A 72,089-nucleotide genomic window follows, 5' to 3' on the forward strand; every position below is an offset into this window, starting at 1 on the left:
TTATGTAAGTATCTCAGAATTGACAGTAATGTTTCAAAGAAAAATCCCAAAGTCTGATAGCCTTCCACTCTCCAAAATCATTTAAAAAAACTACCCCTTCTAAAATTCCATTTACGCACATTTTCGTTTCCCTTTCAATGGTACCACTGAACATTGTATTTTCTGACATCTCCCGTTCCCCATACAGTTGGCATAACCTTTAGATTACCAGCAGTAGGGAACACTTCTCAGACTTTGAGCAAAACATTGATTTTTGGTAACTACTGTCACATATTCAACCACCAAGTGGTCGGCTCTCTCCTTTAAGTGTACAACCTTAATTATGGACCTTGTATGAGGATAGCAATAGTGACTTCTCTTGTTTATTAGCAATAAAGGGCTCATTTGAAAAACACTGTACCGCTCCCAAAATATGAAACTATCTCCCATAAATAACGTTCTCTTCCTGTGTTAATTCTTATTCCTCATTCCTGGAGGTCACTAGGACCTTGTTTGTTCTCTTCTCTTGTTTGTTCACTAGGCTAACCATCTACTAATGGAAAGGGTAGGCTTCTTAGCTTCTGTTGTGTTTTGAAGTCAATATCGTGCTACATTTGGCTTCATTCATATTCTACACGTAAAAGGGCAATTTGATAATGGCTGTTTCAAGTCTCTACCATATTACGGATCAGAAAACAGTGCTAGAAAAGTTAAGAGCACAAACTACAGTTCATATGGCAAGTTTCAATTATTGTTTATAATAATTAATAAAACCAGCTAGCCAATATACATAGCTAAACTAGTCTACAGACCAGAACGTTCTCTCACAGGACATAGTTTCCATGAAAATTCTGATATTGAAACTATGTGATAAAGAAGCCTACTAACCAAAAAGTGTTAGCAGCAACTTAAATTAAGAGGAATTCTATAGCCAACATGGACTTACAAGCAATGTTTTCCCCACTGCAGTGCTAATCACCTACTACATCTATAATCAAAAACTGACAAGTTATTTCCCAACCACAAATCAATCAATAAATTAGTGATTGGTTAACATGTCCATATACTTCTCACTTTCCATTTTGCTTAAACATTCTGTTTAAAATAGCTCCCTCTCATTAATTAGAAACAACTGTCTCTGCATTATATAGCATTTACCTTGTCTTCCCACCCCCCTACTGCTTCGCCCTTGGCAACATCTCTTAGGAGGAGGACCTCCACTTCTGGAACATGGTCCTCTTTTAACTGGAAAGGCTCCCCTGGAAGAACTCGCCTTGGGACTAGGAGTGTGTCCACCACGACCTGTGTTTAAATGAAATCTTTTTAGTTAAGCAGAATCAACATTTTTTCATTGGGCAAGTTTCACTTATTGTTATAAATTTTCACTAAACAATTACTCCAGTCTTCAGCTTTCCTATCTGTCTAAACCAATATGATTGTTTCCTCATATGACACAGAAGTCAGTAGAGTTCAAAGACTTACCGTAAAAGTCAGTTTGGGAAACGTAGGAACAAAACTGAAGAACCACTGGTATGAAAGTGCTCTGGGGAGAAGAGAGAGAGTACAGAAAAACCTGGATAAATTAAATGTAAAACTGAATTTTTCATCATTTTAGGAGGAAGATGGTAAGTTATTAGTTATATAATTCTGGTGTCAAGGAAGCTTTTGAAAAACACAACATCCTAGGTATAAATCAAAGCATTAAAAATAAAAAGGATGAATAAAAAATGCATTACCTAAAAGTTAAGTACATACATACAAATAACTCCCTTTGCCGGAGAATATCTGCTTATAACTTTACACTTGGTCCAGTATCCCTAGTTCTGCATCCATGGATTCAACCAACCTTGGATCACGTAGTGATCTTATATGTATTTATTGAAAAACAAAATCTGCTTGTAAGTTGATCAACAGTTCAGGCCTGTGTTATTCACAGATCAACTCTTAATGTTCATTTCTCAGTCAAAAGGGCTATGTTCTGTTCAATTTTAATAGTATTTAAGAAATGCACACTAAATACTGAAAACTGATGTGTTACCTTTCGAACCAGAAAGGTGTTTAGATGTATTCCAATTCCCCGGTAGTGCCACAGGCAAGAAAAAATGAGTACTCTTACACATGGCAGAATATGAACTGGTCAACTTTTCTCAAGCTCAAGATAGTGGGAAAAGAACAAAACTGTGTTATCTTAAAATGGGCACACCCTCTAACTGAACTTTCAAAAAACATTTCCTAAAATTCACACATGGAATTAGCACAAAAAGAAACTAAACGTTTTATTTCTGAAGACTGGTTCTGGTTAATAGATGAAGCAGAGGTTGTTAAATATATGGAAGTTTTTGAAATGCAAAGTGCTTTTCCTCCTTTTCTTACTAAGTAGAAAACTTCTCTGAAAAAAATCCAAAAAAAGGCATTTTCAACGACTTCCTCCTCTAATACACACACAAAGAAAACATACGTATTTCTGAAGCAGAGCTTTTTACTCTTTTCCTGGGTCAAAGACACCTTTTAGAATCTAAAGCTCTATTTATTTCCCTAAGGTATTTTCCCAAATGCAAACCACAGACCCAGGTAGAAAAGCCTCATATCAAAATGACAATGGAGATTTGCTTAGATGTCTGAACACATATACTTAAGACAAATACTGCAAGGTGAAACCTAAAATATGAAGTGTTTCGCCCTGAATTGTGGATATTCTGAGTGACTTTTATTTTCTGTTGTGGAGTTTTCAAGATTCTCTAGTATTTTTATGATGCAATAAGGCTACTCTCAGAATAAAATTAACCAATGTATTTTTAAGAGATTATGAATGAATCATTGATTTAAACTCATATCAAGTTATCGGTCCTAAAGTGAAAAATTCTAATGTATGATCAACAGTAGGAAACTCGGTAGAAAAATTCTCGAAGAAAAGAGGCAATTAGTAATAATGGTAAAAGAGACTGAATTTAGTTTAAAATTTATGCTATTCCCCTGTAAGGTGATTAACGTTTTGCACATTACCTAGTTAAGTCATTTTATAACTACAATAATTCTTCACCACTTAGAAATACTTCTGACTATCAATGTGAGTCATCATCTGATAGTTCTTACACACTACTTTGCTCATAAAGGATGGAATAAAAACTGAGAGGTTTCTATACAGTTAAACCTACTATTTTTCGGTCCTCTGGTTGCAGCCTTGTATTTCAAAACATTACCCAGGTGTCCTCCAGGTGAGGGATGCTCTCTTGCGCTCCCGCTTCCTCCTCTTCCATTTCCTCCTCTTCTATTTCCTCCTCTTCGATTTCTTCCTCTTCCATGTCTCGGATTTCTCAGATGGCCCCTGTTTCTTGCAGGAGGTTGTGGTCTCTGTGTACCACCGCTTTCCAAAGATCGTTGGTTGGCTTGCTCTACTTTAATTGCCTTTCCATGCAAAGACTAAACAGATTAAGTATAACATTAATAACATCACATCAAATTTATTTACCACTGCACTAGTCCAAGATCAGTCTTTTTTCCCCAAAGCAAACATTTTCTTCTGAAATGATTGTGTCCTTCACCATGCCAGATAAATGAGACTTAATGACTAACTGCCTTTCATTAAGTCATCCAACACAAAGTGTACGTATTGGCAATTAGAGCTCCCTGAAATGTCCTCTGGTATTAAAAGAAGATTAATACCTCTCACTTATCATGAGAGAATTTACCCTTTTCTTTTCTATAATGGAGAACTAAACTCACTTCCTTTCTCTACTTCTACCATTCAAAGTTTTCAGTGTCCCAAGGGTATATAAAAGTATACGTGTCATTTAAAAAATAAAATGATTCAGTTATTTATTCAAAATGGTTATTCCTACTTTAATTGTTTTTAGCATTTCTTAAATATTAAGGGAAAGAAAATTTTCCAACATGATTGTTCTTCTCTATTTACTTCTAATAATTTCCTTGATTTTTTTTTTTAAATAGAGCACTTATTTGGTCCTTAACATTTCTTGCCTTATTCAATTGTTTGAACATGTCCCCCAAGAGTCACTTCTTATAGTGGTACTTCATATTCTTATGTTTCAGAAATGCTTACACTTCTTAATCTTCCAACAACTTCCTACATTAACCTTCTATAGATGCCAGTGTGATTTTTGAAAACATAATTCAAATCATCATATAATTGCTCTCAGTAAAACACTCTAGCTGTTTCATGTTATCCTTGGAAAACAAATTTAAATGCTGAATTCCTACTAAGACGTCTGGTGGATATGGATGGGCCCTGGCCCAATACAAACAGCCTCAACAGCCATGTGCTCCCACGTTAGGGCCTCCTTTTCTGTTTCTGGGTCCAAAATATTTCCCACAGACTTATGAATGGCTGCCTCCCTTCCAACATTCAGGATTTAACATTCTTAGACCTATATGTATAGAAAACCAGTCCCCTTAAGCTCTAATGAAATTACCTACTTTATGTTCCTTAATATTTTTCATATGAAATTGTATTTATTTTTACTTGTACGTTTCTCATCCCAAGTGTCCAAGAAAATAGGCATTTTGTATTACCCACAACCATTAATCAATTGCTAAAGCAATGCCTGGCAATAAAATATCTGTTGAATAAAGAATTGAAGAATAATGTCTACACGGACTACACGTTCTTGTGCTTGAAAACAAACAAATAATGGGGGTCTACTATCCTTCATGACACAAATTTACCTCTGCACCCAAAATAAAATCATGAGTCAAGATCAACTTTTAGGTACTACCATACCTTAAAATATGAAAGTAAAGTAAAAGGGTCAACATGTGCCAAGTGCCTGCAGCATACCAGAAACCAAGCTATAGGACAAAGGGAATTAATGTATGTGTTCCACACTATGAGAACTGAGATGCACTGGAAGTACTTTTAACAATCAACAATTCACAGGATGATGAATATAAAAAGATAGTACCTGCCATATAAAATGGGAAAAATATTACCTACAACATAAAAGAATTCTTTGAGCAAAGATGCAATTAAAAGTACAGTTGTAAGGGACAAATGATTATTTGTAACAGTGACACAAGGAAGAGTGACTCTGAAGTACAAAAAAGTCGAGACTTCAAAATGACAGTACGGGATATTGGGGAGAGCTCTACAGGCTAAAACTCATTTACTTTTACATTTCAATGCTAAAACAGGTTTAAAATATATTGTTAAAGCTCATGTTAATGTCAATCTCCTTCCAACCGGACAATCCAATACGTACGTGACAAAATGGAGAGTGAAGGCTTATATGGCATCATGTTACTTTAAAAAATTAGAAAAAAAAATCTTGAAATAGTAATAAATGGAGAACACAAAATATTATTAAAGTCTCTTACTTTTCCATTCATATCTTGGACAGCATCCTTTGCATCTGCAGGATTCTCAAAAGTAATAAAAGCAAAGCCTCTAGACTTGTTTTTTTTTCTGATCCTTCATCAACATAACTGTAATATACATAAATATTTTTAATTTAAATTTCACATAAAATTGAACGTTTCATATTTTCAAAATAATCCATCCTTTGACACTTTCTCATAAGGCCTCCTTAATTTCATGTTATGGACACAGTGCAGTAACAGCCTCCCGGAAGTTACTTAAAAACAAAACAAACACCAAAAACAAATAAAGCAAAAAAACCCTTTCCATTTTATATCATTTCTAGTAGTTTAAAAAGAGAGTCAATAATTTCAACCATTCTACAGCTAGCATATCTCATCCCATTTCATGTCCTATGACCCCAGTATGTTTAAAAAGCCCTGGGACTTCCCTGGTGGTCCAGTGGATAAGACTCCACGTTCCCAATGAAGGGGACACGGGTCTGATCCCTCGTCAGGCAACTAAGATCCACATGCCGCATGCCACTGTGCGTGGGCTTGATCCCTGGTCAGGTAAGTAAAACCCAGCATGCTGCAAAGCGTGGCTGGGGTGAAGAAAGAAACGCTGCTTTTTTCCCTTCTCAGTAGTAGGAGCCCCTAAGTTGTACAATTTCCCTCATTGCCCAGTGCTTTCCTAATAAAAAACAGAAACTTTAAAAAAAACTGCTCGTGTGTTACAAATAGAAAAAGCACTTTAACTTAGCTGTTCAATGGTGTGTGTTTAATACACATTTGCCTCGAACATATATATATATACATATATATATATATATATATATGTATATATATAGGTTCTAAAAATTACCTTCCATAATGTGACCATATTTCCCAAATACCACTTCAAGAGAATTTTCATTGGTGTCAGCATGGAGGCCTCCTATGAACAGTTTCCCAGCCTGGTCTGCTTCCGCCATTTTTCTGTAAGTAATTAAAAATATATCTTTATACATATAGCAAAAAATAAATTATAAGCAAAAACTATTACACCTGTTTATAACTCAACTGAAGTACCCTATATCAGTGAAAATATTTGCCGTTTCTTACTTAAAAGAGAGGAAACTTGTAACACAAAGCAAAACAAGCACTGGCGTAACAAATGCTCCATTCTTTATAGATATCTTACAAAAACCTGTATGTAAAAACTAGATTAGAAGGCAACTGTAAATTAGTTTACCTGCAGGGTTCAAGGCTTCTTTTCCAAAACACAACAAAAAAAATAAGCAATAATAAATGGTCCTGGATTCTACACATCTAACAGTTAATATGTTTTATGAACTGTGCAGAATATACCTTAAACATATTTTTAAATTTTTCACATCTACTCACATTTTTCTTGTCTATGCATCAAATAATGTTTAAAATAATGTTTTCCCACAAACTTTAAAAGTGGTAAGTCATAAAAGCAAAGGAGGGAGTTACTTCCTTTATTGAGGAAAATGCAAACTGTGTTTACTTAGATCGAGAGACTTTAAGAAACACTGGTCAAAAGAGAGTACCATTCTTTATATGCCAAATTAAATCAGACGCTTTTTGTCAAGTGAATCAACATTTTGACATTTGATAACTAAAATTACAAGTTTTAAATCATTTAAGTTAAAACAGCTATCTTGCTTGTATTGCTCAGTACCTCTGCTTTCACAAAGAAACCCCGAGGAAACAAAAAAGAAAAAAGAAATACTGCACGAGAGGGCTTCCCTGGTGGCGCAGTGGTTGACAGTCCGCCTGCCTACCCAGGGGACACGGGTTCGGCACCGCTCCGGGAGGAGCCCACCAGCCGCGGAGCGGATGGGCCCGTGAGCCATGGCCGCTGGGCCTGCGCGTCTGGAGCCTCTGGGTACCGAGCCCGTGCTCCGCGGTGGGAGGGGCCACAGCAGTGAGAGGCCCGCATACCGCAAAAAACAAAAGCGCAAGCGGAACAAACTGGCGCCCGGCATACGCTCCACTACCCGCATGTGAGAGTAAACAGCAAAGAGGGTACGCCGCTAATCACACTTAAGTTATCTACTCAATATTCCCTCCCGCAGCATTTCAAACCTAGCTCCACCCCCACCCCCAACTTCGCAATTCACGGACCAACTCCAGGAACTTCACTGGCTTTTCATCGCTGCCTTGGCAACTGATTCTCCAGGAGAACAAACAGTAAACGTACTGTTCAAGAACAACTGATAGACTTCTCCAGACACTGTCTATTCAGACATAGTTATACAAACACCACTTGCTCGGCTCTTATCTCTTACAGAAAAAGCCTGAGAGAAAAATCAACATCTGAATTACCATGCTTTCTCTGGTAACAGGAGAACATATAGGTCTCAACTCTTTCTCCTGAGGTATAAATTATTCTCCTCCCTAAAATGCCGAATTTCTTACCTTATTTTGTCCTCCTCTTCAGAAGTCCTCCTTCCGCGTCTCTTCAGACGACCGTTAACTAAACTAAGGCTCGAGAGCAAGCGCTCTACTTCTAGAAAGAGGCTAAGGAACCAGATGTAGCAGTAGGTGGGGGAAGGGATGAGCCGCAGGGGAGGTAGGGAAGATGGAAGATGTGGAGGTAGGGGAGGGGTGAACAGAGAAACTCGCGGGAGAACTCGCGGGAGAAACTCTAAAGAAAACTGCAACAGCAGAATGTGTTCTCTACTTTTTACTGCATACTTTTCCCAGTTGCTTTAATTTAATCAATATAAAGGAGAAGGGCTTCCCAGGTGGCGCAGTGGTTGAGTGTCCGCCTGCCCATGCAGGGGACACGGGTTCGTGCCCCGGTCCGGGAGGATCCCATATGCCCCTGAGCTGCTGGGCCCCTGAGCCATGGCCGCTGAGCCTGCGCGTCTGAAGCTTGTGCTCCACAACGGGAGAGGCCACAACGGTGAGATGCCCGCGTACCGTAAAAAAAAAAAAAAAAAGGAAAACGCATTTTGGGCTAATAACGTGAAGCTCCAGGTAATCAGTAGGGAGAGTTCAGGGATTTCTTGATAGATGTAAAATGGGGAGGACCAGATCATGAAGCATTTTGCTTGCTATGCAGATATGCTACTTACTTAATTTTTTTAGTGGAACTGTTAGAATAATCTGAAACAGAAATATGAATGTCTAGAAGATATAATGTGTATAGTGATTTAATATGATACGAAGTCAGGCAGACAGAAAATAATCTAAACTTCAAAATTTAGTAGTTATATGAAACTGGGTAAGCTACCTAAACTCTTAAATTTACCCAGTCTACGAAAACAAGATGATAAAGAATTATCAGATAGGGTTATTGTGAGGTTAAATGATGTACTGAGCACATTGAGCACAACGCCAAAAACATAATTCAGGGTTCAAAACAAAAGTGTGAAAATATTGTCATTACTTTTATATTAAGTGGGAGCCTGAGGTTAATTTGTAATCCTGCCTTTTTTAGAGACTGGTCCAAATCATGAAACTGTTTTGGTTTTTGGTTTTTTTTTTTTTTGCGGTATGCCGGCCTCTGACTGTTGTGGCCCCTCCCATTGCAAACCACAGGCTCCAGAAGCCAGTCTCAGCGGCCATGGCTCACGGGCCCAACCGCTCCGCGGCATGTGGGATCCTCCCGGACCGGGGCACGAACCCGTGTCCCCTGCATCGGCAGCCGAACTCTCAACCACTGGGCCACTAGGGAAGCCCAGATCTGTGGTGTTAATGCTTTGCATTGGTAGTGTCTTAATCGTATATTAACCATTATTGAGCACTTGAGAAAACTATGCAATGAAATGTGTTCATGTAAACACCAGTTGATCAGTTGATGGTGATCAGTTAGTATTTCTTGGGACACTTTCCATAGTCTAGATAGAAAACAGCTGTATGCATTATACAAAAGCTGATCTTTAAATCAGGCAAAGTTATAACTGTTCCCTAATTCAGGGGTTTTATGGTTTCTACCTAATATGTAGGCCAACCGGCAGCTTCCAAGCAAGTCTACTGGAAGGGACAAGTTCAGTATATAGTAGGAAATCAAAGAATTGTTAGTATTTCAATAATGATTGTTTAATATTTTAATCCTCTGCCTGACAGGAAAGAAACACGAGAGGAAAAACAATTGATATTAAATCTCAGATGGTGTCTGAGAAAATCATCTTATAGAGGTTTGGATATCACTCATTCATGAACAAAATTAAATCTGGATGTTAAGCATGTTTTTCAGTGACTGCAATGCAATTAAAGGACTGTGAGGTTAAGATTACTGTAATTGCTACAGCAGGCGAGTAGCTAGATATGAGCAGAGTAATGGAAGAGGGGCCAGGTGGCAGGAAATCAAGCACCTGGTAAAGAGCAGAGGTCCATGGGCCAACAAAGAAAAACAGGAACCTCCAGACTGACAGGAAACTGCACATTTTCGGTGGTAAGTGTCCTGAAGGCAGACAAAGAGAGATGAGGAAAGACAGGAATCTCCTACTTCCAAATGTAACCTGTTGCTCATTATGCTCTCCTTACAATAAAATTAGCCTTGCAGACAAGCAGCACACACCATGCAGTGAGGCCATGACACTTCTGATTAAGCTAAATAAGGACAAAAATCCCTTCTGGAGCTGCAAAGAAACAGGGAATTTGACCCCCAAACTCCTGCTTCCCCAATGAGTATGCCACCCCTTCCTTTGTATGCCCCTCATAACTGGCTTGCCAATGGAACCCAGGGCAGCAGCTCCTCACCTAACTGCCTGCTCTCCCTGAGGGCATATTCTTGCTTAAATAAATCCTCACTTTACTTGCTTAACCGCCTGTCTCATGCCCAACTCTTGGCATGAAGAGCAAGAAGCTTCAATTCACTGGGAACACAATGAGTATTTTTACACATGAGGAAGAAAGGAACAAACACATTTCTCTTAAAAACTAGTGGAGAAATACATGTTTTCTGTTAATAGCAAAGACTGGGTTACATAAGAAGCCGTGAAATTGAGAAAAACCATGACTTGCTTTACTGTTCTGGAACCAAACCCACAGTATCCCTGTATTTTGAAGATCACCCAACTGTTAAACACTTAAGAGTTTTATGGGTTTTTCATGAACAGGTACTCAGGAAAAAGTAATCGGTTCAGTTTTGGGTTCGAAACTTCGTTTGCTTTATCCTTCCTTTTAAGGATTTGACTCATCAATCTGATATGTTAGATACTAAAAGCAAACCTTTCATGCCCCGTAGGATTTTATGAAATGCAGTACTTTAAGGCCCGCCAAGAAAAATTAAACATAAAATTCTGTGGTCATTGAGACATCCTCCCTCCCTCCCTAATATCTGCATTACACATTAACCAGAGTTCCTCAAAGACAGATTGCCTTCCTGATCATAAAGGTCAATTATTTTACCTTCCTCTGACACTTAGGCTGTAACTTCTTAAAAAGAATACTGTTCTTTCCCAGCTCTGTACTGGGATCATGCTGACTTGCTGCTCACTTTGTACCTGCTTACCCAGACTACGTATCCCTGCTGATCTTCATGTAAAATATCTGTATGTCACTTTGATGTGATATACTGTCCTTTCTCTTCAAAATGAATGTAACCATGCCTTTGACTTCTAACAGGTAGAACAGTCCTCAGAACTTTCTGAGTCTGTCTCCTGAGTTATAATCCTCAGTTTGGCTCAAATAATACTCTCCTTCCCCTGAACTTCATTTTTGCTGTTCCTTTAAAAGGAAATTGCAGATTTCTGTACTAGTTTTGCAGATTCCAATTTGGCTTAAAGTTTTTACACTCCAGTTTCTTCCCAAATTGTAAGCATTACTCATTAAATGTCGCCTGAAGTCACTGACAAAAAACCCTTAACCCTCCAGATAACTCTATACTTATGAGTATATTACAAAACCCTTTGTGTTACATCAAGCACACCAACATAAAGTTAAAATCAGTATTACTTAAAACGTTTCCCAATGTCTTAAAATCTAGGGGTACTAACTTTCACTAAGATATATATACTCAGAAAAGTTAACTGGTTCCATTTACATTGAGTGGAAAATTGGTTTTATAACCATTATTCCCACGTTGGTCATCTGCCACTTGAATATGGATCAGAAAATAGATACTTAACCTCAAGATTTCTTAAACTCTTTACAGTCACCTGTCTCAATTTTCCTTTCATCTATACTATGGCTTTAAAGGGATAAAGACACATCGACTTTCACTAATAATGCAAGCATTGTTTCTCAGCCTTTTTGGAGACTTCTCAAACCTTTTACATGTTTACAAGCTTTCAAAAAGGAACATGTAATTTCTTTAGCCTAACTGGAAAACAGTCACAGCTTGCGATGGAGAAATAACACATTGCTTAATTTTGAATACATTCACGTACAAAGGAAAAGTTTAGGCAAACAGCACAATTCACCCTCCAAACAAAAGTTTTATGCTTGTTTAACTCAGCAGTATCATCAACAAAACATATTTCACGAAATTTTTTTACTCTGAAAATTTTGAACATTTGAAACACGACTTCTACTTTTCAATTAACATTAACAACATGAAAGTCCTCTGAATAATTCCATGTTTCCCCTTTGTCTGAAACTTCCTAGAGGAAAAGTTAATATATGCCTCTTCCCCCCAAACCAACATTTTTCTTTTAGTAGTGTTCAAGCATCAATTAAGGAAAACAACTTAAACTTTTCCTTTGTAACGAACATTTGGTGCATGACTGAGTGTTAATTTTTAATATCTGCTTCGGCCCTCTCTTTCAGATTGGCTTCCCGCATAACCTCGTCTGGAAGCCCCACAAACTGAGCTACTGTATGAGTCACGGGGAGCAAGGTACTCCCTATTCACAGAGGGTGGAAACCCTCATTGTTCCTGTCTTCTACGCTTTCGACCCCTTGGATAAGTATTACTTTGCCTGCTGGAGTAACCTTCCGGACCTCCTCCATATCCATCTCTCATATTGCTATCACAGCGACTGCTTCCACCGTAAGTCACAGGGGCCCTTCGTGCTGCTGGTGCACCACGGGAGTCACATGGGAAGTTACTGATTGATAAACAAACGCTAAACATTACAAATTTTTCTGGGATCATATAACATGACTTACAGTGCTAAATATTTGAAAAGATAAGCTTCAGCTCTCTCTGCTATGAAAATATAAACTAGGTAGCAACGGTGAAGGGCTTCTACATTTCTTTAAAAGAGCGAGCAATATTTTTCAGCCTAAGTAGTTTCTTTGAAAGTAAAAGCCCCTATTTTAGCATTTTTAAATAATCAGTCGAGTGGCAACTTTTAACAAGATTGAGTGGGGCTTCCCTGGTGGCGCAGTGGTTGACAGTCCGACTGCCGATGCAGGGGACACGGGTTCGTGCCCCGGTCCAGGAGGATCCCACATGCCGGGGAGCGGTTGGGACCGTGGTCCATGCATGGCCTCTGGGACTCCGCGTCAGGAGCCTGTGCTCCGCAACGGGAGGGGCCACGATGGTGAGAGGCCCGTGTCCCGCACACAAAATAAAAATAAAAAATCATAATAATGTTAAAATTGGTTTTCTGTAATGAGAAAAAAAGATGAGACTGCCCATTTACCCTTCATAGCCTTTTATTTTAAGTGAGCTATTAACAAAACCATTCAAAGGTCTTTAACTTATCTAAAAGGACATGCTAAACATACTTTTACCTTTGAGGAACTGAAGTAAAAGTAGAGTAAACAACGATCTGGTTAAGTCTAATTCTATGATTTACAAGTTGTAACTGGACTCTTACCGTAACTCCCATATGAATCCCTGTAAAAGCTTCCACTTCAATATTCAGAATAATCTCTATCACGATTTCCACCATAGCCATCACGGTCACTGAATTGAAAAGAATGTCATAAATTATGTCATCAATTTAAATTATGTGTCACAATAACATAATTGAAACGAAGGTTTTTATTTGATATAAACACAACATTTTATACTACCTATGTCCTCTGGAGGGATGATCATTCCGAGAATTTGAATGTCCGTAATAACTGTGTGCATAGCGTCTACGTGGTGGAGTATAATCCTTGCTGGCTCAGGAGTGTGGATAATCTCTCCTTGAATAACTGAAATAAAGCAGCTACAATTTTAAATGCAACTTATCATATCCAGAATATTTAAGAACTCAAGACAGCAAAAAGACAAAAACTTTTAAATGGGCAAAGGACTTGAATATACTTTTGTTTAAAGGAGATATACAATGAGCAACAAGGACATGAAAACCTGCTCAACATATTTATTAGGGAAATGAAATTCAAACCCAAAATGAAATATCTACTTTGCACGTATCACACTGGCTATAATGAAAAATAGACCCATAGAATATATCAAGTGTTGGTGCAGATGCAGAGAAACAAACCAAGTATATGTGCATGGCAGAAATGGAAAATAGTACAGGCTCTGTGGCAAAGATTAGCAGTTTCTTAAAAAATGTAAAGAATTCCTCTATGTCCCAGGAATTCCACTCCTTAAGTATACATACACTCAAAAAGAATTGAAAACAGGTACCCAAATGCTTGTACAGGAGTATTCATGACAGCACCATGATGGGAATAACTCACACAGATGGATAAACAAACCATGTTAACCACACATATAATGGAATATTTAGTCAGCCAAAAAAAAGAAGGTCTGAAGTACTGATTCACGCTACAGCATGAATGATCCTTGAAAATATTTATGCTAAGGGAAAGCTGGATAATAAAGGTCACATATTGTTTGCTTCCATTAGTATGATATATTCAGGAGTAGATACATTCATAGATAAGGACACAGGTGGGTACCTACCGGGGACAAGGGGGGAGAAATTGGGTGTGACTGCTGATTAATTTTATTCTGGGGTAATGAAATGTTTTGGAACTGAACAGAGCTGGTGGTTGCATAACACTGTTAAGTGTGCTAAATGTTACTGAACTGTTCACTTTTAAATGTTCAATTTTGTGTTAGGTAAATTTCAACAAGAACAACAAAACGAACCATGACTTAATTCATATACTGTGCTTCCTATTACCTATCTTTAGTAGCATAACCACCATCTCTGTGACATATAGCCAACTCTCCGAAAAGAGACTGGCTCTCTACGAGGAGGACCTCCACAATTTTCTCTTCCATGTGATCCTGAACCTTTAATTTAAAAATGCTTATGTAAGTATCTCAGAATTGACAGTAATGTTTCAAAGAAAAATCCCAAAGTCTGATAGCCTTCCACTCTCCAAAATCATTTAAAAAAACTACCCCTTCTAAAATTCCATTTACGCACATTTTCGTTTCCCTTTCAATGGTACCACTGAACATTGTATTTTCTGACATCTCCCGTTCCCCATACAGTTGGCATAACCTTTAGATTACCAGCAGTAGGGAACACTTCTCAGACTTTGAGCAAAACATTGATTTTTGGTAACTACTGTCACATATTCAACCACCAAGTGGTCGGCTCTCTCCTTTAAGTGTACAACCTTAATTATGGACCTTGTATGAGGATAGCAATAGTGACTTCTCTTGTTTATTAGCAATAAAGGGCTCATTTGAAAAACACTGTACCGCTCCCAAAATATGAAACTATCTCCCATAAATAACGTTCTCTTCCTGTGTTAATTCTTATTCCTCATTCCTGGAGGTCACTAGGACCTTGTTTGTTCTCTTCTCTTGTTTGTTCACTAGGCTAACCATCTACTAATGGAAAGGGTAGGCTTCTTAGCTTCTGTTGTGTTTTGAAGTCAATATCGTGCTACATTTGGCTTCATTCATATTCTACACGTAAAAGGGCAATTTGATAATGGCTGTTTCAAGTCTCTACCATATTACGGATCAGAAAACAGTGCTAGAAAAGTTAAGAGCACAAACTACAGTTCATATGGCAAGTTTCAATTATTGTTTATAATAATTAATAAAACCAGCTAGCCAATATACATAGCTAAACTAGTCTACAGACCAGAACGTTCTCTCACAGGACATAGTTTCCATGAAAATTCTGATATTGAAACTATGTGATAAAGAAGCCTACTAACCAAAAAGTGTTAGCAGCAACTTAAATTAAGAGGAATTCTATAGCCAACATGGACTTACAAGCAATGTTTTCCCCACTGCAGTGCTAATCACCTACTACATCTATAATCAAAAACTGACAAGTTATTTCCCAACCACAAATCAATCAATAAATTAGTGATTGGTTAACATGTCCATATACTTCTCACTTTCCATTTTGCTTAAACATTCTGTTTAAAATAGCTCCCTCTCATTAATTAGAAACAACTGTCTCTGCATTATATAGCATTTACCTTGTCTTCCCACCCCCCTACTGCTTCGCCCTTGGCAACATCTCTTAGGAGGAGGACCTCCACTTCTGGAACATGGTCCTCTTTTAACTGGAAAGGCTCCCCTGGAAGAACTCGCCTTGGGACTAGGAGTGTGTCCACCACGACCTGTGTTTAAATGAAATCTTTTTAGTTAAGCAGAATCAACATTTTTTCATTGGGCAAGTTTCACTTATTGTTATAAATTTTCACTAAACAATTACTCCAGTCTTCAGCTTTCCTATCTGTCTAAACCAATATGATTGTTTCCTCATATGACACAGAAGTCAGTAGAGTTCAAAGACTTACCGTAAAAGTCAGTTTGGGAAACGTAGGAACAAAACTGAAGAACCACTGGTATGAAAGTGCTCTGGGGAGAAGAGAGAGAGTACAGAAAAACCTGGATAAATTAAATGTAAAACTGAATTTTTCATCATTTTAGGAGGAAGATGGTAAGTTATTAGTTATATAATTCTGGTGTCAAGGAAGCTTTTGAAAAACACAACATCCTAGGTATAAATCAAAGCATTAAAAATAAAAAGGATGAATAAAAAATGCATTACCTAAAAGTTAAGTACATACATACAAATAACTCCCTTTGCCGGAGAATATCTGCTTATAACTTTACACTTGGTCCAGTATCCCTAGTTCTGCATCCATGGATTCAACCAACCTTGGATCACGTAGTGATCTTATATGTATTTATTGAAAAACAAAATCTGCTTGTAAGTTGATCAACAGTTCAGGCCTGTGTTATTCACAGATCAACTCTTAATGTTCATTTCTCAGTCAAAAGGGCTATGTTCTGTTCAATTTTAATAGTATTTAAGAAATGCACACTAAATACTGAAAACTGATGTGTTACCTTTCGAACCAGAAAGGTGTTTAGATGTATTCCAATTCCCCGGTAGTGCCACAGGCAAGAAAAAATGAGTACTCTTACACATGGCAGAATATGAACTGGTCAACTTTTCTCAAGCTCAAGATAGTGGGAAAAGAACAAAACTGTGTTATCTTAAAATGGGCACACCCTCTAACTGAACTTTCAAAAAACATTTCCTAAAATTCACACATGGAATTAGCACAAAAAGAAACTAAACGTTTTATTTCTGAAGACTGGTTCTGGTTAATAGATGAAGCAGAGGTTGTTAAATATATGGAAGTTTTTGAAATGCAAAGTGCTTTTCCTCCTTTTCTTACTAAGTAGAAAACTTCTCTGAAAAAAATCCAAAAAAAGGCATTTTCAACGACTTCCTCCTCTAATACACACACAAAGAAAACATACGTATTTCTGAAGCAGAGCTTTTTACTCTTTTCCTGGGTCAAAGACACCTTTTAGAATCTAAAGCTCTATTTATTTCCCTAAGGTATTTTCCCAAATGCAAACCACAGACCCAGGTAGAAAAGCCTCATATCAAAATGACAATGGAGATTTGCTTAGATGTCTGAACACATATACTTAAGACAAATACTGCAAGGTGAAACCTAAAATATGAAGTGTTTCGCCCTGAATTGTGGATATTCTGAGTGACTTTTATTTTCTGTTGTGGAGTTTTCAAGATTCTCTAGTATTTTTATGATGCAATAAGGCTACTCTCAGAATAAAATTAACCAATGTATTTTTAAGAGATTATGAATGAATCATTGATTTAAACTCATATCAAGTTATCGGTCCTAAAGTGAAAAATTCTAATGTATGATCAACAGTAGGAAACTCGGTAGAAAAATTCTCGAAGAAAAGAGGCAATTAGTAATAATGGTAAAAGAGACTGAATTTAGTTTAAAATTTATGCTATTCCCCTGTAAGGTGATTAACGTTTTGCACATTACCTAGTTAAGTCATTTTATAACTACAATAATTCTTCACCACTTAGAAATACTTCTGACTATCAATGTGAGTCATCATCTGATAGTTCTTACACACTACTTTGCTCATAAAGGATGGAATAAAAACTGAGAGGTTTCTATACAGTTAAACCTACTATTTTTCGGTCCTCTGGTTGCAGCCTTGTATTTCAAAACATTACCCAGGTGTCCTCCAGGTGAGGGATGCTCTCTTGCGCTCCCGCTTCCTCCTCTTCCATTTCCTCCTCTTCTATTTCCTCCTCTTCGATTTCTTCCTCTTCCATGTCTCGGATTTCTCAGATGGCCCCTGTTTCTTGCAGGAGGTTGTGGTCTCTGTGTACCACCGCTTTCCAAAGATCGTTGGTTGGCTTGCTCTACTTTAATTGCCTTTCCATGCAAAGACTAAACAGATTAAGTATAACATTAATAACATCACATCAAATTTATTTACCACTGCACTAGTCCAAGATCAGTCTTTTTTCCCCAAAGCAAACATTTTCTTCTGAAATGATTGTGTCCTTCACCATGCCAGATAAATGAGACTTAATGACTAACTGCCTTTCATTAAGTCATCCAACACAAAGTGTACGTATTGGCAATTAGAGCTCCCTGAAATGTCCTCTGGTATTAAAAGAAGATTAATACCTCTCACTTATCATGAGAGAATTTACCCTTTTCTTTTCTATAATGGAGAACTAAACTCACTTCCTTTCTCTACTTCTACCATTCAAAGTTTTCAGTGTCCCAAGGGTATATAAAAGTATACGTGTCATTTAAAAAATAAAATGATTCAGTTATTTATTCAAAATGGTTATTCCTACTTTAATTGTTTTTAGCATTTCTTAAATATTAAGGGAAAGAAAATTTTCCAACATGATTGTTCTTCTCTATTTACTTCTAATAATTTCCTTGATTTTTTTTTTTAAATAGAGCACTTATTTGGTCCTTAACATTTCTTGCCTTATTCAATTGTTTGAACATGTCCCCCAAGAGTCACTTCTTATAGTGGTACTTCATATTCTTATGTTTCAGAAATGCTTACACTTCTTAATCTTCCAACAACTTCCTACATTAACCTTCTATAGATGCCAGTGTGATTTTTGAAAACATAATTCAAATCATCATATAATTGCTCTCAGTAAAACACTCTAGCTGTTTCATGTTATCCTTGGAAAACAAATTTAAATGCTGAATTCCTACTAAGACGTCTGGTGGATATGGATGGGCCCTGGCCCAATACAAACAGCCTCAACAGCCATGTGCTCCCACGTTAGGGCCTCCTTTTCTGTTTCTGGGTCCAAAATATTTCCCACAGACTTATGAATGGCTGCCTCCCTTCCAACATTCAGGATTTAACATTCTTAGACCTATATGTATAGAAAACCAGTCCCCTTAAGCTCTAATGAAATTACCTACTTTATGTTCCTTAATATTTTTCATATGAAATTGTATTTATTTTTACTTGTACGTTTCTCATCCCAAGTGTCCAAGAAAATAGGCATTTTGTATTACCCACAACCATTAATCAATTGCTAAAGCAATGCCTGGCAATAAAATATCTGTTGAATAAAGAATTGAAGAATAATGTCTACACGGACTACACGTTCTTGTGCTTGAAAACAAACAAATAATGGGGGTCTACTATCCTTCATGACACAAATTTACCTCTGCACCCAAAATAAAATCATGAGTCAAGATCAACTTTTAGGTACTACCATACCTTAAAATATGAAAGTAAAGTAAAAGGGTCAACATGTGCCAAGTGCCTGCAGCATACCAGAAACCAAGCTATAGGACAAAGGGAATTAATGTATGTGTTCCACACTATGAGAACTGAGATGCACTGGAAGTACTTTTAACAATCAACAATTCACAGGATGATGAATATAAAAAGATAGTACCTGCCATATAAAATGGGAAAAATATTACCTACAACATAAAAGAATTCTTTGAGCAAAGATGCAATTAAAAGTACAGTTGTAAGGGACAAATGATTATTTGTAACAGTGACACAAGGAAGAGTGACTCTGAAGTACAAAAAAGTCGAGACTTCAAAATGACAGTACGGGATATTGGGGAGAGCTCTACAGGCTAAAACTCATTTACTTTTACATTTCAATGCTAAAACAGGTTTAAAATATATTGTTAAAGCTCATGTTAATGTCAATCTCCTTCCAACCGGACAATCCAATACGTACGTGACAAAATGGAGAGTGAAGGCTTATAGGGCATCATGTTACTTTAAAAAATTAGAAAAAAAAATCTTGAAATAGTAATAAATGGAGAACACAAAATATTATTAAAGTCTCTTACTTTTCCATTCATATCTTGGACAGCATCCTTTGCATCTGCAGGATTCTCAAAAGTAATAAAAGCAAAGCCTCTAGACTTGTTTTTTTTTCTGATCCTTCATCAACATAACTGTAATATACATAAATATTTTTAATTTAAATTTCACATAAAATTGAACGTTTCATATTTTCAAAATAATCCATCCTTTGACACTTTCTCATAAGGCCTCCTTAATTTCATGTTATGGACACAGTGCAGTAACAGCCTCCCGGAAGTTACTTAAAAACAAAACAAACACCAAAAACAAATAAAGCAAAAAAACCCTTTCCATTTTATATCATTTCTAGTAGTTTAAAAAGAGAGTCAATAATTTCAACCATTCTACAGCTAGCATATCTCATCCCATTTCATGTCCTATGACCCCAGTATGTTTAAAAAGCCCTGGGACTTCCCTGGTGGTCCAGTGGATAAGACTCCACGTTCCCAATGAAGGGGACACGGGTCTGATCCCTCGTCAGGCAACTAAGATCCACATGCCGCATGCCACTGTGCGTGGGCTTGATCCCTGGTCAGGTAAGTAAAACCCAGCATGCTGCAAAGCGTGGCTGGGGTGAAGAAAGAAACGCTGCTTTTTTCCCTTCTCAGTAGTAGGAGCCCCTAAGTTGTACAATTTCCCTCATTGCCCAGTGCTTTCCTAATAAAAAACAGAAACTTTAAAAAAAACTGCTCGTGTGTTACAAATAGAAAAAGCACTTTAACTTAGCTGTTCAATGGTGTGTGTTTAATACACATTTGCCTCGAACATATATATATATACATATATATATATATATATATATGTATATATATAGGTTCTAAAAATTACCTTCCATAATGTGACCATATTTCCCAAATACCACTTCAAGAGAATTTTCATTGGTGTCAGCATGGAGGCCTCCTATGAACAGTTTCCCAGCCTGGTCTGCTTCCGCCATTTTTCTGTAAGTAATTAAAAATATATCTTTATACATATAGCAAAAAATAAATTATAAGCAAAAACTATTACACCTGTTTATAACTCAACTGAAGTACCCTATATCAGTGAAAATATTTGCCGTTTCTTACTTAAAAGAGAGGAAACTTGTAACACAAAGCAAAACAAGCACTGGCGTAACAAATGCTCCATTCTTTATAGATATCTTACAAAAACCTGTATGTAAAAACTAGATTAGAAGGCAACTGTAAATTAGTTTACCTGCAGGGTTCAAGGCTTCTTTTCCAAAACACAACAAAAAAAATAAGCAATAATAAATGGTCCTGGATTCTACACATCTAACAGTTAATATGTTTTATGAACTGTGCAGAATATACCTTAAACATATTTTTAAATTTTTCACATCTACTCACATTTTTCTTGTCTATGCATCAAATAATGTTTAAAATAATGTTTTCCCACAAACTTTAAAAGTGGTAAGTCATAAAAGCAAAGGAGGGAGTTACTTCCTTTATTGAGGAAAATGCAAACTGTGTTTACTTAGATCGAGAGACTTTAAGAAACACTGGTCAAAAGAGAGTACCATTCTTTATATGCCAAATTAAATCAGACGCTTTTTGTCAAGTGAATCAACATTTTGACATTTGATAACTAAAATTACAAGTTTTAAATCATTTAAGTTAAAACAGCTATCTTGCTTGTATTGCTCAGTACCTCTGCTTTCACAAAGAAACCCCGAGGAAACAAAAAAGAAAAAAGAAATACTGCACGAGAGGGCTTCCCTGGTGGCGCAGTGGTTGACAGTCCGCCTGCCTACCCAGGGGACACGGGTTCGGCACCGCTCCGGGAGGAGCCCACCAGCCGCGGAGCGGATGGGCCCGTGAGCCATGGCCGCTGGGCCTGCGCGTCTGGAGCCTCTGGGTACCGAGCCCGTGCTCCGCGGTGGGAGGGGCCACAGCAGTGAGAGGCCCGCATACCGCAAAAAACAAAAGCGCAAGCGGAACAAACTGGCGCCCGGCATACGCTCCACTACCCGCATGTGAGAGTAAACAGCAAAGAGGGTACGCCGCTAATCACACTTAAGTTATCTACTCAATATTCCCTCCCGCAGCATTTCAAACCTAGCTCCACCCCCACCCCCAACTTCGCAATTCACGGACCAACTCCAGGAACTTCACTGGCTTTTCATCGCTGCCTTGGCAACTGATTCTCCAGGAGAACAAACAGTAAACGTACTGTTCAAGAACAACTGATAGACTTCTCCAGACACTGTCTATTCAGACATAGTTATACAAACACCACTTGCTCGGCTCTTATCTCTTACAGAAAAAGCCTGAGAGAAAAATCAACATCTGAATTACCATGCTTTCTCTGGTAACAGGAGAACATATAGGTCTCAACTCTTTCTCCTGAGGTATAAATTATTCTCCTCCCTAAAATGCCGAATTTCTTACCTTATTTTGTCCTCCTCTTCAGAAGTCCTCCTTCCGCGTCTCTTCAGACGACCGTTAACTAAACTAAGGCTCGAGAGCAAGCGCTCTACTTCTAGAAAGAGGCTAAGGAACCAGATGTAGCAGTAGGTGGGGGAAGGGATGAGCCGCAGGGGAGGTAGGGAAGATGGAAGATGTGGAGGTAGGGGAGGGGTGAACAGAGAAACTCGCGGGAGAACTCGCGGGAGAAACTCTAAAGAAAACTGCAACAGCAGAATGTGTTCTCTACTTTTTACTGCATACTTTTCCCAGTTGCTTTAATTTAATCAATATAAAGGAGAAGGGCTTCCCAGGTGGCGCAGTGGTTGAGTGTCCGCCTGCCCATGCAGGGGACACGGGTTCGTGCCCCGGTCCGGGAGGATCCCATATGCCCCTGAGCTGCTGGGCCCCTGAGCCATGGCCGCTGAGCCTGCGCGTCTGAAGCTTGTGCTCCACAACGGGAGAGGCCACAACGGTGAGATGCCCGCGTACCGTAAAAAAAAAAAAAAAAAGGAAAACGCATTTTGGGCTAATAACGTGAAGCTCCAGGTAATCAGTAGGGAGAGTTCAGGGATTTCTTGATAGATGTAAAATGGGGAGGACCAGATCATGAAGCATTTTGCTTGCTATGCAGATATGCTACTTACTTAATTTTTTTAGTGGAACTGTTAGAATAATCTGAAACAGAAATATGAATGTCTAGAAGATATAATGTGTATAGTGATTTAATATGATACGAAGTCAGGCAGACAGAAAATAATCTAAACTTCAAAATTTAGTAGTTATATGAAACTGGGTAAGCTACCTAAACTCTTAAATTTACCCAGTCTACGAAAACAAGATGATAAAGAATTATCAGATAGGGTTATTGTGAGGTTAAATGATGTACTGAGCACATTGAGCACAACGCCAAAAACATAATTCAGGGTTCAAAACAAAAGTGTGAAAATATTGTCATTACTTTTATATTAAGTGGGAGCCTGAGGTTAATTTGTAATCCTGCCTTTTTTAGAGACTGGTCCAAATCATGAAACTGTTTTGGTTTTTGGTTTTTTTTTTTTTTGCGGTATGCCGGCCTCTGACTGTTGTGGCCCCTCCCATTGCAAACCACAGGCTCCAGAAGCCAGTCTCAGCGGCCATGGCTCACGGGCCCAACCGCTCCGCGGCATGTGGGATCCTCCCGGACCGGGGCACGAACCCGTGTCCCCTGCATCGGCAGCCGAACTCTCAACCACTGGGCCACTAGGGAAGCCCAGATCTGTGGTGTTAATGCTTTGCATTGGTAGTGTCTTAATCGTATATTAACCATTATTGAGCACTTGAGAAAACTATGCAATGAAATGTGTTCATGTAAACACCAGTTGATCAGTTGATGGTGATCAGTTAGTATTTCTTGGGACACTTTCCATAGTCTAGATAGAAAACAGCTGTATGCATTATACAAAAGCTGATCTTTAAATCAGGCAAAGTTATAACTGTTCCCTAATTCAGGGGTTTTATGGTTTCTACCTAATATGTAGGCCAACCGGCAGCTTCCAAGCAAGTCTACTGGAAGGGACAAGTTCAGTATATAGTAGGAAATCAAAGAATTGTTAGTATTTCAATAATGATTGTTTAATATTTTAATCCTCTGCCTGACAGGAAAGAAACACGAGAGGAAAAACAATTGATATTAAATCTCAGATGGTGTCTGAGAAAATCATCTTATAGAGGTTTGGATATCACTCATTCATGAACAAAATTAAATCTGGATGTTAAGCATGTTTTTCAGTGACTGCAATGCAATTAAAGGACTGTGAGGTTAAGATTACTGTAATTGCTACAGCAGGCGAGTAGCTAGATATGAGCAGAGTAATGGAAGAGGGGCCAGGTGGCAGGAAATCAAGCACCTGGTAAAGAGCAGAGGTCCATGGGCCAACAAAGAAAAACAGGAACCTCCAGACTGACAGGAAACTGCACATTTTCGGTGGTAAGTGTCCTGAAGGCAGACAAAGAGAGATGAGGAAAGACAGGAATCTCCTACTTCCAAATGTAACCTGTTGCTCATTATGCTCTCCTTACAATAAAATTAGCCTTGCAGACAAGCAGCACACACCATGCAGTGAGGCCATGACACTTCTGATTAAGCTAAATAAGGACAAAAATCCCTTCTGGAGCTGCAAAGAAACAGGGAATTTGACCCCCAAACTCCTGCTTCCCCAATGAGTATGCCACCCCTTCCTTTGTATGCCCCTCATAACTGGCTTGCCAATGGAACCCAGGGCAGCAGCTCCTCACCTAACTGCCTGCTCTCCCTGAGGGCATATTCTTGCTTAAATAAATCCTCACTTTACTTGCTTAACCGCCTGTCTCATGCCCAACTCTTGGCATGAAGAGCAAGAAGCTTCAATTCACTGGGAACACAATGAGTATTTTTACACACGAGGAAGAAAGGAACAAACACATTTCTCTTAAAAACTAGTGGAGAAATACATGTTTTCTGTTAATAGCAAAGACTGGGTTACATAAGAAGCCGTGAAATTGAGAAAAACCATGACTTGCTTTACTGTTCTGGAACCAAACCCACAGTATCCCTGTATTTTGAAGATCACCCAACTGTTAAACACTTAAGAGTTTTATGGGTTTTTCATGAACAGGTACTCAGGAAAAAGTAATCGGTTCAGTTTTGGGTTCGAAACTTCGTTTGCTTTATCCTTCCTTTTAAGGATTTGACTCATCAATCTGATATGTTAGATACTAAAAGCAAACCTTTCATGCCCCGTAGGATTTTATGAAATGCAGTACTTTAAGGCCCGCCAAGAAAAATTAAACATAAAATTCTGTGGTCATTGAGACATCCTCCCTCCCTCCCTAATATCTGCATTACACATTAACCAGAGTTCCTCAAAGACAGATTGCCTTCCTGATCATAAAGGTCAATTATTTTACCTTCCTCTGACACTTAGGCTGTAACTTCTTAAAAAGAATACTGTTCTTTCCCAGCTCTGTACTGGGATCATGCTGACTTGCTGCTCACTTTGTACCTGCTTACCCAGACTACGTATCCCTGCTGATCTTCATGTAAAATATCTGTATGTCACTTTGATGTGATATACTGTCCTTTCTCTTCAAAATGAATGTAACCATGCCTTTGACTTCTAACAGGTAGAACAGTCCTCAGAACTTTCTGAGTCTGTCTCCTGAGTTATAATCCTCAGTTTGGCTCAAATAATACTCTCCTTCCCCTGAACTTCATTTTTGCTGTTCCTTTAAAAGGAAATTGCAGATTTCTGTACTAGTTTTGCAGATTCCAATTTGGCTTAAAGTTTTTACACTCCAGTTTCTTCCCAAATTGTAAGCATTACTCATTAAATGTCGCCTGAAGTCACTGACAAAAAACCCTTAACCCTCCAGATAACTCTATACTTATGAGTATATTACAAAACCCTTTGTGTTACATCAAGCACACCAACATAAAGTTAAAATCAGTATTACTTAAAACGTTTCCCAATGTCTTAAAATCTAGGGGTACTAACTTTCACTAAGATATATATACTCAGAAAAGTTAACTGGTTCCATTTACATTGAGTGGAAAATTGGTTTTATAACCATTATTCCCACGTTGGTCATCTGCCACTTGAATATGGATCAGAAAATAGATACTTAACCTCAAGATTTCTTAAACTCTTTACAGTCACCTGTCTCAATTTTCCTTTCATCTATACTATGGCTTTAAAGGGATAAAGACACATCGACTTTCACTAATAATGCAAGCATTGTTTCTCAGCCTTTTTGGAGACTTCTCAAACCTTTTACATGTTTACAAGCTTTCAAAAAGGAACATGTAATTTCTTTAGCCTAACTGGAAAACAGTCACAGCTTGCGATGGAGAAATAACACATTGCTTAATTTTGAATACATTCACGTACAAAGGAAAAGTTTAGGCAAACAGCACAATTCACCCTCCAAACAAAAGTTTTATGCTTGTTTAACTCAGCAGTATCATCAACAAAACATATTTCACGAAATTTTTTTACTCTGAAAATTTTGAACATTTGAAACACGACTTCTACTTTTCAATTAACATTAACAACATGAAAGTCCTCTGAATAATTCCATGTTTCCCCTTTGTCTGAAACTTCCTAGAGGAAAAGTTAATATATGCCTCTTCCCCCCAAACCAACATTTTTCTTTTAGTAGTGTTCAAGCATCAATTAAGGAAAACAACTTAAACTTTTCCTTTGTAACGAACATTTGGTGCATGACTGAGTGTTAATTTTTAATATCTGCTTCGGCCCTCTCTTTCAGATTGGCTTCCCGCATAACCTCGTCTGGAAGCCCCACAAACTGAGCTACTGTATGAGTCACGGGGAGCAAGGTACTCCCTATTCACAGAGGGTGGAAACCCTCATTGTTCCTGTCTTCTACGCTTTCGACCCCTTGGATAAGTATTACTTTGCCTGCTGGAGTAACCTTCCGGACCTCCTCCATATCCATCTCTCATATTGCTATCACAGCGACTGCTTCCACCGTAAGTCACAGGGGCCCTTCGTGCTGCTGGTGCACCACGGGAGTCACATGGGAAGTTACTGATTGATAAACAAACGCTAAACATTACAAATTTTTCTGGGATCATATAACATGACTTACAGTGCTAAATATTTGAAAAGATAAGCTTCAGCTCTCTCTGCTATGAAAATATAAACTAGGTAGCAACGGTGAAGGGCTTCTACATTTCTTTAAAAGAGCGAGCAATATTTTTCAGCCTAAGTAGTTTCTTTGAAAGTAAAAGCCCCTATTTTAGCATTTTTAAATAATCAGTCGAGTGGCAACTTTTAACAAGATTGAGTGGGGCTTCCCTGGTGGCGCAGTGGTTGACAGTCCGACTGCCGATGCAGGGGACACGGGTTCGTGCCCCGGTCCAGGAGGATCCCACATGCCGGGGAGCGGTTGGGACCGTGGTCCATGCATGGCCTCTGGGACTCCGCGTCAGGAGCCTGTGCTCCGCAACGGGAGGGGCCACGATGGTGAGAGGCCCGTGTCCCGCACACAAAATAAAAATAAAAAATCATAATAATGTTAAAATTGGTTTTCTGTAATGAGAAAAAAAGATGAGACTGCCCATTTACCCTTCATAGCCTTTTATTTTAAGTGAGCTATTAACAAAACCATTCAAAGGTCTTTAACTTATCTAAAAGGACATGCTAAACATACTTTTACCTTTGAGGAACTGAAGTAAAAGTAGAGTAAACAACGATCTGGTTAAGTCTAATTCTATGATTTACAAGTTGTAACTGGACTCTTACCGTAACTCCCATATGAATCCCTGTAAAAGCTTCCACTTCAATATTCAGAATAATCTCTATCACGATTTCCACCATAGCCATCACGGTCACTGAATTGAAAAGAATGTCATAAATTATGTCATCAATTTAAATTATGTGTCACAATAACATAATTGAAACGAAGGTTTTTATTTGATATAAACACAACATTTTATACTACCTATGTCCTCTGGAGGGATGATCATTCCGAGAATTTGAATGTCCGTAATAACTGTGTGCATAGCGTCTACGTGGTGGAGTATAATCCTTGCTGGCTCAGGAGTGTGGATAATCTCTCCTTGAATAACTGAAATAAAGCAGCTAAAATTTTAAATGCAACTTATCATATCCAGAATATTTAAGAACTCAAGACAGCAAAAAGACAAAAACTTTTAAATGGGCAAAGGACTTGAATATACTTTTGTTTAAAGGAGATATACAATGAGCAACAAGGACATGAAAACCTGCTCAACATATTTATTAGGGAAATGAAATTCAAACCCAAAATGAAATATCTACTTTGCACGTATCACACTGGCTATAATGAAAAATAGACCCATAGAATATATCAAGTGTTGGTGCAGATGCAGAGAAACAAACCAAGTATATGTGCATGGCAGAAATGGAAAATAGTACAGGCTCTGTGGCAAAGATTAGCAGTTTCTTAAAAAATGTAAAGAATTCCTCTATGTCCCAGGAATTCCACTCCTTAAGTATACATACACTCAAAAAGAATTGAAAACAGGTACCCAAATGCTTGTACAGGAGTATTCATGACAGCACCATGATGGGAATAACTCACACAGATGGATAAACAAACCATGTTAACCACACATATAATGGAATATTTAGTCAGCCAAAAAAAAGAAGGTCTGAAGTACTGATTCACGCTACAGCATGAATGATCCTTGAAAATATTTATGCTAAGGGAAAGCTGGATAATAAAGGTCACATATTGTTTGCTTCCATTAGTATGATATATTCAGGAGTAGATACATTCATAGATAAGGACACAGGTGGGTACCTACCGGGGACAAGGGGGGACAAATTGGGTGTGACTGCTGATTAATTTTATTCTGGGGTAATGAAATGTTTTGGAACTGAACAGAGCTGGTGGTTGCATAACACTGTTAAGTGTGCTAAATGTTACTGAACTGTTCACTTTTAAATGTTCAATTTTGTGTTAGGTAAATTTCAACAAGAACAACAAAACGAACCATGACTTAATTCATATACTGTGCTTCCTATTACCTATCTTTAGTAGCATAACCACCATCTCTGTGACATATAGCCAACTCTCCGAAAAGAGACTGGCTCTCTACGAGGAGGACCTCCACAATTTTCTCTTCCATGTGATCCTGAACCTTTAATTTAAAAATGCTTATGTAAGTATCTCAGAATTGACAGTAATGTTTCAAAGAAAAATCCCAAAGTCTGATAGCCTTCCACTCTCCAAAATCATTTAAAAAAACTACCCCTTCTAAAATTCCATTTACGCACATTTTCGTTTCCCTTTCAATGGTACCACTGAACATTGTATTTTCTGACATCTCCCGTTCCCCATACAGTTGGCATAACCTTTAGATTACCAGCAGTAGGGAACACTTCTCAGACTTTGAGCAAAACATTGATTTTTGGTAACTACTGTCACATATTCAACCACCAAGTGGTCGGCTCTCTCCTTTAAGTGTACAACCTTAATTATGGACCTTGTATGAGGATAGCAATAGTGACTTCTCTTGTTTATTAGCAATAAAGGGCTCATTTGAAAAACACTGTACCGCTCCCAAAATATGAAACTATCTCCCATAAATAACGTTCTCTTCCTGTGTTAATTCTTATTCCTCATTCCTGGAGGTCACTAGGACCTTGTTTGTTCTCTTCTCTTGTTTGTTCACTAGGCTAACCATCTACTAATGGAAAGGGTAGGCTTCTTAGCTTCTGTTGTGTTTTGAAGTCAATATCGTGCTACATTTGGCTTCATTCATATTCTACACGTAAAAGGGCAATTTGATAATGGCTGTTTCAAGTCTCTACCATATTACGGATCAGAAAACAGTGCTAGAAAAGTTAAGAGCACAAACTACAGTTCATATGGCAAGTTTCAATTATTGTTTATAATAATTAATAAAACCAGCTAGCCAATATACATAGCTAAACTAGTCTACAGACCAGAACGTTCTCTCACAGGACATAGTTTCCATGAAAATTCTGATATTGAAACTATGTGATAAAGAAGCCTACTAACCAAAAAGTGTTAGCAGCAACTTAAATTAAGAGGAATTCTATAGCCAACATGGACTTACAAGCAATGTTTTCCCCACTGCAGTGCTAATCACCTACTACATCTATAATCAAAAACTGACAAGTTATTTCCCAACCACAAATCAATCAATAAATTAGTGATTGGTTAACATGTCCATATACTTCTCACTTTCCATTTTGCTTAAACATTCTGTTTAAAATAGCTCCCTCTCATTAATTAGAAACAACTGTCTCTGCATTATATAGCATTTACCTTGTCTTCCCACCCCCCTACTGCTTCGCCCTTGGCAACATCTCTTAGGAGGAGGACCTCCACTTCTGGAACATGGTCCTCTTTTAACTGGAAAGGCTCCCCTGGAAGAACTCGCCTTGGGACTAGGAGTGTGTCCACCACGACCTGTGTTTAAATGAAATCTTTTTAGTTAAGCAGAATCAACATTTTTTCATTGGGCAAGTTTCACTTATTGTTATAAATTTTCACTAAACAATTACTCCAGTCTTCAGCTTTCCTATCTGTCTAAACCAATATGATTGTTTCCTCATATGACACAGAAGTCAGTAGAGTTCAAAGACTTACCGTAAAAGTCAGTTTGGGAAACGTAGGAACAAAACTGAAGAACCACTGGTATGAAAGTGCTCTGGGGAGAAGAGAGAGAGTACAGAAAAACCTGGATAAATTAAATGTAAAACTGAATTTTTCATCATTTTAGGAGGAAGATGGTAAGTTATTAGTTATATAATTCTGGTGTCAAGGAAGCTTTTGAAAAACACAACATCCTAGGTATAAATCAAAGCATTAAAAATAAAAAGGATGAATAAAAAATGCATTACCTAAAAGTTAAGTACATACATACAAATAACTCCCTTTGCCGGAGAATATCTGCTTATAACTTTACACTTGGTCCAGTATCCCTAGTTCTGCATCCATGGATTCAACCAACCTTGGATCACGTAGTGATCTTATATGTATTTATTGAAAAACAAAATCTGCTTGTAAGTTGATCAACAGTTCAGGCCTGTGTTATTCACAGATCAACTCTTAATGTTCATTTCTCAGTCAAAAGGGCTATGTTCTGTTCAATTTTAATAGTATTTAAGAAATGCACACTAAATACTGAAAACTGATGTGTTACCTTTCGAACCAGAAAGGTGTTTAGATGTATTCCAATTCCCCGGTAGTGCCACAGGCAAGAAAACATGAGTACTCTTACACATGGCAGAATATGAACTGGTCAACTTTTCTCAAGCTCAAGATAGTGGGAAAAGAACAAAACTGTGTTATCTTAAAATGGGCACACCCTCTAACTGAACTTTCAAAAAACATTTCCTAAAATTCACACATGGAATTAGCACAAAAAGAAACTAAACGTTTTATTTCTGAAGACTGGTTCTGGTTAATAGATGAAGCAGAGGTTGTTAAATATATGGAAGTTTTTGAAATGCAAAGTGCTTTTCCTCCTTTTCTTACTAAGTAGAAAACTTCTCTGAAAAAAATCCAAAAAAAGGCATTTTCAACGACTTCCTCCTCTAATACACACACAAAGAAAACATACGTATTTCTGAAGCAGAGCTTTTTACTCTTTTCCTGGGTCAAAGACACCTTTTAGAATCTAAAGCTCTATTTATTTCCCTAAGGTATTTTCCCAAATGCAAACCACAGACCCAGGTAGAAAAGCCTCATATCAAAATGACAATGGAGATTTGCTTAGATGTCTGAACACATATACTTAAGACAAATACTGCAAGGTGAAACCTAAAATATGAAGTGTTTCGCCCTGAATTGTGGATATTCTGAGTGACTTTTATTTTCTGTTGTGGAGTTTTCAAGATTCTCTAGTATTTTTATGATGCAATAAGGCTACTCTCAGAATAAAATTAACCAATGTATTTTTAAGAGATTATGAATGAATCATTGATTTAAACTCATATCAAGTTATCGGTCCTAAAGTGAAAAATTCTAATGTATGATCAACAGTAGGAAACTCGGTAGAAAAATTCTCGAAGAAAAGAGGCAATTAGTAATAATGGTAAAAGAGACTGAATTTAGTTTAAAATTTATGCTATTCCCCTGTAAGGTGATTAACGTTTTGCACATTACCTAGTTAAGTCATTTTATAACTACAATAATTCTTCACCACTTAGAAATACTTCTGACTATCAATGTGAGTCATCATCTGATAGTTCTTACACACTACTTTGCTCATAAAGGATGGAATAAAAACTGAGAGGTTTCTATACAGTTAAACCTACTATTTTTCGGTCCTCTGGTTGCAGCCTTGTATTTCAAAACATTACCCAGGTGTCCTCCAGGTGAGGGATGCTCTCTTGCGCTCCCGCTTCCTCCTCTTCCATTTCCTCCTCTTCTATTTCCTCCTCTTCGATTTCTTCCTCTTCCATGTCTCGGATTTCTCAGATGGCCCCTGTTTCTTGCAGGAGGTTGTGGTCTCTGTGTACCACCGCTTTCCAAAGATCGTTGGTTGGCTTGCTCTACTTTAATTGCCTTTCCATGCAAAGACTAAACAGATTAAGTATAACATTAATAACATCACATCAAATTTATTTACCACTGCACTAGTCCAAGATCAGTCTTTTTTCCCCAAAGCAAACATTTTCTTCTGAAATGATTGTGTCCTTCACCATGCCAGATAAATGAGACTTAATGACTAACTGCCTTTCATTAAGTCATCCAACACAAAGTGTACGTATTGGCAATTAGAGCTCCCTGAAATGTCCTCTGGTATTAAAAGAAGATTAATACCTCTCACTTATCATGAGAGAATTTACCCTTTTCTTTTCTATAATGGAGAACTAAACTCACTTCCTTTCTCTACTTCTACCATTCAAAGTTTTCAGTGTCCCAAGGGTATATAAAAGTATACGTGTCATTTAAAAAATAAAATGATTCAGTTATTTATTCAAAATGGTTATTCCTACTTTAATTGTTTTTAGCATTTCTTAAATATTAAGGGAAAGAAAATTTTCCAACATGATTGTTCTTCTCTATTTACTTCTAATAATTTCCTTGATTTTTTTTTTTAAATAGAGCACTTATTTGGTCCTTAACATTTCTTGCCTTATTCAATTGTTTGAACATGTCCCCCAAGAGTCACTTCTTATAGTGGTACTTCATATTCTTATGTTTCAGAAATGCTTACACTTCTTAATCTTCCAACAACTTCCTACATTAACCTTCTATAGATGCCAGTGTGATTTTTGAAAACATAATTCAAATCATCATATAATTGCTCTCAGTAAAACACTCTAGCTGTTTCATGTTATCCTTGGAAAACAAATTTAAATGCTGAATTCCTACTAAGACGTCTGGTGGATATGGATGGGCCCTGGCCCAATACAAACAGCCTCAACAGCCATGTGCTCCCACGTTAGGGCCTCCTTTTCTGTTTCTGGGTCCAAAATATTTCCCACAGACTTATGAATGGCTGCCTCCCTTCCAACATTCAGGATTTAACATTCTTAGACCTATATGTATAGAAAACCAGTCCCCTTAAGCTCTAATGAAATTACCTACTTTATGTTCCTTAATATTTTTCATATGAAATTGTATTTATTTTTACTTGTACGTTTCTCATCCCAAGTGTCCAAGAAAATAGGCATTTTGTATTACCCACAACCATTAATCAATTGCTAAAGCAATGCCTGGCAATAAAATATCTGTTGAATAAAGAATTGAAGAATAATGTCTACACGGACTACACGTTCTTGTGCTTGAAAACAAACAAATAATGGGGGTCTACTATCCTTCATGACACAAATTTACCTCTGCACCCAAAATAAAATCATGAGTCAAGATCAACTTTTAGGTACTACCATACCTTAAAATATGAAAGTAAAGTAAAAGGGTCAACATGTGCCAAGTGCCTGCAGCATACCAGAAACCAAGCTATAGGACAAAGGGAATTAATGTATGTGTTCCACACTATGAGAACTGAGATGCACTGGAAGTACTTTTAACAATCAACAATTCACAGGATGATGAATATAAAAAGATAGTACCTGCCATATAAAATGGGAAAAATATTACCTACAACATAAAAGAATTCTTTGAGCAAAGATGCAATTAAAAGTACAGTTGTAAGGGACAAATGATTATTTGTAACAGTGACACAAGGAAGAGTGACTCTGAAGTACAAAAAAGTCGAGACTTCAAAATGACAGTACGGGATATTGGGGAGAGCTCTACAGGCTAAAACTCATTTACTTTTACATTTCAATGCTAAAACAGGTTTAAAATATATTGTTAAAGCTCATGTTAATGTCAATCTCCTTCCAACCGGACAATCCAATACGTACGTGACAAAATGGAGAGTGAAGGCTTATATGGCATCATGTTACTTTAAAAAATTAGAAAAAAAAATCTTGAAATAGTAATAAATGGAGAACACAAAATATTATTAAAGTCTCTTACTTTTCCATTCATATCTTGGACAGCATCCTTTGCATCTGCAGGATTCTCAAAAGTAATAAAAGCAAAGCCTCTAGACTTGTTTTTTTTTCTGATCCTTCATCAACATAACTGTAATATACATAAATATTTTTAATTTAAATTTCACATAAAATTGAACGTTTCATATTTTCAAAATAATCCATCCTTTGACACTTTCTCATAAGGCCTCCTTAATTTCATGTTATGGACACAGTGCAGTAACAGCCTCCCGGAAGTTACTTAAAAACAAAACAAACACCAAAAACAAATAAAGCAAAAAAACCCTTTCCATTTTATATCATTTCTAGTAGTTTAAAAAGAGAGTCAATAATTTCAACCATTCTACAGCTAGCATATCTCATCCCATTTCATGTCCTATGACCCCAGTATGTTTAAAAAGCCCTGGGACTTCCCTGGTGGTCCAGTGGATAAGACTCCACGTTCCCAATGAAGGGGACACGGGTCTGATCCCTCGTCAGGCAACTAAGATCCACATGCCGCATGCCACTGTGCGTGGGCTTGATCCCTGGTCAGGTAAGTAAAACCCAGCATGCTGCAAAGCGTGGCTGGGGTGAAGAAAGAAACGCTGCTTTTTTCCCTTCTCAGTAGTAGGAGCCCCTAAGTTGTACAATTTCCCTCATTGCCCAGTGCTTTCCTAATAAAAAACAGAAACTTTAAAAAAAACTGCTCGTGTGTTACAAATAGAAAAAGCACTTTAACTTAGCTGTTCAATGGTGTGTGTTTAATACACATTTGCCTCGAACATATATATATATACATATATATATATATATATATATGTATATATATAGGTTCTAAAAATTACCTTCCATAATGTGACCATATTTCCCAAATACCACTTCAAGAGAATTTTCATTGGTGTCAGCATGGAGGCCTCCTATGAACAGTTTCCCAGCCTGGTCTGCTTCCGCCATTTTTCTGTAAGTAATTAAAAATATATCTTTATACATATAGCAAAAAATAAATTATAAGCAAAAACTATTACACCTGTTTATAACTCAACTGAAGTACCCTATATCAGTGAAAATATTTGCCGTTTCTTACTTAAAAGAGAGGAAACTTGTAACACAAAGCAAAACAAGCACTGGCGTAACAAATGCTCCATTCTTTATAGATATCTTACAAAAACCTGTATGTAAAAACTAGATTAGAAGGCAACTGTAAATTAGTTTACCTGCAGGGTTCAAGGCTTCTTTTCCAAAACACAACAAAAAAAATAAGCAATAATAAATGGTCCTGGATTCTACACATCTAACAGTTAATATGTTTTATGAACTGTGCAGAATATACCTTAAACATATTTTTAAATTTTTCACATCTACTCACATTTTTCTTGTCTATGCATCAAATAATGTTTAAAATAATGTTTTCCCACAAACTTTAAAAGTGGTAAGTCATAAAAGCAAAGGAGGGAGTTACTTCCTTTATTGAGGAAAATGCAAACTGTGTTTACTTAGATCGAGAGACTTTAAGAAACACTGGTCAAAAGAGAGTACCATTCTTTATATGCCAAATTAAATCAGACGCTTTTTGTCAAGTGAATCAACATTTTGACATTTGATAACTAAAATTACAAGTTTTAAATCATTTAAGTTAAAACAGCTATCTTGCTTGTATTGCTCAGTACCTCTGCTTTCACAAAGAAACCCCGAGGAAACAAAAAAGAAAAAAGAAATACTGCACGAGAGGGCTTCCCTGGTGGCGCAGTGGTTGACAGTCCGCCTGCCTACCCAGGGGACACGGGTTCGGCACCGCTCCGGGAGGAGCCCACCAGCCGCGGAGCGGATGGGCCCGTGAGCCATGGCCGCTGGGCCTGCGCGTCTGGAGCCTCTGGGTACCGAGCCCGTGCTCCGCGGTGGGAGGGGCCACAGCAGTGAGAGGCCCGCATACCGCAAAAAACAAAAGCGCAAGCGGAACAAACTGGCGCCCGGCATACGCTCCACTACCCGCATGTGAGAGTAAACAGCAAAGAGGGTACGCCGCTAATCACACTTAAGTTATCTACTCAATATTCCCTCCCGCAGCATTTCAAACCTAGCTCCACCCCCACCCCCAACTTCGCAATTCACGGACCAACTCCAGGAACTTCACTGGCTTTTCATCGCTGCCTTGGCAACTGATTCTCCAGGAGAACAAACAGTAAACGTACTGTTCAAGAACAACTGATAGACTTCTCCAGACACTGTCTATTCAGACATAGTTATACAAACACCACTTACTCGGCTCTTATCTCTTACAGAAAAAGCCTGAGAGAAAAATCAACATCTGAATTACCATGCTTTCTCTGGTAACAGGAGAACATATAGGTCTCAACTCTTTCTCCTGAGGTATAAATTATTCTCTCCTCCCTAAAATGCCGAATTTCTTACCTTATTTTGTCCTCCTCTTCAGAAGTCCTCCTTCCGCGTCTCTTCAGACGACCGTTAACTAAACTAAGGCTCGAGAGCAAGCGCTCTACTTCTAGAAAGAGGCTAAGGAACCAGATGTAGCGGTAGGTGGGGGAAGGGATGAGCCGCAGGGGAGGTAGGGAAGATGGAAGATGTGGAGGTAGGGGAGGGGTGAACAGAGAAACTCGCGGGAGAACTCGCGGGAGAAACTCTAAAGAAAACTGCAACAGCAGAATGTGTTCTCTACTTTTTACTGCATACTTTTCCCAGTTGCTTTAATTTAATCAATATAAAGGAGAAGGGCTTCCCAGGTGGCGCAGTGGTTGAGTGTCCGCCTGCCCATGCAGGGGACACGGGTTCGTGCCCCGGTCCGGGAGGATCCCATATGCCCCTGAGCTGCTGGGCCCCTGAGCCATGGCCGCTGAGCCTGCGCGTCTGAAGCTTGTGCTCCACAACGGGAGAGGCCACAACGGTGAGATGCCCGCGTACCGTAAAAAAAAAAAAAAAAAAGGAAAACGCATTTTGGGCTAATAACGTGAAGCTCCAGGTAATCAGTAGGGAGAGTTCAGGGATTTCTTGATAGATGTAAAATGGGGAGGACCAGATCATGAAGCATTTTGCTTGCTATGCAGATATGCTACTTACTTAATTTTTTTAGTGGAACTGTTAGAATAATCTGAAACAGAAATATGAATGTCTAGAAGATATAATGCGTATAGTGATTTAATATGATACGAAGTCAGGCAGACAGAAAATAATCTAAACTTCAAAATTTAGTAGTTATATGAAACTGGGTAAGCTACCTAAACTCTTAAATTTACCCAGTCTACGAAAACAAGATGATAAAGAATTATCAGATAGGGTTATTGTGAGGTTAAATGATGTACTGAGCACATTGAGCACAACGCCAAAAACATAATTCAGGGTTCAAAACAAAAGTGTGAAAATATTGTCATTACTTTTATATTAAGTGGGAGCCTGAGGTTAATTTGTAATCCTGCCTTTTTTAGAGACTGGTCCAAATCATGAAACTGTTTTGGTTTTTGGTTTTTTTTTTTTTTGCGGTATGCCGGCCTCTGACTGTTGTGGCCCCTCCCATTGCAAACCACAGGCTCCAGAAGCCAGTCTCAGCGGCCATGGCTCACGGGCCCAACCGCTCCGCGGCATGTGGGATCCTCCCGGACCGGGGCACGAACCCGTGTCCCCTGCATCGGCAGCCGAACTCTCAACCACTGGGCCACTAGGGAAGCCCAGATCTGTGGTGTTAATGCTTTGCATTGGTAGTGTCTTAATCGTATATTAACCATTATTGAGCACTTGAGAAAACTATGCAATGAAATGTGTTCATGTAAACACCAGTTGATCAGTTGATGGTGATCAGTTAGTATTTCTTGGGACACTTTCCATAGTCTAGATAGAAAACAGCTGTATGCATTATACAAAAGCTGATCTTTAAATCAGGCAAAGTTATAACTGTTCCCTAATTCAGGGGTTTTATGGTTTCTACCTAATATGTAGGCCAACCGGCAGCTTCCAAGCAAGTCTACTGGAAGGGACAAGTTCAGTATATAGTAGGAAATCAAAGAATTGTTAGTATTTCAATAATGATTGTTTAATATTTTAATCCTCTGCCTGACAGGAAAGAAACACGAGAGGAAAAACTATTGATATTAAATCTCAGATGGTGTCTGAGAAAATCATCTTATAGAGGTTTGGATATCACTCATTCATGAACAAAATTAAATCTGGATGTTAAGCATGTTTTTCAGTGACGGCAATGCAATTAAAGGACTGTGAGGTTAAGATTACTGTAATTGCTACAGCAGGCGAGTAGCTAGATATGAGCAGAGTAATGGAAGAGGGGCCAGGTGGCAGGAAATCAAGCACCTGGTAAAGAGCAGAGGTCCATGGGCCAACAAAGAAAAACAGGAACCTCCAGACTGACAGGAAACTGCACATTTTCGGTGGTAAGTGTCCTGAAGGCAGACAAAGAGAGATGAGGAAAGACAGGAATCTCCTACTTCCAAATGTAACCTGTTGCTCATTATGCTCTCCTTACAATAAAATTAGCCTTGCAGACAAGCAGCACACACCATGCAGTGAGGCCATGACACTTCTGATTAAGCTAAATAAGGACAAAAATCCCTTCTGGAGCTGCAAAGAAACAGGGAATTTGACCCCCAAACTCCTGCTTCCCCAATGAGTATGCCACCCCTTCCTTTGTATGCCCCTCATAACTGGCTTGCCAATGGAACCCAGGGCAGCAGCTCCTCACCTAACTGCCTGCTCTCCCTGAGGGCATATTCTTGCTTAAATAAATCCTCACTTTACTTGCTTAACCGCCTGTCTCATGCCCAACTCTTGGCATGAAGAGCAAGAAGCTTCAATTCACTGGGAACACAATGAGTATTTTTACACACGAGGAAGAAAGGAACAAACACATTTCTCTTAAAAACTAGTGGAGAAATACATGTTTTCTGTTAATAGCAAAGACTGGGTTACATAAGAAGCCGTGAAATTGAGAAAAACCATGACTTGCTTTACTGTTCTGGAACCAAACCCACAGTATCCCTGTATTTTGAAGATCACCCAACTGTTAAACACTTAAGAGTTTTATGGGTTTTTCATGAACAGGTACTCAGGAAAAAGTAATCGGTTCAGTTTTGGGTTCGAAACTTCGTTTGCTTTATCCTTCCTTTTAAGGATTTGACTCATCAATCTGATATGTTAGATACTAAAAGCAAACCTTTCATGCCCCGTAGGATTTTATGAAATGCAGTACTTTAAGGCCCGCCAAGAAAAATTAAACATAAAATTCTGTGGTCATTGAGACATCCTCCCTCCCTCCCTAATATCTGCATTACACATTAACCAGAGTTCCTCAAAGACAGATTGCCTTCCTGATCATAAAGGTCAATTATTTTACCTTCCTCTGACACTTAGGCTGTAACTTCTTAAAAAGAATACTGTTCTTTCCCAGCTCTGTACTGGGATCATGCTGACTTGCTGCTCACTTTGTACCTGCTTACCCAGACTACGTATCCCTGCTGATCTTCATGTAAAATATCTGTATGTCACTTTGATGTGATATACTGTCCTTTCTCTTCAAAATGAATGTAACCATGCCTTTGACTTCTAACAGGTAGAACAGTCCTCAGAACTTTCTGAGTCTGTCTCCTGAGTTATAATCCTCAGTTTGGCTCAAATAATACTCTCCTTCCCCTGAACTTCATTTTTGCTGTTCCTTTAAAAGGAAATTGCAGATTTCTGTACTAGTTTTGCAGATTCCAATTTGGCTTAAAGTTTTTACACTCCAGTTTCTTCCCAAATTGTAAGCATTACTCATTAAATGTCGCCTGAAGTCACTGACAAAAAACCCTTAACCCTCCAGATAACTCTATACTTATGAGTATATTACGAAACCCTTTGTGTTACATCAAGCACACCAACATAAAGTTAAAATCAGTATTACTTAAAACGTTTCCCAATGTCTTAAAATCTAGGGGTACTAACTTTCACTAAGATATATATACTCAGAAAAGTTAACTGGTTCCATTTACATTGAGTGGAAAATTGGTTTTATAACCATTATTCCCACGTTGGTCATCTGCCACTTGAATATGGATCAGAAAATAGATACTTAACCTCAAGATTTCTTAAACTCTTTACAGTCACCTGTCTCAATTTTCCTTTCATCTATACTATGGCTTTAAAGGGATAAAGACACATCGACTTTCACTAATAATGCAAGCATTGTTTCTCAGCCTTTTTGGAGACTTCTCAAACCTTTTACATGTTTACAAGCTTTCAAAAAGGAACATGTAATTTCTTTAGCCTAACTGGAAAACAGTCACAGCTTGCGATGGAGAAATAACACATTGCTTAATTTTGAATACATTCACGTACAAAGGAAAAGTTTAGGCAAACAGCACAATTCACCCTCCAAACAAAAGTTTTATGCTTGTTTAACTCAGCAGTATCATCAACAAAACATATTTCACGAAATTTTTTTACTCTGAAAATTTTGAACATTTGAAACACGACTTCTACTTTTCAATTAACATTAACAACATGAAAGTCCTCTGAATAATTCCATGTTTCCCCTTTGTCTGAAACTTCCTAGAGGAAAAGTTAATATATGCCTCTTCCCCCCAAACCAACATTTTTCTTTTAGTAGTGTTCAAGCATCAATTAAGGAAAACAACTTAAACTTTTCCTTTGTAACGAACATTTGGTGCATGACTGAGTGTTAATTTTTAATATCTGCTTCGGCCCTCTCTTTCAGATTGGCTTCCCGCATAACCTCGTCTGGAAGCCCCACAAACTGAGCTACTGTATGAGTCACGGGGAGCAAGGTACTCCCTATTCACAGAGGGTGGAAACCCTCATTGTTCCTGTCTTCTACGCTTTCGACCCCTTGAATAAGTATTACTTTGCCTGCTGGAGTAACCTTCCGGACCTCCTCCATATCCATCTCTCATATTGCTATCACAGCGACTGCTTCCACCGTAAGTCACAGGGGCCCTTCGTGCTGCTGGTGCACCACGGGAGTCACATGGGAAGTTACTGATTGATAAACAAACGCTAAACATTACAAATTTTTCTGGGATCATATAACATGACTTACAGTGCTAAATATTTGAAAATATAAGCTTCAGCTCTCTCTGCTATGAAAATATAAACTAGGTAGCAACAGTGAAGGGCTTTTACATTTCTTTAAAAGAGCGAGCAATATTTTTCAGCCTAAGTAGTTTCTTTGAAAGTAAAAGCCCCTATTTTAGCATTTTTAAATAATCAGTCGAGTGGCAACTTTTAACAAGATTCAGTGGGGCTTCCCTGGTGGCGCAGTGGTTGACAGTCCGACTGCCGATGCAGGGGACACGGGTTCGTGCCCCGGTCCAGGAGGATCCCACATGCCGGGGATCGGTTGGGACCGTGGGCCGTGCATGGCCTCTGGGACTCCGCGTCAGGAGCCTGTGCTCCGCAACGGGAGGGGCCACGATGGTGAGAGGCCCGTGTCCCGCACACAAAATAAAAATAAAAAATCATAATAATGTTAAAATTGGTTTTCTGTAATGAGAAAAAAAGATGAGACTGCCCATTTACCCTTCATAGCCTTTTATTTTAAGTGAGCTATTAACAAAACCATTCAAAGGTCTTTAACTTATCTAAAAGGACATGCTAAACATACTTTTACCTTTGAGGAACTGAAGTAAAAGTAGAGTAAACAACGATCTGGTTAAGTCTAATTCTATGATTTACAAGTTGTAACTGGACTCTTACCGTAACTCCCATATGAATCCCTGTAAAAGCTTCCACTTCAATATTCAGAATAATCTCTATCACGATTTCCACCATAGCCATCACGGTCACTGAATTGAAAAGAATGTCATAAATTATGTCATCAATTTAAATTATGTGTCACAATAACATAATTGAAACGAAGGTTTTTATTTGATATAAACACAACATTTTATATTACCTATGTCCTCTAGAGGGATGATCATTCCGAGAATTTGAATGTCCGTAATAACTGTGTGCATAGCGTCTACGTGGTGGAGTATAATCCTTGCTGGCTCAGGAGTGTGGATAATCTCTCCTTGAATAACTGAAATAAAGCAGCTAAAATTTTAAATGCAACTTATCATATCCAGAATATTTAAGAACTCAAGACAGCAAAAAGACAAAAACTTTTAAATGGGCAAAGGACTTGAATATACTTTTGTTTAAAGGAGATATACAATGAGCAACAAGGACATGAAAACCTGCTCAACATATTTATTAGGGAAATGAAATTCAAACCCAAAATGAAATATCTACTTTGCACGTATCACACTGGCTATAATGAAAAATAGACCCATAGAATATATCAAGTGTTGGTGCAGATGCAGAGAAACAAACCAAGTATATGTGCATGGCAGAAATGGAAAATAGTACAGGCTCTGTGGCAAAGATTAGCAGTTTCTTAAAAAATGTAAAGAATTCCTCTATGTCCCAGGAATTCCACTCCTTAAGTATACATACACTCAAAAAGAATTGAAAACAGGTACCCAAATGCTTGTACAGGAGTATTCATGACAGCACCATGATGGGAATAACTCACACAGATGGATAAACAAACCATGTTAACCACACATATAATGGAATATTTAGTCAGCCAAAAAAAAGAAGGTCTGAAGTACTGATTCACGCTACAGCATGAATGATCCTTGAAAATATTTATGCTAAGGGAAAGCTGGATAATAAAGGTCACATATTGTTTGCTTCCATTAGTATGATATATTCAGGAGTAGATACATTCATAGATAAGGACACAGGTGGGTACCTACCGGGGACAAGGGGGGACAAATTGGGTGTGACTGCTGATTAATTTTATTCTGGGGTAATGAAATGTTTTGGAACTGAACAGAGCTGGTGGTTGCATAACACTGTTAAGTGTGCTAAATGTTACTGAACTGTTCACTTTTAAATGTTCAATTTTGTGTTAGGTAAATTTCAACAAGAACAACAAAACGAACCATGACTTAATTCATATACTGTGCTTCCTATTACCTATCTTTAGTAGCATAACCACCATCTCTGTGACATATAGCCAACTCTCCGAAAAGAGACTGGCTCTCTACGAGGAGGACCTCCACAATTTTCTCTTCCATGTGATCCTGAACCTTGAATTTAAAAATGCTTATGTAAGTATCTCAGAATTGACAGTAATGTTTCAAAGAAAAATCCCAAAGTCTGATAGCCTTCCACTCTCCAAAATCATTTAAAAAAACTACCCCTTCTAAAATTCCATTTACGCACATTTTCGTTTCCCTTTCAATGGTACCACTGAACATTGTATTTTCTGACATCTCCCGTTCCCCATACAGTTGGCATAACCTTTAGATTACCAGCAGTAGGGAACACTTCTCAGACTTTGAGCAAAACATTGATTTTTGGTAACTACTGTCACATATTCAACCACCAAGTGGTCGGCTCTCTCCTTTAAGTGTACAACCTTAATTATGGACCTTGTATGAGGATAGCAATAGTGACTTCTCTTGTTTATTAGCAATAAAGGGCTCATTTGAAAAACACTGTACCGCTCCCAAAATATGAAACTATCTCCCATAAATAACGTTCTCTTCCTGTGTTAATTCTTATTCCTCATTCCTGGAGGTCACTAGGACCTTGTTTGTTCTCTTCTCTTGTTTGTTCACTAGGCTAACCATCTACTAATGGAAAGGGTAGGCTTCTTAGCTTCTGTTGTGTTTTGAAGTCAATATCGTGCTACATTTGGCTTCATTCATATTCTACACGTAAAAGGGCAATTTGATAATGGCTGTTTCAAGTCTCTACCATATTACGGATCAGAAAACAGTGCTAGAAAAGTTAAGAGCACAAACTACAGTTCATATGGCAAGTTTCAATTATTGTTTATAATAATTAATAAAACCAGCTAGCCAATATACATAGCTAAACTAGTCTACAGACCAGAACGTTCTCTCACAGGACATAGTTTCCATGAAAATTCTGATATTGAAACTATGTGATAAAGAAGCCTACTAACCAAAAAGTGTTAGCAGCAACTTAAATTAAGAGGAATTCTATAGCCAACATGGACTTACAAGCAATGTTTTCCCCACTGCAGTGCTAATCACCTACTACATCTATAATCAAAAACTGACAAGTTATTTCCCAACCACAAATCAATCAATAAATTAGTGATTGGTTAACATGTCCATATACTTCTCACTTTCCATTTTGCTTAAACATTCTGTTTAAAATAGCTCCCTTTCATTAATTAGAAACAACTGTCTCTGCATTATATAGCATTTACCTTGTCTTCCCACCCCCCTACTGCTTCGCCCTTGGCAACATCTCTTAGGAGGAGGACCTCCACTTCTGGAACATGGTCCTCTTTTAACTGGAAAGGCTCCCCTGGAAGAACTCGCCTTGGGACTAGGAGTGTGTCCACCACGACCTGTGTTTAAATGAAATCTTTTTAGTTAAGCAGAATCAACATTTTTTCATTGGGCAAGTTTCACTTATTGTTATAAATTTTCACTAAACCATTACTCCAGTCTTCAGCTTTCCTATCTGTCTAAACCAATATGATTGTTTCCTCATATGACACATAAGTCAGTAGAGTTCAAAGACTTACCGTAAAAGTCAGTTTGGAAAATCTAGGAAAAAAACTGAAGAACCACTGGTATGAAAGTGCTCTGGGGAGAAGAGAGAGAGTACAGAAAAACCTGGATAAATTAAATGTAAAACTGAATTTTTCATCATTTTAGGAGGAAGATGATAAGTTATTAGTTATATAACTCTGGTGTCAAGGAAGCTTTTGAAAAACACAACATCCTAGGTATAAATCAAAACATTAAAAATAAAAAAGATGAATAAAAAATGCATTACCTAAAAGTTAAGTGTATACATACAAATAACTCCCTTTGCCGGAGAATATCTGCTTATAACTTTACACTTGGTCCAGTATCCCTAGTTCTGCATCCATGGATTCAACCAACCTTGGATCACGTAGTGATCTTATATGTATTTATTGAAAAACAAAATCTGCTTGTAAGTTGATCAACAGTTCAGGCCTGTGTTATTCACAGATCAACTCTTAATGTTCATTTCTCAGTCAAAAGGGCTATGTTCTGTTCAATTTTAATAGTATTTAAGAAATGCACACTAAATACTGAAAACTGATGTGTTACCTTTCGAACCAGAAAGATGTTTAGATGTATTCCAATTCCCCGGTAGTGCCACAGGCAAGAAAAAATGAGTACTCTTACACATGGCAGAATATGAACTGGTCAACTTTTCTCAAGCTCAAGATAGTGGGAAAAGAACAAAACTGTGTTATCTTAAAATGGGCACACCCTCTAACTGAACTTTCAAAAAACATTTCCTAAAATTCACACATGGAATTAGCACAAAAAGAAACTAAATGTTTTATTTCTGAAGACTGGTTCTGGTTAATAGATGAAGCAGAGGTTGTTAAATATATGGAAGTTTTTGAAATGCAAAGTGCTTTTCCTCCTTTTCTTACTAAGTAGAAAACTTCTCTGAAAAAAATCCAAAAAAAGGCATTTTCAACGACTTCCTCCTCTAATACACACACAAAGAAAACATACATATTTCTGAAGCAGAGCTTTTTACTCTTTTCCTGGGTCAAAGACACCTTTTAGAATCTAAAGCTCTATTTATTTCCCTAAGGTATTTTCCCAAATGCAAACCACAGACCCAGGTAGAAAAGCCTCATATCAAAATGACAATGGAGATTTGCTTAGATGTCTGAACACATATACTTAAGACAAATACTGCAAGGTGAAACCTAAAATATGAAGTGTTTCGCCCTGAATTGTGGATATTCTGAGTGACTTTTATTTTCTGTTGTGGAGTTTTCAAGATTCTCTAGTATTTTTATGATGCAATAAGGCTACTCTCAGAATAAAATTAACCAATGTATTTTTTTTTTTTTTTAAGGACTCTTTATTTTTTAGTAATTTATTTATTTATTTTTGCTGTGTTGGGTCTTCGTTTCTGTGCGAGGCTTTCTCTAGTTGTGGCAAGCGGGGGCCACTCTTCATCGCGGTGCGCGGGCCTTTCACTATCGCGGCCTCTCTTGTTGCGGAGCACAGGCTCCAGACGCGCAGGCTCAGTAGCTGTGGCTCACGGGCCTAGTTGCTCCGTGGCATGTGGGATCCTCCCAGACCAGGGCTCGAACCCGTGTCCCCTGCATTATCAGGCAGACTCTCAACCACTGCGCCACCAGGGAAGCCCTAACCAATGTATTTTTAATAGATTATGAATGGATCATTGATTTAAACTCATATCAAGTTATTGGTCCTAAAGTGAAAACTTCTAATGTATGATCGACAATAGGAAACTCTGTAGAAAAGTTCTCGAAGAAAAGAGGCAATTAGTAATAGTGGTAAAAGAGACTGAATTTAGTTTAAAATTTATGCTATTCCCCTGTAAGGTGATTAACGTTTTGCACATTATCTAGTTAAGTCATTTTATAACCAGAATAATTCTTCACCACTTTGAAATACTTCTGACTATCAATGTGATTCATCATCTGATAGTTCTTACACACTACTTTGCTCATAAAGGATGGAATAAAAACTGAGAGGTTTCTATACCGTTAAACCTACTATTTTTTGGTCCTCTGGTTGCAGCCTTGTATCTGAAAACATTACCCAGGTGTCCTCCAGGTGAGGGATGCTCTCTTGTGCTCCCACTTCCTCCTCTTCCATTTCCACCTCTTCGATTTCTTCCTCTTCCATATCTCGGATTTCTCAGATGGCCCCTGTTTCTTGCAGGAGGTTGTGGTCTCTGTGTACCACCGCTTTCCAAAGATCGTTTGTTGGCTTGCTCTACCTTAATTGCCTTTCCATCCAAAGACTAAACAGATTAAGTATAACATTAATAACATCACATCAAATTTATTTACTACTGCACTAGTCCAAGATCAGTCTTTTTTCCCCAAAGCAAACATTTTCTTCTGAAATGATTGTGTCCTTCACCATGCCAGATAAATGAGACTTAATGACTAACTGCCTTTCATTAAGTCATCCAACACAAAGTGTACGTATTGGCAATTAGAGCTCCCTGAAATGTCCTCTGGTATTAAAAGAAGATTAATACCTCTCACTTATCATGAGAGAATATACCCTTTTATTTTCTATAATGGAGAACTAAACTCACTTCCTTTCTCTACTTCTACCATTCAAAGTTTTCAGTGTCCCAAGGGTATATAAAAGTATACGTGTCATTTAAAAAATAAAATGATCCAGTTATTTATTCAAAATGGTTATTCCTACTTTAATTGTTTTTAGCATTTCTTAAATATTAAGGGAAAGAAAATTTTCCAACATGATTGTTCTTCTCTATTTACTTCTAATAATTTCCTTGATTTTTTTTTTTAATAGAGCACTTATTTGGTCCTTAACATTTCTTGCCTTATTCAATTGTTTGAACATGTCCCCCAAGAGTACCTTCTTATAGTGGTACTTCATATTCTTATGTTTCAGAAATGCTTACACTTCTTAATCTTCCAACAACTTCCTACATTACCCTTCTATAGATGCCAGTGTGATTTTTGAACACATAATTCAAATCATCATATAATTGCTCTAAGTAAAACACTCTAGCTGTTTCATGTTATCCTTGGAAAACAATTTTAAATGCTGAATTCCTACTAAGACTTCTGGTGGATATGGATGGGCCCTGGCCCAATACAAACAGCCTCAACAGCCATGTGCTCCCACGTTAGGGCCTCCTTTTCTGTTTCTGGGTCCAAAATATTTCCCACAGACTTATGAATGGCTGCCTCCCTTCCAACATTCAGGATTTAACATTCTTAGACCTATATGTATAGAAAACCACTCCCCTTAAGCTCTAATGAAATTACCTACTTTATGTTCCTTAATATTTTTCATATGAAATTGTATTTATTTTTACTTGTACGTTTCTCATCCCAAGTGTCCAAGAAAATAGGCATTTTGTATTACCCACAACCATTAATCAATTGCTAAAGCAATGCCTGGCAATAAAATATCTGTTGAATAAAGAATTGAAGAATAATGTCTACACGGACTACACGTTCTTGTGCTTGAAAACAAACAAATAATGGGGGTCTACTATCCTTCATGACACAAATTTACCTCTGCACCCAAAATAAAATCATGAGTCAAGATCAACTTTTAGGTACTACCATACCTTAAAATATGAAAGTAAAGTAAAAGGGTCAACATGTGCCAAGTGCCTGCAGCATACCAGAAACCAAGCTATAGGACAAAGGGAATTAATGTATGTGTTCCACACTATGAGAACTGAGATGCACTGGAAGTACTTTTAACAATGAACAATTCACAGGATGATGAATATAAAAAGATAGTACCTGCCATATAAAATGGGAAAAATATTACCTACAATATAAAAGAATTCTTTGAGCAAAGATGCAATTAAAAGTACAGTTGTAAGGGACACATGATTATTTGTAACAGTGACACAAGGAAGAGTGACTCTGAAGTACAAAAAAGTCGAGACTTCAAAATGACAGTACGGGATATTGGGGAGAGCTCTACAGGCTAAAACTCATTTACTTTTACATTTGAATGCTAAAACAGGTTTAAAATATATTGTTAAAGCTCATGTTAATGTCAATCTCCTTCCAACCGGACAATCCAATACGTACGTGACAAAATGGAGAGTGAAGGCTTATATGGCATCATGTTACTTTAAAAAATTAGAAAAAAAAATCTTGAAATAGTAATAAATGGAGAACACAAAATATTATTAAAGTCTCTTACTTTTCCATTCATATCTTGGACAGCATCCTTTGCATCTGCAGGATTCTCAAAAGTAATAAAAGCAAAGCCTCTAGACTTGTTTTTTTTTCTGATCCTTCATCAACATAACTGTAATATACATAAATATTTTTAATTTAAATTTCACATAAAATTGAACGTTTCATATTTTCAAAATAATCCATCCTTTGACACTTTCTCATAAGGCCTCCTTAATATCATGTTATGGACACAGTGCAGTAACAGCCTCCCGGAAGTTACTTAAAAACAAAACAAAAACCAAAAACAAATAAAGCAAAAAAACCCTTTCCATTTTATATCATTTCTAGTAGTTTAAAAAGAGAGTCAATAATTTCAACCATTCTACAACTAGCATATCTCATCCCATTTCATGTCCTATGACCCCAGTATGTTTAAAAAGCCCTGGGACTTCCCTGGTGGTCCAGTGGATAAGACTCCACGTTCCCAATGAAGGGGACACGGGCCTGATCCCTCGTCAGGCAACTAAGATCCACATGCCGCATGCCACTGTGCGTGGGCTTGATCCCTGGTCAGGTAAGTAAAACCCAGCATGCTGCAAAGCGTGGCTGGGGTGAAGAAAGAAACGCTGCTTTTTTCCCTTCTCAGTAGTAGGAGCCCCTAAGTTGTACAATTTCCCTCATTGCCCAGTGCTTTCCTAATAAAAAACAGAAACTTAAAAAAAAAGTGCTCATGTGTTACAAATAGAGAAAGCACTTTAACTTAGCTGTTCAATTGTGTGTGTTTAGTACACATTTGCCTCGAACATATATATATATATAAATATATATGTGTGTGTGTGTGTGTGTGTGTGTGTGTGTGTATGTATATATATAGGTTCTAAAAATTACCTTCCATAATGTGACCATATTTCCCAAATACCACTTCAAGAGAATTTTCATTGGTGTCAGCATGGAGGCCTCCTATGAACAGTTTCCCAGCCTGGTCTGCTTCCGCCATTTTTCTGTAAGTAATTAAAAATATATCTTTATACATATAGCAAAAAGTAAATTATAAGCAAAAACTATTACACCTGTTTATAACTCAACTGAAGTACCCTATATCAGTGAAAATATTTGCCGTTTCTTACTTAAAAGAGAGGAAACTTGTAACACAAAGCAAAACAAGCACTGGCGTAACAAATGCTCCATTCTTTATAGATATCTTACAAAAACCTGTATGTAAAAACTAGATTAGAAGGCAACTGTAAATTAGTTTACCTGCAGGGTTCAAGGCTTCTTTTCCAAAACACAACAAAAAAATAAGCAATAATAAATGGTCCTGGATTCTACACATCTAACAGTTAATATGTTTTATGAACTGTGCAGAATATACCTTAAACATATTTTTAAATTTTTCACATCTACTCACATTTTTCTTGTCTATGCATCAAATAATGTTTAAAATAATGTTTTCCCACAAACTTTAAAAGTGGTAAGTCATAAAAGCAAAGGAGGGAGTTACTTCCTTTATTGAGGAAAATGTAAACTGTGTTTACTTAGATCGAGAGACTTTAAGAAACACTGGTCAAAAGAGAGTACCATTCTTTATATGCCAAATTAAATCAGACGCTTTTTGTCAAGTGAATCAACATTTTGACATTTGATAACTAAAATTACAAGTTTTAAATCATTTAAGTTAAAATAGCTATCTTGCTTGTATTGCTCAGTACCTCTGCTTTCACAAAGAAAACCCGAGGAAACAAAAAAGAAAAAAGAAAAACTGCACGAGAGGGCTTCCCTGGTGGCGCAGTGGTTGACAGTCCGCCTGCCTACCCAGGGGACACGGGTTCGGCACCGCTCCGGGAGGAGCCCACCAGCCGCGGAGCGGCTGGGCCCGTGAGCCATGGCCGCTGGGCCTGCGCGTCTGGAGCCTCTGGGTACCGAGCCCGTGCTCCGCGGTGGGAGGGGCCACAGCAGTGAGAGGCCCGCATACCGCAAAAAACAAAAGTGCAAGCGGAACAAACTGGCGCCCGGCATACGCTCCACTACCCGCATGTGAGAGTAAACAGCAAAGAGGGTACGCCGCTAATCACACTTAAGTTATCTACTCAATATTCCCTCCCGCAGCATTTCAAACCTAGCTCCACCCCCACCCCCAACTTCGCAATTCACGGACCAACTCCAGGAACTTCACTGGCTTTTCATCGCTGCCTTGGCAACTGATTCTCCAGGAGAACAAACAGTAAACGTACTTACTGTTCAAGAACAACTGATAGACTTCTCGAGACACTGTCTATTCAGACATAGTTATACAAACACCACTTACTCGGCTCTTATCTCTTACAGAAAAAGCCTGAGAGAAAAATCAAAATCTGAATTACCATGCTTTCTCTGGTAACAGGAGAACATATAGGTCTCAACTCTTTCTCCTGAGGTATAAATTATTCTCTCCTCCCTAAAATGCCGAATTTCTTACCTTATTTTGTCCTCCTCTTCAGAAGTCCTCCTTCCGCGTCTCTTCAGACGACCGTTAACTAAACTAAGGCTCGAGAGCAAGCGCTCTACTTCTAGAAAGAGGCTAAGGAACCAGATGTAGCGGTGGGTGGGGGAAGGGATGAGCCGCAGGGGAGGTAGGGAAGATGGAAGATGTGGAGGTAGGGGAGGGGTGAACAGAGAAACTCGCGGGGGAACTCGCGGGAGAAACTCTAAAGAAAACTGCAACAGCAGAATGTGTTCTCTACTTTTTACTGCATACTTTTCCCAGTTGCTTTAATTTAATCAATATAAAGGAGAAGGGCTTCCCAGGTGGCGCAGTGGTTGAGAGTCCGCCTGCCCATGCAGGGGACGCGGGTTCGTGCCCCGGTCCGGGAGGATCCCACATGCCCCTGAGCTGCTGGGCCCCTGAGCCATGGCCGCTGAGCCTGCTCGTCTGAAGCTTGTGCTCCACAACGGGAGAGGCCACAACGGTGAGATGCCCGCGTACCGTAAAAAAAAAAAAAAAGGAAAACGCATTTTGGGCTAATAACGTGAAGCTCCAGGTAATCAGTAGGGAGAGTTCAGGGATTTCTTGATAGATGTAAAATGGGGAGGACCAGATCATGAAGCATTTTGCTTGCTATGCAGATATGCTACTTACTTAATTTTTTTAGTGGAACTGTTAGAATAATCTGAAACAGAAATATGAATGTCTAGAAGATATAATGCGTATAGTGATTTAATATGATACGAAGTCAGGCAGACAGAAAATAATCTAAACTTCAAAATTTAGTAGTTATATGAAACTGGGTAAGCTACCTAAACTCTTAAATTTACCCAGTCTACGAAAACAAGATGATAAAGAATTATCAGATAGGGTTATTGTGAGGTTAAATGATGTACTGAGCACATTGAGCACAACGCCGAAAACATAATTCAGGGTTCAAAACAAAAGTGTGAAAATATTGTCATTACTTTTTTTTTTTTTTTTTTTTTCTTTTTTGCGGTATGCGGGCCTCTCACTGTTGTGGCCTCTCCCGTTGCGGAGCACAGGCTCCGGATGCGCAGGCCCAGCGGCCATGGCTCACGGGCCCAGCCGCTCCGCGGCATATGGGATCCTCCCAGACCGGGGCACGAACCCGTATCCCCTGCATCGGCAGGCGGACTCTCAACCACTGCGCCACCAGGGAGGCCCCTGTCATTACTTTTATATTAAGTGGGAGCCTGACGTTAATTTGTAATCCTGCCTTTTTTAGAGACTGGTCCAAATCATGAAACTGTTTTGGTTTTTGGTTTTTTCTTTTTGAGGTATGCCGGCCTCTCACCGTTGTGGCCCCTCCCATTGCAAAGCACAGGCTCCAGAAGCCAGTCTCAGCGGCCATGGCTCACGGGCCCAACCGCTCCGCGGCATGTGGGATCCTCCCGGACCGGGGCACGAACCCGTGTCCCCTGCATCGGCAGCCGGACTCTCAACCACTGGGCCACTAGGGAAGCCCAGATCTGTGGTGTTAATGCTTTGCATTGGTAGTGTCTTAATCGTATATTAACCATTATTGAGCACTTGAGAAAACTATGCAATGAAAAGTGTTCATGTAAACACCAGTTGATCAGTTGATGGTGATCAGTTAGTATTTCTTGGGACACTTTCCATAGTCTAGATAGAAAACAGCTGTATGCATTATACACAAGCTGATCTTTAAATCAGGCAAAGTTATAACTGTTCCCTAATTCAGGGGTTTTATGGTTTCTACCTAATATGTAGGCCAACCGGCAGCTTCCAAGCAAGTCTACTGGAAGGGACAAGTTCAGTATATAGTAGGAAATCAAAGAATTGTTAGTATTTCAATAATGATTGTTTAATATTTTAATCCTCTGCCTGACAGGAAAGAAACACGAGAGGAAAAACAATTGATATTAAATCTCAGATGGTGTCTGAGAAAATCCTCTTAGAGAGGTTTGGATATCACTCATTCATGAACAAAATTAAATCTGGATGTTAAGCATGTTTTTCAGTGACTGCAATGCAATTAAAGGACTGTGAGGTTAAGATTACTGTAATTGCTACAGCAGGCGAGTAGCTAGATATGAGCAGAGTAATGGAAGAGGGGCCAGGTGGCAGGAAATCAAGCACCTGGTAAAGAGCAGAGGTCCATGGGCCAACAAAGAAAAACAGGAACCTCCAGACTGACAGGAAACTGCACATTTTCGGTGGTAAGTGTCCTGAAGGCAGACAAAGAGAGATGAGGAAAGACAGGAATCTCCTACTTCCAAATGTAACCTGTTGCTCATTATGCTCTCCTTACAATAAAATTAGCCTTGCAGACAAGCAGCACACACCATGCAGTGAGGCCATGACACTTCTGATTAAGCTAAATAAGGACAAAATACTCTTCTGGAGCTGCAAAGAAACAGGGAATTTGACCCCCAAACTCCTGGTTCCCCAATGAGTATGCCACCCCTTCCTTTCTATGCCCCTCATAACTGGCTTGCCAATGGAACCCAGGGCAGCAGCTCCTCACCTAACTGCCTGCTCTCCCTGAGGGCATATTCTTGCTTAAATAAATCCTCACTTTACTTGCTTAACCGCCTGTCTCATGCCCAACTCTTGGCATGAAGAGCAAGAAGCTTCAATTCACTGGGAACACAATGAGTATTTTTACACACGAGGAACAAACGAACAAACACATTTCTCTTAAAAACTAGTGGAGAAATACATGTTTTCTGTTAATAGCAAAGACTGGGTTACATAAGAAGCCGTGAAATTGAGAAAAACCATGACTTGCTTTACTGTTCTGGAACCAAACCCACAGTATCCCTGTATTTTGAAGATCACCCAACTGTTAAACACTTAAGAGTTTTATGGGTTTTTCATGAACAGGTACTCAGGAAAAAGTAAACGGTTCAGTTTTGGGTTCGAAACTTCATTTGCTTTATCCTTCCTTTTAAGGATTTGACTCATCAATCTGATATGTTAGATACTAAAAGCAAACCTTTCATGCCCCGTAGGATTTTATGAAATACAGTACTTTAAGGCCAGCCAAGAAAATTAAACATAAAATTCTGTGGTCATTGAGACATCCTCCCTCCCTCCCTAATATCTGCATTACACATTAACCAGAGTTCCTCAAAGACAGATTGCCTTCCTGATCATAAAGGTCAATTATTTTACCTTCCTCTGACACTTAGGCTGTAACTTCTTAAAAAGAATACTGTTCTTTCCCAGCTCTGTAGTGGGATCATGCTGACTTGCTGCTCACTTTGTACCTGCTTACCCAGACTACGTATCCCTGCTGATCTTCATGTAAAATATCTGTATGTCACTTTGATGTGATATACTGTCCTTTCTCTTCAAAATGAATGTAACCATGCCTTTGACTTCTAACAGGTAGAACAGTCCTCAGAACTTTCTGAGTCTGTCTCCTGAGTTATAATCCTCAGTTTGGCTCAAATAATACTCTCCTTCCCCTGAACTTCATTTTTGCTGTTCCTTTAAAAGGAAATTGCAGATTTCTGTACTAGTTTTGCAGATTCCAATTTGGCTTAAAGTTTTTACACTCCAGTTTCTTCCCAAATTGTAAGCATTACTCATTAAATGTCACCTGAAGTCACTGACAAAAAACCCTTAACCCTCCAGATAACTCTATACTTATGAGTATATTACGAAACCCTTTGTGTTACATCAAGCACACCAACATAAAGTTAAAATCAGTATTACTTAAAACGTTTCCCAATGTCTTAAAATCTAGGGGTACTAACTTTCACTAAGATATATATACTCAGAAAAGTTAACTGGTTCCATTTACATTGAGTGGAAAATTGGTTTTATAACCATTATTCCCACGTTGGTCATCTGCCACTTGAATATGGATCAGAAAATAGATACTTAACCTCAAGATTTCTTAAACTCTTTACAGTCACCTGTCTCAATTTTCCTTTCATCTATACTATGGCTTTAAAGGGATAAAGACACATCGACTTTCACTAATAATGCAAGCATTGTTTCTCAGCCTTTTTGGAGACTTCTCAAACCTTTTACATGTTTACAAGCTTTCAAAAAGGAACATGTAATTTCTTTAGCCTAACTGGAAAACAGTCACAGCTTGCGATGGAGAAATAACACATTGCTTAATTTTGAATACATTCACGTACAAAGGAAAAGTTTAGGCAAACAGCACAATTCACCCTCCAAACAAAAGTTTTATGCTTGTTTAACTCAGCAGTATCATCAACAAAACATATTTCACGAAATTTTTTTACTCTGAAAATTTTGAACATTTGAAACACGACTTCTACTTTTCAATTAACATTAACAACATGAAAGTCCTCTGAATAATTCCATGTTTCCCCTTTGTCTGAAACTTCCTAGAGGAAAAGTTAATATATGCCTCTTCCCCCCAAACCAACATTTTTCTTTTAGTAGTGTTCAAGCATCAATTAAGGAAAACAACTTAAACTTTTCCTTTGTAACGAACATTTGGTGCATGACTGAGTGTTAATTTTTAATATCTGCTTCGGCCCTCTCTTTCAGATTGGCTTCCCGCATAACCTCGTCTGGAAGCCCCACAAACTGAGCTACTGTATGAGTCACGGGGAGCAAGGTACTCCCTATTCACAGAGGGTGGAAACCCTCATTGTTCCTGTCTTCTACGCTTTCGACCCCTTGAATAAGTATTACTTTGCCTGCTGGAGTAACCTTCCGGACCTCCTCCATATCCATCTCTCATATTGCTATCACAGCGACTGGTTCCACCGTAAGTCACAGGGGCCCTTCGTGCTGCTGGTGCACCACGGGAGTTACATGGGAAGTTACTGATTGATAAACAAACGCTAAACATTACAAATTTTTCTGGGATCATATAACATGACTTACAGTGCTAAATATTTGAAAAGATAAGCTTCAGCTCTCTCTGCTATGAAAATATAAACTAGGTAGCAACAGTGAAGGGCTTCTACATTTCTTTAAAAGAGCGAGCAATATTTTTCAGCCTAAGTAGTTTCTTTGAAAGTAAAAGCCCCTATTTTAGCATTTTTAAATAATCAGTCGAGTGGCAACTTTTAACAAGATTCAGTGGGGCTTCCCTGGTGGCGCAGTGGTTGACAGTCCGACTGCCGATGCAGGGGACACGGGTTCGTGCCCCGGTCCAGGAGGATCCCACATGCCGGGGAGCGGTTGGGACCGTGGGCCGTGCATGGCCTCTGGGACTCCGCGTCAGGAGCCTGTGCTCCGCAACGGGAGGGGCCACGATGGTGAGAGGCCCGTGTCCCGCACACAAAATAAAAATAAAAAATCATAATAATGTTAAAATTGGTTTTCTGTAATGAGAAAAAAAGATGAGACTGCCCATTTACCCTTCATAGCCTTTTATTTTAAGTGAGCTATTAACAAAACCATTCAAAGGTCTTTAACTTATCTAAAAGGACATGCTAAACATACTTTTACCTTTGAGGAACTGAAGTAAAAGTAGAGTAAACAACGATCTGGTTAAGTCTAATTCTATGATTTACAAGTTGTAACTGGACTCTTACCGTAACTCCCATATGAATCCCTGTAAAAGCTTCCACTTCAATATTCAGAATAATCTCTATCACGATTTCCACCATAGCCATCACGGTCACTGAATTGAAAAGAATGTCATAAATTATGTCATCAATTTAAATTATGTGTCACAATAACATAATTGAAACGAAGGTTTTTATTTGATATAAACACAACATTTTATATTACCTATGTCCTCTAGAGGGATGATCATTCCGAGAATTTGAATGTCCGTAATAACTGTGTGCATAGCGTCTACGTGGTGGAGTATAATCCTTGCTGGCTCAGGAGTGTGGATAATCTCTCCTTGAATAACTGAAATAAAGCAGCTAAAATTTTAAATGCAACTTATCATATCCAGAATATTTAAGAACTCAAGACAGCAAAAAGACAAAAACTTTTAAATGGGCAAAGGACTTGAATATACTTTTGTTTAAAGGAGATATACAATGAGCAACAAGGACATGAAAACCTGCTCAACATATTTATTAGGGAAATGAAATTCAAACCCAAAATGAAATATCTACTTTGCACGTATCACACTGGCTATAATGAAAAATAGACCCATAGAATATATCAAGTGTTGGTGCAGATGCAGAGAAACAAACCAAGTATATGTGCATGGCAGAAATGGAAAATAGTACAGGCTCTGTAGCAAAGATTAGCAGTTTCTTAAAAAATGTAAAGAATTCCTCTATGTCCCAGGAATTCCACTCCTTAAGTATACATACACTCAAAAAGAATTGAAAACAGGTACCCAAATGCTTGTACAGGAGTATTCATGACAGCACCATGATGGGAATAACTCACACAGATGGATAAACAAACCATGTTAACCACACATATAATGGAATATTTAGTCAGCCAAAAAAAAGAAGGTCTGAAGTACTGATTCACGCTACAGCATGAATGATCCTTGAAAATATTTATGCTAAGGGAAAGCTGGATAATAAAGGTCACATATTGTTTGCTTCCATTAGTATGATATATTCAGGAGTAGATAAATTCATAGATAAGGACACAGGTGGGTACCTACCAGGGACAAGGGGGGAGAAATTGGGTGTGACTGCTGATTAATTTTATTCTGGGGTAATGAAATGTTTTGGAACTGAACAGAGCTGGTGGTTGCATAACACTGTTAAGTGTGCTAAATGTTACTGAACTGTTCACTTTTAAATGTTCAATTTTGTGTTAGGTAAATTTCAACAAGAACAACAAAACTAACCATGACTTAATTCATATACTGTGCTTCCTATTACCTATCTTTAGTAGCATAACCACCATCTCTGTGACATATAGCCAACTCTCCGAAAAGAGACTGGCTCTCTACGAGGAGGACCTCCACAATTTTCTCTTCCATGTGATCCTGAACCTTGAATTTAAAAATGCTTATGTAAGTATCTCAGAATTGACAGTAATGTTTCAAAGAAAAATCCCAAAGTCTGATAGCCTTCCACTCTCCAAAATCATTTAAAAAAACTACCCCTTCTAAAATTCCATTTACGCACATTTTCGTTTCCCTTTCAATGGTACCACTGAACATTGTATTTTCTGACATCTCCCGTTCCCCATACAGTTGGCATAACCTTTAGATTACCAGCAGTAGGGAACACTTCTCAGACTTTGAGCAAAACATTGATTTTTGGTAACTACTGTCACATATTCAACCACCAAGTGGTCGGCTCTCTCCTTTAAGTGTACAACCTTAATTATGGACCTTGTATGAGGATAGCAATAGTGACTTCTCTTGTTTATTAGCAATAAAGGGCTCATTTGAAAAACACTGTACCGCTCCCAAAATATGAAACTATCTCCCATAAATAACGTTCTCTTCCTGTGTTAATTCTTATTCCTCATTCCTGGAGGTCACTAGGACCTTGTTTGTTCTCTTCTCTTGTTTGTTCACTAGGCTAACCATCTACTAATGGAAAGGGTAGGCTTCTTAGCTTCTGTTGTGTTTTGAAGTCAATATCGTGCTACATTTGGCTTCATTCATATTCTACACGTAAAAGGGCAATTTGATAATGGCTGTTTCAAGTCTCTACCATATTACGGATCAGAAAACAGTGCTAGAAAAGTTAAGAGCACAAACTACAGTTCATATGGCAAGTTTCAATTATTGTTTATAATAATTAATAAAACCAGCTAGCCAATATACATAGCTAAACTAGTCTACAGACCAGAACGTTCTCTCACAGGACATAGTTTTCATGAAAATTCTGATATTGAAACTATGTGATAAAGAAGCCTACTAACCAAAAAGTGTTAGCAGCAACTTAAATTAAGAGGAATTCTATAGCCAACATGGACTTACAAGCAATGTTTTCCCCACTGCAGTGCTAATCACCTACTACATCTATAATCAAAAACTGACAAGTTATTTCCCAACCACAAATCAATCAATAAATTAGTGATTGGTTAACATGTCCATATACTTCTCACTTTCCATTTTGCTTAAACATTCTGTTTAAAATAGCTCCCTTTCATTAATTAGAAACAACTGTCTCTGCATTATATAGCATTTACCTTGTCTTCCCACCCCCCTACTGCTTCGCCCTTGGCAACATCTCTTAGGAGGAGGACCTCCACTTCTGGAACATGGTCCTCTTTTAACTGGAAAGGCTCCCCGGGAAGAACTCGCCTTGGGACTAGGAGTGTGTCCACCACGACCTGTGTTTAAATGAAATCTTTTTAGTTAAGCAGAATCAACATTTTTTCATTGGGCAAGTTTCACTTATTGTTATAAATTTTCACTAAACCATTACTCCAGTCTTCAGCTTTCCTATCTGTCTAAACCAATATGATTGTTTCCTCATATGACACATAAGTCAGTAGAGTTCAAAGACTTACCGTAAAAGTCAGTTTGGAAAATCTAGGAAAAAAACTGAAGAACCACTGGTATGAAAGTGCTCTGGGGAGAAGAGAGAGAGTACAGAAAAACCTGGATAAATTAAATGTAAAACTGAATTTTTCATCATTTTAGGAGGAAGATGATAAGTTATTAGTTATATAACTCTGGTGTCAAGGAAGCTTTTGAAAAACACAACATCCTAGGTATAAATCAAAACATTAAAAATAAAAAAGATGAATAAAAAATGCATTACCTAAAAGTTAAGTGTATACATACAAATAACTCCCTTTGCCGGAGAATATCTGCTTATAACTTTACACTTGGTCCAGTATCCCTAGTTCTGCATCCATGGATTCAACCAACCTTGGATCACGTAGTGATCTTATATGTATTTATTGAAAAACAAAATCTGCTTGTAAGTTGATCAACAGTTCAGGCCTGTGTTATTCACAGATCAACTCTTAATGTTCATTTCTCAGTCAAAAGGGCTATGTTCTGTTCAATTTTAATAGTATTTAAGAAATGCACACTAAATACTGAAAACTGATGTGTTACCTTTCGAACCAGAAAGATGTTTAGATGTATTCCAATTCCCCGGTAGTGCCACAGGCAAGAAAAAATGAGTACTCTTACACATGGCAGAATATGAACTGGTCAACTTTTCTCAAGCTCAAGATAGTGGGAAAAGAACAAAACTGTGTTATCTTAAAATGGGCACACCCTCTAACTGAACTTTCAAAAAACATTTCCTAAAATTCACACATGGAATTAGCACAAAAAGAAACTAAACGTTTTATTTCTGAAGACTGGTTCTGGTTAATAGATGAAGCAGAGGTTGTTAAATATATGGAAGTTTTTGAAATGCAAAGTGCTTTTCCTCCTTTTCTTACTAAGTAGAAAACTTCTCTGAAAAAAATCCAAAAAAAGGCATTTTCAACGACTTCCTCCTCTAATACACACACAAAGAAAACATACATATTTCTGAAGCAGAGCTTTTTACTCTTTTCCTGGGTCAAAGACACCTTTTAGAATCTAAAGCTCTATTTATTTCCCTAAGGTATTTTCCCAAATGCAAACCACAGACCCAGGTAGAAAAGCCTCATATCAAAATGACAATGGAGATTTGCTTAGATGTCTGAACACATATACTTAAGACAAATACTGCAAGGTGAAACCTAAAATATGAAGTGTTTCGCCCTGAATTGTGGATATTCTGAGTGACTTTTATTTTCTGTTGTGGAGTTTTCAAGATTCTCTAGTATTTTTATGATGCAATAAGGCTACTCTCAGAATAAAATTAACCAATGTATTTTTTTTTTTTTTTTAAGGACTCTTTATTTTTTAGTAATTTATTTATTTATTTTTGCTGTGTTGGGTCTTCGTTTCTGTGCGAGGCTTTCTCTAGTTGTGGCAAGCGGGGGCCACTCTTCATCGCGGTGCGCGGGCCTTTCACTATCGCGGCCTCTCTTGTTGCGGAGCACAGGCTCCAGACGCGCAGGCTCAGTAGCTGTGGCTCACGGGCCTAGTTGCTCCGTGGCATGTGGGATCCTCCCAGACCAGGGCTCGAACCCGTGTCCCCTGCATTATCAGGCAGACTCTCAACCACTGCGCCACCAGGGAAGCCCTAACCAATGTATTTTTAATAGATTATGAATGGATCATTGATTTAAACTCATATCAAGTTATTGGTCCTAAAGTGAAAACTTCTAATGTATGATCGACAATAGGAAACTCTGTAGAAAAGTTCTCGAAGAAAAGAGGCAATTAGTAATAGTGGTAAAAGAGACTGAATTTAGTGTAAAATTTATGCTATTCCCCTGTAAGGTGATTAACGTTTTGCACATTATCTAGTTAAGTCATTTTATAACCAGAATAATTCTTCACCACTTTGAAATACTTCTGACTATCAATGTGATTCATCATCTGATAGTTCTTACACACTACTTTGCTCATAAAGGATGGAATAAAAACTGAGAGGTTTCTATACCGTTAAACCTACTATTTTTTGGTCCTCTGGTTGCAGCCTTGTATCTGAAAACATTACCCAGGTGTCCTCCAGGTGAGGGATGCTCTCTTGTGCTCCCACTTCCTCCTCTTCCATTTCCACCTCTTCGATTTCTTCCTCTTCCATATCTCGGATTTCTCAGATGGCCCCTGTTTCTTGCAGGAGGTTGTGGTCTCTGTGTACCACCGCTTTCCAAAGATCGTTTGTTGGCTTGCTCTACCTTAATTGCCTTTCCATCCAAAGACTAAACAGATTAAGTATAACATTAATAACATCACATCAAATTTATTTACTACTGCACTAGTCCAAGATCAGTCTTTTTTCCCCAAAGCAAACATTTTCTTCTGAAATGATTGTGTCCTTCACCATGCCAGATAAATGAGACTTAATGAGTAACTGCCTTTCATTAAGTCATCCAACACAAAGTGTACGTATTGGCAATTAGAGCTCCCTGAAATGTCCTCTGGTATTAAAAGAAGATTAATACCTCTCACTTATCATGAGAGAATATACCCTTTTATTTTCTATAATGGAGAACTAAACTCACTTCCTTTCTCTACTTCTACCATTCAAAGTTTTCAGTGTCCCAAGGGTATATAAAAGTATACGTGTCATTTAAAAAATAAAATGATCCAGTTATTTATTCAAAATGGTTATTCCTACTTTAATTGTTTTTAGCATTTCTTAAATATTAAGGGAAAGAAAATTTTCCAACATGATTGTTCTTCTCTATTTACTTCTAATAATTTCCTTGATTTTTTTTTTAATAGAGCACTTATTTGGTCCTTAACATTTCTTGCCTTATTCAATTGTTTGAACATGTCCCCCAAGAGTACCTTCTTATAGTGGTACTTCATATTCTTATGTTTCAGAAATGCTTACACTTCTTAATCTTCCAACAACTTCCTACATTACCCTTCTATAGATGCCAGTGTGATTTTTGAACACATAATTCAAATCATCATATAATTGCTCTAAGTAAAACACTCTAGCTGTTTCATGTTATCCTTGGAAAACAATTTTAAATGCTGAATTCCTACTAAGACTTCTGGTGGATATGGATGGGCCCTGGCCCAATACAAACAGCCTCAACAGCCATGTGCTCCCACGTTAGGGCCTCCTTTTCTGTTTCTGGGTCCAAAATATTTCCCACAGACTTATGAATGGCTGCCTCCCTTCCAACATTCAGGATTTAACATTCTTAGACCTATATGTATAGAAAACCACTCCCCTTAAGCTCTAATGAAATTACCTACTTTATGTTCCTTAATATTTTTCATATGAAATTGTATTTATTTTTACTTGTACGTTTCTCATCCCAAGTGTCCAAGAAAATAGGCATTTTGTATTACCCACAACCATTAATCAATTGCTAAAGCAATGCCTGGCAATAAAATATCTGTTGAATAAAGAATTGAAGAATAATGTCTACACGGACTACACGTTCTTGTGCTTGAAAACAAACAAATAATGGGGGTCTACTATCCTTCATGACACAAATTTACCTCTGCACCCAAAATAAAATCATGAGTCAAGATCAACTTTTAGGTACTACCATACCTTAAAATATGAAAGTAAAGTAAAAGGGTCAACATGTGCCAAGTGCCTGCAGCATACCAGAAACCAAGCTATAGGACAAAGGGAATTAATGTATGTGTTCCACACTATGAGAACTGAGATGCACTGGAAGTACTTTTAACAATGAACAATTCACAGGATGATGAATATAAAAAGATAGTACCTGCCATATAAAATGGGAAAAATATTACCTACAATATAAAAGAATTCTTTGAGCAAAGATGCAATTAAAAGTACAGTTGTAAGGGACAAATGATTATTTGTAACAGTGACACAAGGAAGAGTGACTCTGAAGTACAAAAAAGTAGAGACTTCAAAATGACAGTACGGGATATTGGGGAGAGCTCTACAGGCTAAAACTCATTTACTTTTACATTTGAATGCTAAAACAGGTTTAAAATATATTGTTAAAGCTCATGTTAATGTCAATCTCCTTCCAACCGGACAATCCAATACGTACGTGACAAAATGGAGAGTGAAGGCTTATATGGCATCATGTTACTTTAAAAAATTAGAAAAAAAAATCTTGAAATAGTAATAAATGGAGAACACAAAATATTATTAAAGTCTCTTACTTTTCCATTCATATCTTGGACAGCATCCTTTGCATCTGCAGGATTCTCAAAAGTAATAAAAGCAAAGCCTCTAGACTTGTTTTTTTTTCTGATCCTTCATCAACATAACTGTAATATACATAAATATTTTTAATTTAAATTTCACATAAAATTGAACGTTTCATATTTTCAAAATAATCCATCCTTTGACACTTTCTCATAAGGCCTCCTTAATATCATGTTATGGACACAGTGCAGTAACAGCCTCCCGGAAGTTACTTAAAAACAAAACAAAAACCAAAAACAAATAAAGCAAAAAAACCCTTTCCATTTTATATCATTTCTAGTAGTTTAAAAAGAGAGTCAATAATTTCAACCATTCTACAACTAGCATATCTCATCCCATTTCATGTCCTATGACCCCAGTATGTTTAAAAAGCCCTGGGACTTCCCTGGTGGTCCAGTGGATAAGACTCCACGTTCCCAATGAAGGGGACACGGGCCTGATCCCTCGTCAGGCAACTAAGATCCACATGCCGCATGCCACTGTGCGTGGGCTTGATCCCTGGTCAGGTAAGTAAAACCCAGCATGCTGCAAAGCGTGGCTGGGGTGAAGAAAGAAACGCTGCTTTTTTCCCTTCTCAGTAGTAGGAGCCCCTAAGTTGTACAATTTCCCTCATTGCCCAGTGCTTTCCTAATAAAAAACAGAAACTTAAAAAAAAAGTGCTCATGTGTTACAAATAGAGAAAGCACTTTAACTTAGCTGTTCAATTGTGTGTGTTTAGTACACATTTGCCTCGAACATATATATATATATAAATATATATGTGTGTGTGTGTGTGTGTGTGTGTGTGTGTGTATGTATATATATAGGTTCTAAAAATTACCTTCCATAATGTGACCATATTTCCCAAATACCACTTCAAGAGAATTTTCATTGGTGTCAGCATGGAGGCCTCCTATGAACAGTTTCCCAGCCTGGTCTGCTTCCGCCATTTTTCTGTAAGTAATTAAAAATATATCTTTATACATATAGCAAAAAGTAAATTATAAGCAAAAACTATTACACCTGTTTATAACTCAACTGAAGTACCCTATATCAGTGAAAATATTTGCCGTTTCTTACTTAAAAGAGAGGAAACTTGTAACACAAAGCAAAACAAGCACTGGCGTAACAAATGCTCCATTCTTTATAGATATCTTACAAAAACCTGTATGTAAAAACTAGATTAGAAGGCAACTGTAAATTAGTTTACCTGCAGGGTTCAAGGCTTCTTTTCCAAAACACAACAAAAAAATAAGCAATAATAAATGGTCCTGGATTCTACACATCTAACAGTTAATATGTTTTATGAACTGTGCAGAATATACCTTAAACATATTTTTAAATTTTTCACATCTACTCACATTTTTCTTGTCTATGCATCAAATAATGTTTAAAATAATGTTTTCCCACAAACTTTAAAAGTGGTAAGTCATAAAAGCAAAGGAGGGAGTTACTTCCTTTATTGAGGAAAATGTAAACTGTGTTTACTTAGATCGAGAGACTTTAAGAAACACTGGTCAAAAGAGAGTACCATTCTTTATATGCCAAATTAAATCAGACGCTTTTTGTCAAGTGAATCAACATTTTGACATTTGATAACTAAAATTACAAGTTTTAAATCATTTAAGTTAAAATAGCTATCTTGCTTGTATTGCTCAGTACCTCTGCTTTCACAAAGAAAACCCGAGGAAACAAAAAAGAAAAAAGAAAAACTGCACGAGAGGGCTTCCCTGGTGGCGCAGTGGTTGACAGTCCGCCTGCCTACCCAGGGGACACGGGTTCGGCACCGCTCCGGGAGGAGCCCACCAGCCGCGGAGCGGCTGGGCCCGTGAGCCATGGCCGCTGGGCCTGCGCGTCTGGAGCCTCTGGGTACCGAGCCCGTGCTCCGCGGTGGGAGGGGCCACAGCAGTGAGAGGCCCGCATACCGCAAAAAACAAAAGTGCAAGCGGAACAAACTGGCGCCCGGCATACGCTCCACTACCCGCATGTGAGAGTAAACAGCAAAGAGGGTACGCCGCTAATCACACTTAAGTTATCTACTCAATATTCCCTCCCGCAGCATTTCAAACCTAGCTCCACCCCCACCCCCAACTTCGCAATTCACGGACCAACTCCAGGAACTTCACTGGCTTTTCATCGCTGCCTTGGCAACTGATTCTCCAGGAGAACAAACAGTAAACGTACTTACTGTTCAAGAACAACTGATAGACTTCTCGAGACACTGTCTATTCAGACATAGTTATACAAACACCACTTACTCGGCTCTTATCTCTTACAGAAAAAGCCTGAGAGAAAAATCAAAATCTGAATTACCATGCTTTCTCTGGTAACAGGAGAACATATAGGTCTCAACTCTTTCTCCTGAGGTATAAATTATTCTCTCCTCCCTAAAATGCCGAATTTCTTACCTTATTTTGTCCTCCTCTTCAGAAGTCCTCCTTCCGCGTCTCTTCAGACGACCGTTAACTAAACTAAGGCTCGAGAGCAAGCGCTCTACTTCTAGAAAGAGGCTAAGGAACCAGATGTAGCGGTGGGTGGGGGAAGGGATGAGCCGCAGGGGAGGTAGGGAAGATGGAAGATGTGGAGGTAGGGGAGGGGTGAACAGAGAAACTCGCGGGGGAACTCGCGGGAGAAACTCTAAAGAAAACTGCAACAGCAGAATGTGTTCTCTACTTTTTACTGCATACTTTTCCCAGTTGCTTTAATTTAATCAATATAAAGGAGAAGGGCTTCCCAGGTGGCGCAGTGGTTGAGAGTCCGCCTGCCCATGCAGGGGACGCGGGTTCGTGCCCCGGTCCGGGAGGATCCCACATGCCCCTGAGCTGCTGGGCCCCTGAGCCATGGCCGCTGAGCCTGCTCGTCTGAAGCTTGTGCTCCACAACGGGAGAGGCCACAACGGTGAGATGCCCGCGTACCGTAAAAAAAAAAAAAAAGGAAAACGCATTTTGGGCTAATAACGTGAAGCTCCAGGTAATCAGTAGGGAGAGTTCAGGGATTTCTTGATAGATGTAAAATGGGGAGGACCAGATCATGAAGCATTTTGCTTGCTATGCAGATATGCTACTTACTTAATTTTTTTAGTGGAACTGTTAGAATAATCTGAAACAGAAATATGAATGTCTAGAAGATATAATGCGTATAGTGATTTAATATGATACGAAGTCAGGCAGACAGAAAATAATCTAAACTTCAAAATTTAGTAGTTATATGAAACTGGGTAAGCTACCTAAACTCTTAAATTTACCCAGTCTACGAAAACAAGATGATAAAGAATTATCAGATAGGGTTATTGTGAGGTTAAATGATGTACTGAGCACATTGAGCACAACGCCGAAAACATAATTCAGGGTTCAAAACAAAAGTGTGAAAATATTGTCATTACTTTTATATTAAGTGGGAGCCTGAGGTTAATTTGTAATCCTGCCTTTTTTAGAGACTGGTCCAAATCATGAAACTGTTTTGGTTTTTGGTTTTTTCTTTTTGAGGTATGCCGGCCTCTCACCGTTGTGGCCCCTCCCATTGCAAAGCACAGGCTCCAGAAGCCAGTCTCAGCGGCCATGGCTCACGGGCCCAACCGCTCCGCAGCATGTGGGATCCTCCCGGACCGGGGCACGAACCCGTGTCCCCTGCATCGGCAGCCGGACTCTCAACCACTGGGCCACTAGGGAAGCCCAGATCTGTGGTGTTAATGCTTTGCATTGGTAGTGTCTTAATCATATATTAACCATTATTGAGCACTTGAGAAAACTATGCAATGAAAAGTGTTCATGTAAACACCAGTTGATCAGTTGATGGTGATCAGTTAGTATTTCTTGGGACACTTTCCATAGTCTAGATAGAAAACAGCTGTATGCATTATACACAAGCTGATCTTTAAATCAGGCAAAGTTATAACTGTTCCCTAATTCAGGGGTTTTATGGTTTCTACCTAATATGTAGGCCAACCGGCAGCTTCCAAGCAAGTCTACTGGAAGGGACAAGTTCAGTATATAGTAGGAAATCAAAGAATTGTTAGTATTTCAATAATGATTGTTTAATATTTTAATCCTCTGCCTGACAGGAAAGAAACACGAGAGGAAAAACAATTGATATTAAATCTCAGATGGTGTCTGAGAAAATCCTCTTAGAGAGGTTTGGATATCACTCATTCATGAACAAAATTAAATCTGGATGTTAAGCATGTTTTTCAGTGACTGCAATGCAATTAAAGGACTGTGAGGTTAAGATTACTGTAATTGCTACAGCAGGCGAGTAGCTAGATATGAGCAGAGTAATGGAAGAGCGGCCAGGTGGCAGGAAATCAAGCACCTGGTAAAGAGCAGAGGTCCATGGGCCAACAAAGAAAAACAGGAACCTCCAGACTGACAGGAAACTGCACATTTTCGGTGGTAAGTGTCCTGAAGGCAGACAAAGAGAGATGAGGAAAGACAGGAATCTCCTACTTCCAAATGTAACCTGTTGCTCATTATGCTCTCCTTACAATAAAATTAGCCTTGCAGACAAGCAGCACACACCATGCAGTGAGGCCATGACACTTCTGATTAAGCTAAATAAGGACAAAATACTCTTCTGGAGCTGCAAAGAAACAGGGAATTTGACCCCCAAACTCCTGGTTCCCCAATGAGTATGCCACCCCTTCCTTTCTATGCCCCTCATAACTGGCTTGCCAATGGAACCCAGGGCAGCAGCTCCTCACCTAACTGCCTGCTCTCCCTGAGGGCATATTCTTGCTTAAATAAATCCTCACTTTACTTGCTTAACCGCCTGTCTCATGCCCAACTCTTGGCATGAAGAGCAAGAAGCTTCAATTCACTGGGAACACAATGAGTATTTTTACACACGAGGAACAAACGAACAAACACATTTCTCTTAAAAACTAGTGGAGAAATACATGTTTTCTGTTAATAGCAAAGACTGGGTTACATAAGAAGCCGTGAAATTGAGAAAAACCATGACTTGCTTTACTGTTCTGGAACCAAACCCACAGTATCCCTGTATTTTGAAGATCACCCAACTGTTAAACACTTAAGAGTTTTATGGGTTTTTCATGAACAGGTACTCAGGAAAAAGTAAACGGTTCAGTTTTGGGTTCGAAACTTCATTTGCTTTATCCTTCCTTTTAAGGATTTGACTCATCAATCTGATATGTTAGATACTAAAAGCAAACCTTTCATGCCCCGTAGGATTTTATGAAATACAGTACTTTAAGGCCAGCCAAGAAAATTAAACATAAAATTCTGTGGTCATTGAGACATCCTCCCTCCCTCCCTAATATCTGCATTACACATTAACCAGAGTTCCTCAAAGACAGATTGCCTTCCTGATCATAAAGGTCAATTATTTTACCTTCCTCTGACACTTAGGCTGTAACTTCTTAAAAAGAATACTGTTCTTTCCCAGCTCTGTAGTGGGATCATGCTGACTTGCTGCTCACTTTGTACCTGCTTACCCAGACTACGTATCCCTGCTGATCTTCATGTAAAATATCTGTATGTCACTTTGATGTGATATACTGTCCTTTCTCTTCAAAATGGATGTAACCATGCCTTTGACTTCTAACAGGTAGAACAGTCCTCAGAACTTTCTGAGTCTGTCTCCTGAGTTATAATCCTCAGTTTGGCTCAAATAATACTCTCCTTCCCCTGAACTTCATTTTTGCTGTTCCTTTAAAAGGAAATTGCAGATTTCTGTACTAGTTTTGCAGATTCCAATTTGGCTTAAAGTTTTTACACTCCAGTTTCTTCCCAAATTGTAAGCATTACTCATTAAATGTCACCTGAAGTCACTGACAAAAAACCCTTAACCCTCCAGATAACTCTATACTTATGAGTATATTACGAAACCCTTTGTGTTACATCAAGCACACCAACATAAAGTTAAAATCAGTATTACTTAAAACGTTTCCCAATGTCTTAAAATCTAGGGGTACTAACTTTCACTAAGATATATATACTCAGAAAAGTTAACTGGTTCCATTTACATTGAGTGGAAAATTGGTTTTATAACCATTATTCCCACGTTGGTCATCTGCCACTTGAATATGGATCAGAAAATAGATACTTAACCTCAAGATTTCTTAAACTCTTTACAGTCACCTGTCTCAATTTTCCTTTCATCTATACTATGGCTTTAAAGGGATAAAGACACATCGACTTTCACTAATAATGCAAGCATTGTTTCTCAGCCTTTTTGGAGACTTCTCAAACCTTTTACATGTTTACAAGCTTTCAAAAAGGAACATGTAATTTCTTTAGCCTAACTGGAAAACAGTCACAGCTTGCGATGGAGAAATAACACATTGCTTAATTTTGAATACATTCACGTACAAAGGAAAAGTTTAGGCAAACAGCACAATTCACCCTCCAAACAAAAGTTTTATGCTTGTTTAACTCAGCAGTATCATCAACAAAACATATTTCACGAAATTTTTTTACTCTGAAAATTTTGAACATTTGAAACACGACTTCTACTTTTCAATTAACATTAACAACATGAAAGTCCTCTGAATAATTCCATGTTTCCCCTTTGTCTGAAACTTCCTAGAGGAAAAGTTAATATATGCCTCTTCCCCCCAAACCAACATTTTTCTTTTAGTAGTGTTCAAGCATCAATTAAGGAAAACAACTTAAACTTTTCCTTTGTAACGAACATTTGGTGCATGACTGAGTGTTAATTTTTAATATCTGCTTCGGCCCTCTCTTTCAGATTGGCTTCCCGCATAACCTCGTCTGGAAGCCCCACAAACTGAGCTACTGTATGAGTCACGGGGAGCAAGGTACTCCCTATTCACAGAGGGTGGAAACCCTCATTGTTCCTGTCTTCTACGCTTTCGACCCCTTGAATAAGTATTACTTTGCCTGCTGGAGTAACCTTCCGGACCTCCTCCATATCCATCTCTCATATTGCTATCACAGCGACTGCTTCCACCGTAAGTCACAGGGGCCCTTCGTGCTGCTGGTGCACCACGGGAGTCACATGGGAAGTTACTGATTGATAAACAAACGCTAAACATTACAAATTTTTCTGGGATCATATAACATGACTTACAGTGCTAAATATTTGAAAAGATAAGCTTCAGCTCTCTCTGCTATGAAAATATAAACTAGGTAGCAACAGTGAAGGGCTTTTACATTTCTTTAAAAGAGCGAGCAATATTTTTCAGCCTAAGTAGTTTCTTTGAAAGTAAAAGCCCCTATTTTAGCATTTTTAAATAATCAGTCGAGTGGCAACTTTTAACAAGATTCAGTGGGGCTTCCCTGGTGGCGCAGTGGTTGACAGTCCGACTGCCGATGCAGGGGACACGGGTTCGTGCCCCGGTCCAGGAGGATCCCACATGCCGGGGATCGGTTGGGACCGTGGGCCGTGCATGGCCTCTGGGACTCCGCGTCAGGAGCCTGTGCTCCGCAACGGGAGGGGCCACGATGGTGAGAGGCCCGTGTCCCGCACACAAAATAAAAATAAAAAATCATAATAATGTTAAAATTGGTTTTCTGTAATGAGAAAAAAAGATGAGACTGCCCATTTACCCTTCATAGCCTTTTATTTTAAGTGAGCTATTAACAAAACCATTCAAAGGTCTTTAACTTATCTAAAAGGACATGCTAAACATACTTTTACCTTTGAGGAACTGAAGTAAAAGTAGAGTAAACAACGATCTGGTTAAGTCTAATTCTATGATTTACAAGTTGTAACTGGACTCTTACCGTAACTCCCATATGAATCCCTGTAAAAGCTTCCACTTCAATATTCAGAATAATCTCTATCACGATTTCCACCATAGCCATCACGGTCACTGAATTGAAAAGAATGTCATAAATTATGTCATCAATTTAAATTATGTGTCACAATAACATAATTGAAACGAAGGTTTTTATTTGATATAAACACAACATTTTATATTACCTATGTCCTCTAGAGGGATGATCATTCCGAGAATTTGAATGTCCGTAATAACTGTGTGCATAGCGTCTACGTGGTGGAGTATAATCCTTGCTGGCTCAGGAGTGTGGATAATCTCTCCTTGAATAACTGAAATAAAGCAGCTAAAATTTTAAATGCAACTTATCATATCCAGAATATTTAAGAACTCAAGACAGCAAAAAGACAAAAACTTTTAAATGGGCAAAGGACTTGAATATACTTTTGTTTAAAGGAGATATACAATGAGCAACAAGGACATGAAAACCTGCTCAACATATTTATTAGGGAAATGAAATTCA

Source organism: Mesoplodon bidens (assembly GCF_964165515.1).
Source record: "Mesoplodon bidens genome assembly, contig: HAP1_SCAFFOLD_455, whole genome shotgun sequence".
NCBI classification, from domain to species: domain Eukaryota; kingdom Metazoa; phylum Chordata; class Mammalia; order Artiodactyla; family Ziphiidae; genus Mesoplodon; species Mesoplodon bidens.